The 70,577-nt window shown below is 35.2% G+C and overlaps 8 protein-coding genes across 18 annotated transcripts; 3 read left to right on the plus strand and 5 right to left on the minus strand.

The window, feature by feature from the left end:
• Window positions 1-1,203: 1,203 nt before the first annotated feature.
• LOC112734083 (uncharacterized) lies at window positions 1,204-5,648 on the plus strand. 10 transcript variants are annotated; one of them, XR_011877831.1, is made up of 11 exons: window positions 1,204-1,520; window positions 1,606-1,713; window positions 1,789-1,871; window positions 2,118-2,251; window positions 3,345-3,394; window positions 3,522-3,614; window positions 3,775-3,827; window positions 4,177-4,387; window positions 4,477-4,583; window positions 4,738-4,916; window positions 5,398-5,648. XR_011877831.1 is itself a non-coding variant. In XM_025783280.3 (9 exons), exons 1-9 carry the CDS (start codon window positions 1,276-1,278, stop codon window positions 4,777-4,779), a joined length of 954 nt encoding a protein of 317 aa, XP_025639065.1. In that variant the 5' UTR covers window positions 1,204-1,275; the 3' UTR covers window positions 4,780-4,968. The 10 variants fall into 10 exon arrangements, 2 of the variants coding, with proteins under 2 accessions (XP_025639065.1, XP_025639068.1); XR_011877828.1 differs by having other exon boundaries at window positions 4,177-4,268; XR_011877825.1 differs by lacking the exon at window positions 3,775-3,827.
• Window positions 5,649-9,117: 3,469 nt separating this feature from the next.
• LOC112734084 (uncharacterized) lies at window positions 9,118-11,168 on the plus strand. Of its 2 annotated transcripts, XM_025783285.3 has the most exons (4): window positions 9,118-9,305; window positions 9,508-9,639; window positions 9,714-10,003; window positions 10,085-11,162. In XM_025783285.3, exons 2-4 carry the CDS (start codon window positions 9,573-9,575, stop codon window positions 10,841-10,843), a joined length of 1,116 nt encoding a protein of 371 aa, XP_025639070.1. In that variant the 5' UTR covers window positions 9,118-9,305; window positions 9,508-9,572; the 3' UTR covers window positions 10,844-11,162. The 2 variants fall into 2 exon arrangements, with proteins under 2 accessions (XP_025639070.1, XP_025639069.1); XM_025783284.3 differs by having other exon boundaries at window positions 9,119-9,639; window positions 10,085-11,168.
• Window positions 11,169-23,026: 11,858 nt separating this feature from the next.
• LOC114925009 (uncharacterized) lies at window positions 23,027-23,734 on the plus strand. The gene has a single exon (XM_029291277.1). It carries the CDS (start codon window positions 23,027-23,029, stop codon window positions 23,732-23,734), a length of 708 nt encoding a protein of 235 aa, XP_029147110.1.
• Window positions 23,735-27,744: 4,010 nt separating this feature from the next.
• On the minus strand, window positions 27,745-31,282 carry LOC112734085 (probable pectinesterase/pectinesterase inhibitor 7). The gene is made up of 3 exons (XM_072230266.1): window positions 30,556-31,282; window positions 29,662-29,938; window positions 27,745-28,552 (listed from the first exon to the last, which is right to left on the minus strand). Exons 1-3 carry the CDS (start codon window positions 31,273-31,275, stop codon window positions 28,482-28,484), a joined length of 1,068 nt encoding a protein of 355 aa, XP_072086367.1. The 5' UTR covers window positions 31,276-31,282; the 3' UTR covers window positions 27,745-28,481.
• Window positions 27,861-28,439, minus strand: LOC140173040 (probable pectinesterase/pectinesterase inhibitor 41). The gene has a single exon (XM_072232101.1). It carries the CDS (start codon window positions 28,437-28,439, stop codon window positions 27,861-27,863), a length of 579 nt encoding a protein of 192 aa, XP_072088202.1.
• An 8,039-nt stretch (window positions 31,283-39,321) lies between the features above and the next one.
• Window positions 39,322-42,993, minus strand: LOC112734087 (uncharacterized). The gene is made up of 5 exons (XM_025783287.3): window positions 42,514-42,993; window positions 41,383-42,416; window positions 40,535-40,948; window positions 39,864-40,099; window positions 39,322-39,753 (listed from the first exon to the last, which is right to left on the minus strand). The coding sequence occupies exons 1-5, from the start codon at window positions 42,699-42,701 to the stop codon at window positions 39,493-39,495; spliced, it is 2,133 nt and encodes a 710-aa protein (XP_025639072.1). The 5' UTR covers window positions 42,702-42,993; the 3' UTR covers window positions 39,322-39,492.
• Window positions 42,994-54,633: 11,640 nt separating this feature from the next.
• Window positions 54,634-56,550, minus strand: LOC112735562 (uncharacterized). The gene is made up of 2 exons (XM_025785092.1): window positions 55,787-56,550; window positions 54,634-55,717 (listed from the first exon to the last, which is right to left on the minus strand). Exons 1-2 carry the CDS (start codon window positions 56,548-56,550, stop codon window positions 54,634-54,636), a joined length of 1,848 nt encoding a protein of 615 aa, XP_025640877.1.
• Window positions 56,551-66,018: 9,468 nt separating this feature from the next.
• Window positions 66,019-68,042, minus strand: LOC112734088 (zinc-finger homeodomain protein 9). The gene has a single exon (XM_025783288.3). The coding sequence runs from the start codon at window positions 67,291-67,293 to the stop codon at window positions 66,169-66,171; it is 1,125 nt and encodes a 374-aa protein (XP_025639073.1). The 5' UTR covers window positions 67,294-68,042; the 3' UTR covers window positions 66,019-66,168.
• Window positions 68,043-70,577: the final 2,535 nt, after the last annotated feature.

Here is a 70,577-nt window from a genome sequence, read left to right on the forward strand (position 1 = left end):
TAATTTTATTTTTAATTTGGGAGATTGAATAATGAAATAGCATTGATGAATGCTTAATTTTATTTCTAATTTGAGGGATTGAATAATAAAATAACATCGATAAAAATTATTGTGTATCTTCTTCTTCGTATTTTTGACTTACTTAAGTAATTATGTACAATAGTGCTTATACATAAAAGAGTAAATATAAATTAGATTAGATCTTCTCTTAACAATATTTTTATTATCTATCTTAAAATAGAAAAAAAATTTATAAATTACTTTAGACTAATAAATCTCTCATCATTGTGATAAGATATTGTACATTCATCTTATATTCAACAATTTTAATATGTATTAAATTAACAAAAAAATATGAAATCATTTCTAAGTATAAATATAGCTATTTATAACTCAATAATAAATAAAAATATATTGATAAATTTTAATATATTAGTCATATTACTTTAATTCTAAGGATAAATATGATAGTAAAATATAAAACACTTTTAAGTAACTTTTAACAAAAAAATATTTTATAATAGTTATTTTTTACTATGATAATAAAAAAGATATTTTAAGAATAAATTTTATCTCATGTTAAATTGTACTTGTTCAAATTAATTTTATTATAAGAATAAAAAAATTTAAAACTTTTAATCATGAACCATGAAAATGTCTACAAATTTAATCATTAATATTATTTAAAAAATCTTTTAAAAAATAAAATTATACTATAAATATTTTAATTTAATCACAAATTATATATTATTATTAATAAATAATTATTATATTTTATAAGAAAGTAATTACTATATGTATTTTTATTTAAAACATAAAAATAATTGATTCTATAATTTTTAAAAATAAAAATATGAGGAAAGATTTTATAAAAAAAATTAATTTTAATTAATTGATGATGTAAAATAATTTTATATATTTAAAATTTAATTTTAATATATTAATAATATAAAATATTTTATATAATTATATAATTATATTTATTTTTTTAATAATTATTTACATAATTAATATAAAAAATAATTATTTTTATTAATATAAAATTATATAATAAAATTATTTTATAAAAATAATATATTAAATTAAATTTATATATTTAATTACTAAGAATAACTATCTTTTGTATTATTGTTAAAATAATCATAGGATTAGAAGATTGTGTAAGACACTAAAAAAAGAGATAAAAAAAGTGAATTTTGGAAGACAAAAACGGTAGTGAAGTGTTTTGGTGTTGGAGTTGCGTTCCAGTTGATCCTCTTATCCGCACTCCGCACAATGCTTTCGGTGGCAGTTTCTTCTTCTCTCTCTTCCTCCCTCTTCCATTCCCCTTCACTTCTCAGCCTCAACACTCATCGGCGCCCTTTCACTTTCACTTCTCCACCTACTCCACGGGGTCTTCATTCTGTTTGCTTCTTCAACGCACCTAACAAACCCGATACCAATTGGCCTCTTCTCAGCCGATGGGAGGTACCTTGGGAATGGCAAACCGTTACACTAACCTCTCTCGCTTGTGGATTAGGGTGTGTTTTCAAAACCTTATCGTGGAACTAACCACATCCTAATAATAGGTTTTTAATTTTAATCCACTAATTTATTCCCAGCCAGTTTTGTTTTGACAGGTTTGGTTGAGGCCACAGCTCTTCCATATCTGGGAATTCGACCTGAGGTGCTTAGTATGGATGAGAAAGCAGAGTTACTCTTTTTAGATCAGGGGTATGCTAATACCAAATACCTACCTTTCACTTATTGCTATTATAACTTTGGTTCTGAGTTAATTATTTTTGGCAGCATCACAACTGCTGTTGTACTCGGAATTATATATGCCATTGCCAGCAATTTCCAGCCACTCCCTCAAGACTTCTTCAAATATGGTATGATCAGTTAACAACCCTTCAATTATATCAAGGTTTCTAAGGTTAACATTTGTCACTTCAATTAAGTTCATACTTCATAGTCACTTGTTTCCACAGCTAAATGTTGTTCTAGAATCCACGTTTTTGTTCTAAAGCTTGTCTTACTGAGGTGTTTAGTTAGCAGTTTGCTTACCTTGAAAAGTTATAATGTTATACACCTATGCTTATTTCCCATTCCATGATAAAAATAAAAACTTGTTTCAGATTTGAGGGACCCTTTCAGTCTTCAAAAGGGTTGGCTTTTGTGGGCGGGAATCGGACTTGTAGGTGCCATAGCTTCCATTGCATTGACAGGAGTAGCTGTCTCATTCTTTAATGGAGAACCCCCACAAAGAGAGGTTAACAATTTTCTTTTAGGAATTTCACAGGCAGATGCTGTTGTATGTTAGTTTCTATCTGTTGCACTCTGAGGAGGCTAGTTAGGGCTTCCACTCAAATAGCATAAATAATCAATCCACTGAATTTAGGGTTAATTTCATAATTTTGGTTGTATATTGCCATCATATGGATCCTCCTAGCTAACTAGAGGCAGATCAGCTTTCCTTAACCGAAGGATGAGTGTGAATTAACCATCGTAATGTACCATATTAGAACTACAACAATGACGGATAAGTCTTGTCCAATTAAGTGAAGTTAATTACATGGATCAGGCAACACTGTATTGTCTTATCATCATTTATGTTTACAATCTACATTCAAATCAATAAAATCTTAGTCTATTTTAATAGTTTCACCTATGATTTTCTTTTTAGCTCTCCTTCTATATTCAGCCATTGGATTCCTCTCCATCTGATCGATCTTCTCTCTTTATCAGAGTTTCTGTGCACTTCTTTCTACATTCCCATATCACATAGACAAGATTCTACCTCCTTTTCCATGATAGGCACGACTTTCTCCCAAATGCACTAAATACTAATCTTATATTGTCAAATGTTTCCACTCACCCAATGTAACAGATTCATCTTTGCAACATTAAGTACATTTTCTTGTTAGTTTATTGCCCAAATTCCTATAAACCCTAAACCAATACAACCTTTTGGGTTTTATAGTTGTGTGGTAAAAATTTTCCTTAAGCTTGATTGGTATGTTTTAGTCAAATAATGCTTGAAATGATACAATTCTCTTTCATCCACATTGCTTCAAATATATGGCATCCTCCTCTGTTTCCAATCATTTTAATCATGGGTCCAAGATGCTTCTAATATATGATTTGTGGTATTGTACCTATTTTCACCTCGAATGTAGAATTTGTGCTTGCTTGTTAAACTTATATTTCATATATTCCTCCTTATTTATATTATATACAAATTTGTGCCTTTGTAGAACTAGTACTTCTGTTCTGTTAATGACTCATTTAAAGTATTGGTGTTAACTTTTATGTGCTTTGATCTCTTGGAGATATCTTATTAGCTTCTATAAATTTCCTTTCAGACTGATGCTCTTGTAAAATTACTCCCGTTGATTGGATCTTCAAATGTCAGGTACTTATGAGATATTCAAACTCAAAGTTTTCTTATATCAACCCTTGGAAAAAAGAACATCAAAGCTTGTATATCGGTTCTGCATCCATGAGTCTCAAGTTACAATTACGTTTAACCTTTTCTGTAGCACTGCATGCTTGGTGGGCATCACTGGTGTTCTTGCACCTGTACTTGAGGAGACACTATTTCGAGGCTTTTTAATGGCCTCCATGACTAAGTGGTACTGTTTTCTTTAATTCCTTCTTGTTCACATATTTAACATAGACTAAAATGAAATATTGATTAAAGAAACTGCAGCTTGACTTTCAAGCAAGACACTTCCTTTGCATTAGACACTAACTGCATAGATAATTGAATAGAGGAGCCTGATGTATGTGCAGCTTTTGTGATGCTGTAGTTGGCTTATCTTTTCCTGAAGGAGAAATTGACTCAGGTTGTGTGGTGAAGTTTCCATTATGAATTTCTGCTTCCTGATATGTTTCTAACGATCAATGTATTTGGACTTGAAATATCAATAGTGGTTCTATAATCAATTTCAACTAGCTCTATTTGACTTGATAGTGGCATACCTGGGAAACTTTTACCTTGTGAAGATTAAAGAATGCTCTACTTGATAAAAGGCATACAACTGAGTTTGAATTCATAGTAAAATATATAGTTAGTTGATCTATGTACGGAGACAAAATTAAAGAGGGTAACCTCAGTCCTGTTGTTTGGCTAGGCTGTTGACTATTGAGCATTAGTGGGAAAATTTCCCTCATGTACGTATGATTTCAATGCAGGGTTCCTACACCGGTTGCCATCATCATTAGTGCTGCTGTCTTTGCCCTTGCCCATCTCACTCCTGGGGAATTTCCGCAGTTGTTTGTTCTAGGTATTCTGCACATACAAGGAAACGTGGACTTCAGAAATGCCAACAAGATTCTACATAATTTTTGTGTAGAAAATGAATACACAGAATGTTTACCTAACTAGGAAGAAAAATTTTAACCCGTAAAAGAAACCTTATTTTTTCTCTTAAAAGCTACAATAGTTCTTTCATGTACACTGATGAAGATAACTTATATTTGTGACATATGCAGGGGCTGCTTTGGGGATTTCATATGCTCAAACTCGCAACCTTCTCACTCCCATCACCATCCATGCTTTCTGGAACTCAGGAGTTATATTACTTCTTACTTTTTTGCTGGTATATATTTTTCTCACTCTTATGGATAAGTTTCTTTAATGTGTGTTGATTACAATGTATATGCCTTTATGCAAATCCTATGAGTCTCTGGAAGACTGCAATCTTCTTTTTTTCTGAGTGCTAAGAATGCGTCTTCTAATGTTTGTGTATGTAGCTTCAAGGGTATGATATCAAAGAATTGTTGCAGACAAGTTGACAGGAACAGTTTCTCTCCTTTTCATAGATGTGGAGCATGTGCAGTACACAGAATAATATATATCCATTTCTTTGTATAACTATGCTGTGGAATACAAGTAAAACTTTCTGGTTTCAAGCATTGAAGAAGTAGAAAATGTACGTACTTTTGTACAAGTTTTTTATTAAGAAGGGTTCGTGTTATCTTGGAGATCTCAAGCTCGAAACATTTGAATTGAAACGTGCATGATAAATTCCCAACTGTTTATGAACGCAAGAGGTGCTAGTGGATAAGCTCAGCTATATATGTATATATTTCCTCAAACTCGAGAAATTCTGGCTATACACTATACACTCACTTTTGCATACATCTACTAAGTATATTTTACATAAAAATATTAATTAATTAATTAATTAATATGCATTATAAAGAGAAATAAATGCATGCTACTTAAAGTTATACAATTATATACTAGTTTGTCTGATACAAGTATTACATTAGTTTGTTTGATCCTTATGGATTATTAATAAACACAACAAAATTTTCTTCAACTCCCAATTTTCTTCCCCAACTTTTTTTTCTGTTATCTGATTTGGAAAATCAATTGAATTTGTCATATAATGTGTGCATTTCTGTTAGGGGAGATCCACCATCTAGAGCAAAAACGGAAGCTCTTGAGAAACAATGTGGTGGCCTTCCTTTGAAGATTGGCTTAGCCACGGAGGAACGGGTCAGCTTCTTTTCCTTTGACAAGGTGGAACTTCCTCTCTACCCTGAAGCTACAAGAGAATCACCCTTTTTTGTTGGTAGCTATTTATTAAAGTTTATAATATGTATGATGCATCCATTGGTGGACTAATATAGTAAATATATAAGTTCTGTTTATTAGAGTGATTGTGTTTTGGCCTTATTTTTTTGTATGAGATGTTTGAACTTTGAATAGTTTTAGATCCTTGTTAAATAATAAAAATATTGCAAAATATTAATCGAAATATTAATGTATTCTGAAAAAAGAAAGTATAAAAAAAAAAATTGTCCAATGCTCTTTAAACAATAATTGTTTAAATTATACTTGAATCAAATAAATAAATTTTTTAAAAATATTATGTACATACAAAAAATTAATTATTAAATAAGTCATTTCATAAATATTCACGTATGTCTTAAAACCTTATGTTTTGTTTTAAAAAATCTCACTTGTTAAAATTATATTAACAAAATTTCACAAAATAAATAATTTTACCGAGTGCTTTAATTTTTTTTATAATAATTGTCTTTTTTTAAATATATTTCGAACTTTTATCACTTATACCATTCTTTTTGATAATATGATAAAAATTTATTATGTATGCACTTAAAATTATAAGATGGAATTTGACTTCCATTTAGAATATTTCAACCGCTAAAGATTAAATGACTAATAATATATTCGAATATAACATTTACTTTAAAGAAAATGATAATGCTACTATTTTTTTTTCTGGTCTCATTTTACATATAATTTTAAAAATTATATATTTATATAAATTTAGTGGGATAAATTTGCATTGTTGACTATTTGTTGTTGTATATATTGTATAAATTTTATAAAAAAATTAAATAACATTATAAAAATAGGAGTGAGAAACTGAGAATACTCGTTCTCGTATTTAGAGGGTTGATATGTTTCACGCAAAAAGAGGCTTAAATGGTTGTGTTTGGAGGGTTTGACTCGGTTTTAAACTTTGGTTACACGCTTGGGATGCAAACCCTAGGTCAAGGAACAGACAAAAGGTGGTTCCAACCGAGGGTTAGATTTTTGGGACCTTCACTGAATTTGGAGTCCCAAGTTTGCCACTTGACTCGGTGAACCTTTCCCATTAATTAGTCGTATGGCACTTGCCATCCAACCACTAGACATATTTGGCAAACTTTGGTGTAAAATATGTTACAAAATGTGTCAAAATCTATGATGTTATTAGTACTATTAAAGTTAGTGGGAGGCCATGAATGAAATTGAGAAATTGAGAAATCCCATAATTATTTTGTATTCCCAAAGCCTAGAGGAAATTGCCTTTCACGTGTGCTATTACCACAACGCCCCTGTCAAATAACAAGTTCCTAAAGACATTTTTTAAAGTTCGTCATGTCAAATAATTTGAGGCTCTTTTGTAATCTATGATTTTCCTTATGAATTTCACTCTGAGTTAAAAAATGAACATTACTCATAGTATTTAGAATAATCATTCGAGTACTAGAGCATTTTATATCATAAAATCACTCATCCCAAAAATTTAAGCTGATTTTAGGATTCCTTTTAGATCTAAAGTTCTAATAACATGTCATGAAACTACTCACTCCAAAAGTTTAAGTTGATAGAAAAATATAACACTAATAGTTATATCTCTAATACTAAATTGGACATCTCTAAACTTTTATTGTACACATTGTACAGATATTCCATTGACTCCCTATACTTCCTCTTTTTTTATTTGTTGGAATCTAAGTTGCGTTTCTTTTTTAGAACAGAATAAAATAAGATATTAAAAATACAACATAAAAAATAGAAATATAAAATTTAATATTCTTATATTTTGTTTGATGATAAAATAAAATAAATTATAAAAATTTAATTTATTTTTATTTTTTTCATTTAAAAAATTTGCAAAAAAAATATAATTATAAAAAATTAACAAAAATAATAAAATAAAAAATAAAAAAATTGTGTTATTTATTAGTGTTTTTTATTCTTTTTATTAAGATAAACACAAAATACACTAATTTAATATCTTTAAAGACATGCACTATCTCTACCTACCTATGTTCAATCTATTAAACACAATTTTATGCGTCAAGATCCTGTCTCAATATCCTGTTCTTATAAACAACCTAACCCTAAAGATTTTTTTGGTCAAAGTTCATCTTTCTAATATGTTGCTTAAAACCTGATGATCTTATCCATATACAATTATACATACACCTTGGAATGGACCCGTGATAATCCTATTGGATCATGTCTCAAACTATTTAATTTCTAACTGCTACATATTATTAGTCTAGTTCAAAGCCTATGATTTATGAAAAGTGAAAACACAAGTTAAAATTCAAACAAGATTACCTAAACCATAACTGCTATGTAGAAAGTCACTAGCATTATTAAAAATAAAAGATTACACCAACAAGTACATCACCTAAACGGCGAAACCCTAAACTAGTGTTCGAATTTTGATGATAAAGAGAAGAAAAAAATGGTGGAGAATTTTCCTTTGGCCATAGAAGAATGACAAAATGATTATAAAGTGTATAAAAATTTATGACTAGAAGAAGCTAAGTTATAAGTCTGAGTATGAAAGCGAAGAATTAAGTAGCCTTCTGGCCATTGAAAAGATAGATTGAGTGAAAATTAAGAAGGTCAAATAATAACCCCGAAGTCAGAAGCATCATATATTGCAGTAGTCATAAATTTCAGCTAACTCTGAAATTGATAGAGATACATTGGTGGCAATAAACAAATGTTGATTTAGATGAATATAAAAATGAAAATGTTGGTAAAATATATATATAGTAAAAGCGGTCCCCTACTCAAGCACATTAGATTTTGATCACAAGTCCGATTCTATCTCTTGTTGTTATCTAAAATTTGACATTAAACAAAAACATGTAATGCTTATTATTAAACTGTTTCGACCTGACAAACCCAGTGGAATAGAAGCTCTGGGGAATGGAATAGAAACGGGATTTTCGGATTCTGAGAAGCCTTAAAACCAATAATATAATCCAAAGTTAGTCTAACTGGAATTCGATGTTGAATTATATATTGGAGCTTTGTTTTGGAATCAGGTTCAGGTCCACGTTTCCAAATGATATTTCAAAGTTTCAGACCCTCATACATAATTTTATTATTTTTCCTTGGAACTTTGCTTTGTCTTGGCCTCTAGCGGATAGGCTCAAAACTTTCATGTCATTACAATATGTTACTTACCAAAAATGTTATTAATTATGCATATTAATCTTAGAATTAGTATCTACTATACGCTTTTTCTAATTGTAAAGTACGGAAAAAAACTTAATCCATACCTATATACAATGAAACTTGTCAAATTTAATAATAATAAATAATCAACCATATTAAGTATACACTAAATATAAACAATAAAATTTATTTGTGTCTAGCTAATATATAATAATTAATTTTTTTTATGTATATATAGTATTTTTTATAAACAATAAAGTTTATGTGTGTCTAAATAAACACCAATGTTTTTAGTGTAAAAACAAGATTGTTAAATTAATTAAATATGGTAAGATCGCAATCCCCAGATGCTGCTAGTTTGGTGGTGTATGGAGATTCCAGCTTTTGGGTCATAGACAAATAACACACAGCTCTTTAATTAAGTTGAAAGTGTGAATGAATAGTGGTACTTAATGATGAAACTAATGCGACTTAATTGGGTTTGATTTCTAATTAAGTTGGTAGTTGTTCTCTTTTTAAGAGCTTCATAGCAACGCGATCCTCGCAAAACACACGCTCCTTTAAGAGTCACCACAAAAGACGGCTGAACCTTCGGGTACAAGATCCCTTCTCAGGAAGCATATAATCACTTCACTACTTCAACTGTGTTCTCTCTCTATCTATCTATCTCTTCATTATTAGGGTTTTCATTTCTTGATTATTACCAGCTTGCTTCTTCTATATATCCACCTCTTTCAACTCTCTACTCTTTCTTGAGGAGATGGAAGGTGAGAAGCTTGATGAGATCATGTTACCAGGTTTCAGGTTCCACCCAACTGATGAGGAGCTTGTGGGGTTCTACCTTAAGAGAAAGATTCAGCAAATGCCTCTGTCCATTGAGCTCATCAAGCAACTTGATATCTATAAATATGATCCTTGGGATCTTCCAAGTAAGTATATAGTGGCTATGATCTGAATGAACTTAATGATAAGGCAATTAATTAAAAAAGTACTGTATGTGTAGAAGTGGCAGGTACAGGAGAGAAAGAGTGGTATTTCTACTGTCCAAGAGACAGAAAATACAGGAACAGTGCAAGGCCAAATAGGGTAACTGGAGCTGGGTTCTGGAAAGCCACAGGGACTGACAGGCCTATATACTCCTCAGAGGGTTCAAAGTGCATTGGACTCAAGAAATCTTTGGTCTTCTACAAAGGCAGAGCTGCCAAAGGTGTTAAAACTGATTGGATGATGCATGAGTTTAGGCTCCCTTCTCTTGCTGACTCTTCATCCGACAAGACCACTATTCCTCCTAATGTCAGTATTTATTACTCTCTCAAACCCTTCTTAACAAGATCCATCTCACACTTTCTACCTAACTTCAATTTCAACATGCAGGACTCTTGGGCAATCTGCAGAATATTCAAGAAAACAAATGCTACAGCTCAAAGAGCACTCTCTCACTCTTGGGTTTCTACCTTACCTGAAACACCAACCACCACTACCAATGATACAGATCACATATTCCACTTTTGTTCATCCAACATGCCAACAATGATGGCAAAGAAAACTAGCTTCATGACCCAGTTTTGCACTAACTACACTAGTGACACACAAATCCAAGATGTTGCATCATCTTATAAACCACCCTTCATTAATATTAATCCATTGCTTTACAAACACTTTGATCATCATCATCATCAGTTACCACCCATTATTTCAAATGGAGATCTTATAAGCAACGACTGTTTAATACCCTCTTCTACTACTACTCCACTTGAAACATCCTCTAATAGTGCAAAACCTACTATGGATTTTTCTTCATTGTTGCTGAACATGTCATCTTCTGTTCTTGGAGATTTTGCTGGAAAGACATCATCGTCGTCCTCATCCCAAGAGGGTACAGCAGCAACAGCAACAACAATCACAAGTAGCTTCGGTGGTGGAATGCAGGAGCACTACCCAACAATACCATTACTGCGTCAGATGCATCAAGGGAACAACAACAACAACATTGGCATCAACAACAACAACGTGTCTGCTGGCGGTGAAGAACAAGAGTTGGAGAAAGTTGGATCCATTGTTGGGTTCCCATTCATGAACATTGGGGATGCATGGAAGTCAAATATGCTTTGGGATACTTCTTGTCCCTTGTGATATGTGCCTTCTTTACTTACTTAATTAATTAGCATTATTATTCCACAACCAAAGTATTATATTTATACTTAATCCAGTTTAATTAGTCAAAATTAGAAGCCATTGTTTTTATAGCTTCTAATAATTAGGTAGGACTAGCTGAGACTCTACTAGATATCTCTGACTTTTTTTTAAACTTAGATTTATGTTCATTTTATCTTAGCATGTAGAATCTTTTGTTAGGAGTTTACAGTTCCTTTTTGCCGTGGTAGTAGAGTTTAGGGTTTTGTATTCTAAATAGGGATAAAATGTCAACTTGAATGTTTGTGGAATATAATTTTGAAAAACAAATTGAAATTAAGACGCACCAGCTAAGGCAAAATGCTTGGAGAAACCCATATATATTATATAGGTAAATGCTTTAGTGCCTAAAATATGGTGCTTATTTATTAAAAAGAGTTAAAAATTAATATTTAATTTAAAAGATATAAAAATAAATAATTTTTAAAAATTTAAAATTTATTACAAAAAGAAAGTTAGGCAAAATTTAGGCACCAGGTCACTAGCACCATAGAATTGGCCTATATTATATCAGTTTTATCCCATATACAAGTTATTTTTTCATATAAGTCTATGCAAGTTATTTTACCTTAATTTACCTCACACGCCTCTTAATCTAACTAACTTTTCAATCAACGTGCGAATATATAACTGTCTTTTTTAAAAAGATTTTGTTTTCATTTTCGAATTTTCTCAACGTTTTCAATCTACATTCTCTTCTATCTCTCCGTTCTCTGCGTTTCTCTTCTATCGCTCTCTATATTTTTGAACTCAAACTCTAAAATCAGTTTTGAACAGTTATCTCGTTATTAAAAATAATGAATAATTCAAGTTCAGATTGTCAATTGAACCAGAACAAAGTTGATTATTGTTTTGAATCCAATCAAGTGGTTGAGATGTGGTTCGATTCTAGTTAATGTTTTTGTTAGTAGTTTATGATTCTGTAGGTGAATAATGTTGTTTTTGTTTGTGAAAATTGTTGTTCGTCGTTGATGGTTTGAATTGAATGTAATGTAAGAGTTCTGCATTAAAAAAAATATTTTTCTGTATTTGCAGCAAATTTGAGTGTAACATGAAGATATTTCAGTGTATTGTTTAAGAATTTTTAGTGTATGTGTGCTGATAAATTTTGCATAATTCAAAACTCTTCTTCTCCCTCCTCCTCATCTTCTGCTGCTTCTTCTTCTTCTTTTTCATCATCATCATCGTCTTTTTTTTTTCTTATTCATCTTTTTTTTGTTTTACCTTCTCAAGTTTCTTCTTGTTTTACTCTCTTAACAAGAATAAAAACAAAAAAATCAAACAAAGAAGAAGAAAAAACACATAATACTGCAAAATTACTTGGAAAAGAATGAACTTACATTCATTCAACTAAAAGAAAAAAATAAATAAGGAAAAGAAGAAGAAGAAAAAAATGTAGTATTATTAGAGAAAATATTTTTCTATATTTGCAACAAATTTGGGTGTAACACGAAGATATTTAAGTGTAATGTTTAAGAATTTTCAGTGTATGTGTACTGATAAGTTTTGCATAATTCAAAATTCTTTCTCTCCCTCCTCCTCATCTTCTGCTATTTCTTCTTTTTCCTTTTCATCATCATCTTTTTTTTCTTATTCATCTTTTTCTTTTTGTTTTACCTTCTCAAGTTTCTTCTTGTTTTACTCTCTTAACAAGAATAAAGACAAAAAATCAAACAAAGAAGGAGAAGAAACACATAATGCTACAAATTTACTTGGAATAGGGTGAACTTATATTCATTCAACTAAAAGAAAGAAAGAAATAAGGAAAAAAAGAAGAAGGAAAAAAATGCAGCATTAGAGGAAATATTTTTTTGTATTTGCAGCAAATTTGGGTGTAACATGAAGATATTTAAGTGTATTGTTTAAGAATTTTTGGTGTATGTGTACTGATAAGTTCTGCATAATTCAAAATTCTTCCTCTCCCTCCTCCTCATCTTCTGCTACTTCTTCTTTTTCATCATCATCATTATCATCTTCTTTTTTTTTTCTTATTCATCTTTTTTTTTTATTTACCTTCTCAAGTTTCTTTTTGTTTTACTCTCTTAACAAGAATAAAAATAAAAAAATCAAATAAAGAAGAAGAAGAAACACATAATGCTACAAATTTACTTGGAAGATGATAAACTTACATTCATTCAACTAAAAAAAAAGAAAAAAATAAGAAAAAAAGAAGAAGAAAAAAATGCAGCATTAGAGAATATTTTTCTGTATTTGCAGCAAATTTTGGTGTAACACGAAGATATTTAAGTGTATTGTTTAAAAATTTTTGGTGTATGTGTGACGATAAGCTCTGCATAATTTAAAGCTCTTCCTCTTTCTCCTACTCATCCTCTGCTGCTGCTTCTTCTTCATATTCTTATTTCATTTTCTCATAATTCTTTTCGAATTTAGCTTCGCAACTTCTTTAACTTTTTGCGACGTTTTTGAGAAATTTTAATTCTTGTTTGAATTTTGAGCGTTGCGGTTTTGATTGAGGGAGAAGAACTATTTGCGCTATTCAAGAGTTGGAGAAGCTCATATTTACACGCAATCTAAATTGAAAGTTATTTTTGTTGAATTTTAATCAATTTGTATTAAATTTATATACCAAAAAAACTTATATAGAGACTTATTTTGAGTAAACTTACTTTGGTTTAGTCCCTTGGAAATCACGTAGGAGCAGAAGTGCAAGGCAACATATCAACCAAAAACACCAAAGATATGGAAATGAAAAGAAGAAAAAGAAAGAATCAAGAACTAATAATTATAATGTGGCTCAGCTTATCATTTTAGAAACAAAAGAATTAATTTTTAAATTTAAGAATTAAAATGGTTCACCATTTAAATTAAGGCGTTTGCTTCGATACAATGATAAATTCATATATATCGATACGATAAAATTGTGGACAAATAATAAAACGACACGTGGATTATATTATCCAGATCAATATTTATTTTTTTTAAAATATATAATATCAATACTTTTACTAAAATATTTTTATAATTTAATAAAAATAAAAAATATTTGTTATTTAATTAAAAAAAGACCTAAATATCCTTTAAACAAAAACTATTCATTTAAATTAATCAAATTTTAAAAATCAACTAACTTTCATCTTATAATTTTAAATTTTAAATCATTTAAAAAATAAAAAGTTAAAAACACATTTAATTGTTCATCAACACTAAAAAAATTACTTCAATCTTATCGATGCTATTCATAAACCCTAATCTCTGGAAAACTAAAAAAAAAAGAACTTCATCTTTTTAGATTTTCTTACCTCACCTTCAAGAACGCCTCTCTCACTTTCAATTCTCAGTTTCAAACTCTCTCTTCTCTCTCGGTCTCACTCGAGTCTCGTCTCCTTCACACTCGCTGGCGTCTCGTCGTTCGTCTGTTCTCATCGCTGAACCTCGCGGCCTCCCTGGAATCCTCATCGCAGGCGACAGAAGCAACTCGTCGGGTCATCGTCACTCGTCGTCTTCTAGTTTCGGGTTCACACCATCACCGAGTCGCCGTTGATGAGTCCATGCATCATCGCTTCTCCTGTTCTCCCTTTTCCGATTTTTCTTCTTCCTGTATTTTGAGAAATTGTTGAATTACTAATCAATTAATTTTCCTTGTTAAAAACCGAACCATGCTAAGATGATCAACTATTCTAAGCATTTTCATTTTCAAATACAATGTGCAAATTTTGCTTTCCGATTGAAAACACCCGAGACAATGGAATAAACAAATGCCTTTTATTGCAAAATGTACCCAATTATATGAAGAAAAAGGAGGAAAAAAAGGACAATATAACATTGAATGAAAACGAATTTTTGTCTTGCTGTTTCTATAACTTTAACAATTAGCAAGTAGCTTAGTGTGCTCCCAATGCATTTCTTGAGAAGTTGAGTGTTGAAGAGAAGACAGATGCATAGAAGAAAGACCATAAGTCCGAGGAAAAAGAATCCACAACAAAACAGGAAACTAAGGCAGATTTTTTATGGCTTGTGCCCTTCATGCAAAGAATTTATCAGAAGTCACAACAATGACTTCATCCAATTTCCACTGGAGGCTCTTGATGGTTTCCTTCTAAAATGGCATGCCCCGCCCCTGTTGGAATTGAGTGATCCATGCACTGTCAAGTTCTCTCACTTGAGCTTCTCTTAGTGAATTATTCCATCACTGTCTTGGTGAAACCATTATTTTTCAAACTTGAACCATTTCCAGTTCGCATAAAGCGACTCGCTCTCAAAAAGGCAAGGGAATGGCCGTAAGGGGCTCTAACCGTTGACTGATAAAAACAGATGGTAGCTTTTCCTTGTATTTCTAGACAAAGGCTTGCTAAGCATACATTATGCATCAATCACCCTTGCAGATTGCTCAACAGCGAAATCTCTTTCTTTTTAAACAAATCACTGGATTAAACAAAAATATTAGTTTCTCCTCTAACTCATTAATACACAAACTTTCAAAGGATTCACCAAAGAGTAAATACATTGAACTAAAGAAAAAAAAGTGATTAAAATTTAGACAATCATATGATTAAAATCAGCAACAAATTCAACTCGGGGATGCTTTTGATCACTGACGGACTCAGAAAATTTATATTAGGGAGGCAAAAATAATACACATTACTATCAAAATATATATTAATTTAAATTTAAAAATATAAAAGTACATATTATTAGAAGAAACTAATGGAGTGATTTCAGATTCTAATGGTAGCTTTCTTTTGAAATATTTTTCTATTACTATTTTTAAAAATAAAAATATATATTCTAAATTAGTAAATTGATCAATTCACTTTAAAAATTTATATGCAATATAATTACATATAATAGAATAGAACGAAAGATAAACAAATAAATAATAAGGATAATTAAATTGAGAATAAAATAAAATATATAAATTCATGAAGAGAATAAAAAAATAGATTAATACCTAAATTATAATTGTTTGAATTAAAATTTGCAATTGAAAATATCAAAAAGAGAAACAATGAAATTGAAAGATACATAGAGTCATAGAGAATTTAAAATTTACCTTTTGATGAAGAGAAGATGACCACTAGACAAGAAATAAAAAAAAAAGGTTGAAAATATGAAACTAAGAAAATGGTTTAAGAGAATAAATGAGTGACGGCTGGAATTTAAAAACAGAAGAAGACTAAATTTAATTAGGTTAACTAATAGTCAAAATCATAAAAAAATAAAATGGACTTGGACTTTTAATAATTGGGCTTAATTTATTTGTAGTGAAGTCATTTAAAATTTAAAATTAGAGCATATATATATTAGTTTAAAATATCAAATGACACTGGGGGCAAGTGCCCCCATTCATAAGCATGCGTCCGTGCCTGATTTTGATCAACCAAAAAATTAGCTTAGTGATATTTTCAGCAACAAAGCTTACAGTAACAAATTCAGCAAATTCTATTTCATTCACGATTTACAGTAACAAGGCAAATTAATTGATTAGCAATTCAACAACTTCTCAAAATACAAAAAGAAGGAAAATCTAGAAAAGGAAAAACAGGGAAAGCGATGATGCATGAACTCACCAATGGCGACTCGGTGACAGCGAGAACCCGAAACCAAAAGACGACGAACGACAAAGCAAGCGACGACCCACGATGGTCCACGATCCTCAGCGACGGCGAGGACTCGAAACCAGAAGACGACGAGCGACGACGACTCGACGAATTGCTTTTGTCGCCCGCGATGAGGATTCCAGGGAAGCCCGCGAGACGTTTAAACGTTGGCGATGAGATGAGACGAACGACAAGACGCCGGTGAGTATGAAGGAGACGAGACTCGAGTGAGACTGAGAGAGACTCTAGAGGGCTAGTGGCAATGAGAAAGAAGAGAGAGTTTGAGTATGAGAATTGAAAGTGAGAAAGACGTTCTTGAAGGTGAGGTGAGAAAATCCAGAAAGATAAAACTCTTTTTTTTTTAGTTTTTCAGAGATTAAAATTTATAAATAGCATCAATAAGATTGAAGTAATTTTTTTAGTGTTGATGAATAATTAAATGTGTTTTTATTTTTTAAATAATTTAAAATTTAAAATTATAAGCCGAAAGTTAGTTGATTTTTAAAATTTAATTAATTTAAATGAATAGTTTTTGTTTAAAGGATATTTAAATTTTTTTCTTAAATTAAATAAAAAATATCTTTTATTTTTATTAAATTATAAGAGTATTTTAGTAAAAATATTGATATTATATATATTTTTTAAAACAAATAAATGCTTACGTAAATAATATAATTCATGCGTCGTTTTATTATTTATTCACATTTTTATTGTATCGGTACATATGAATTTATTACTGTACCGAAGCAAACACCTTAAATTAAATAAAAATTAAACAAAACAAAACACAAAATTTCCAAAAGGATTAAAATACTAAAACAAAATTACAACATATATATATATATATATATATATATATATATTTTTTTTTTTTTTTGGGTAATGATCTTTCTTTTTTATTAATTTGGTCATCATCAGTTCTTGCGCCTAGAATTGATAAGAAGCTGACAATTTAGGGCAGCTTAATCCCTATGGGCTGTTCGGGAGAAACTCCTGATTCAAATCAAGCACAATGCTGGCCCATTATTGACATAGTCGAGTAGTTCACAGAATTTTTGGTGTTTTCCACTAAAAAAGCTAGTTAGGTGAAATACTACATGGACTTGCTTTTGCGGAAAAAAGACATCTACTGATGCAAACACAATTCGCAGGTTGTAACTATTGGTCTAAAAAATATTTCAAAAGTTGAACAAAAAAAAAAAGACTCATTTCGGTAGTTGCAAAAAGCTTTTTATTGGGCATGTACAGAAATGTGACAGTTAGCTTTCTCTCCATACAATTTCTGCTCGTTCCTCTTTCTACCTAGTCTCATGATTGATTTAGGGAGGCCGGAACATACTCCGGTCGACCACCAACCAACGTGTTAGTGTTGTAACTGAAAAAGGGTAGCTATTAGCTACACTTGATATAATAAGTGTGTGGTGTGACCCCTGCTATTATATATAGTAGAAAAAATTCTTCTTGTAAACACACTTTTTAATACAATTTTAAAAGTATTTTTTCTTCTAATTTTATTTCTCTTACTGAAACTCTCATATGGTATCAAGAGCCTCAAGATCAAGTTCTTGATCATGGCCTTTTTCATTTATACTTCATCCTTAACAAAACAACCTCTCATTCCCATAGCTGAAAAGCTTGATGACACCAATTTCAACACATGGCGCCATCAAGCATGGCTCACAATTCAGAGTCTTTCAATGAAGACTCATCTTGATTGGGCTAATGCTCCTAGTAGATTTGAACCTGTGACGAAGTCTCCGTCTGCAGCAGCATCAAAAGTTGATGCAACTACCAAATCTGATTCTGCAAAAAATACTTCAACAGATCTGCTACAAGAAATTGAAGCATTCAAGATCTGAAAGCAAGATGATCTCTCCCTTACCACATGACTCATGGCTTTAATGACTACATCATACAAGAACAAGATTGTTCATGATGCATGGACTACCATCATTACCTACTTCTCCTCAACATCCAAGACAAGAATTCAAAGCTTGAAATCCCAATTAAAATGTGTCAAGAAAACAGGTACAGTTCATGATTATCTCTCCAAAATTCAAAAGCTAGTTGACTCCCTTTCTGCTATTGGGTATCAACTGGATGATGATGATCATATCCAAGCTATTACTGATGGATTGCCTGAGGATCATAGTGGTTACATAACTTCTATCATGTCAAGATTGAGCACTTTCTCTGTCAGTGAGGCAGAATCCTTTCTTCAAGCATATGATGATATGCTTGATAGATTCAAGACTTCATCCTCATCAATTCCCATGACAAACTTCACATAAGCTTTCTTCCCGTCACCAACTAGAGGAATGGGTGCAAGACGAGGTCGTGGTGACAGTAGATCCCAAAGGGGTGGTCGGAGCTCATGGCAACCTCCAAGAACAAACTGCCAAATTTGTGGCAGGGTAGGTCATGCAGCATGGAGCTGCTACCATCGCTTTGATTAGCAGTTCCAACCAAACCCAGCACGTCCTACTCCTCCACCACAATTTCCCTTTTCCAATACATGCCCTCTATCACTATCTGCCTCATTCCATCAGCCACAAGCATATATGTCTACAACATCCTCCATTGGAGACTCATCCTGGTATACTGACTCAGGAGCATCTCATCATGTCACTGCCAATCCCAATAATTTGCTCTCTCATTCTCCAAGCAATCTTGATCATGAGCAACTTTTTGTAGGTAATGGTGCAGGTATTTCTATTCATAAATTTGGTTCCTCTTTTCTTGTTAATAAAAATAACAATCTTAGTTTTAAATTGACAAATTTATTATATGTTCTAACAATCACACAAAACTTAGTCAGTGTTTTGAAATTTGTTCAAGAAAATGGTGTTTTCTTTGAATTTTGGCTTTATCATTGTACCATTCGTGATCAGGTAACTCGGGTCCCTCTTCTTTAGGGAATCACTAAGAATGGCATCTATACATTTGATGATCTTTATGTGCCAAAATTAGTTTCTCTATCTGAAACCCAATTGCATAATAACTCTCATACTGCTGCTACAAAATTTTCTTCTTCTATAAATTTTCATTGTAATTCAAACAATTCTAAGCATAGTTTTAGGAATCATAATGCTACTTTAAGAGCAACTTGTACAAGTGTTCATGATGTAGAAATTTGGCACAAATGATTGGGCCACACTTCAATGAATAATCTCTTTCGTGTTCTTAAACAATGTGATATTCCTTTACCTACAAAATCACCTCATTCTAAAATTTGTATAATCTACTCTATTTCTAAGATTCATGCTTTACCTTTTAGTGATTCTAATACTACATATAATTATACTCTAGAGTTAATCTTTGCTGACATATGGGGACCATCCCCTATTGCATCTAGAAATGGTATGAAATATTACATTAGTTTTGTAGATGTGTGTACTAAATATACATGTATTTACTTGTTGACTAATAAGTCCCAAGCTCTTAATGCCCTTCAGAACTTTAAAAATCAAATGGAGACGATGACTGGACATAAATTAAAATCTTTGCAAACAGATAAAGGAAGAGAATTTGTATCTGCTGCCTTCACTACCTTTTTAACTGATAATGGTATTAGACATAGACTCTCATGTCCATATACGCATCAACAGCAGGGTAGTGTAGAGAGAAGGCATAGAAGTGTAGTTGAGATTGGTCTTTTATTATTGGCAACAGCATATCTTCCCATGCAATTTTGGGAAGATGCTTTTGCTACTGCTGTTCATATAATGAATAGACTACCTACTGTTATTCTTGATTTTATGTCACCGTTTGAAAGATTGCATAATCGAAAACCAGATTATGGTGCGTTAAAGGTGTTTGGGTGCACTTGTTTTTCATTTATTCGACCATACAATAAGCATAAACTTGAATATCGCTCTGAGAAATGTTTATTTTTAGGCTATGACACTAAATTTCATGGATATAAATGTATGAGTAAGTCTGGAAAAGTTTATATGTCTCGCCATGTGATCTTTGATGAGTTGAGTTTTCCTTATCATGATTTGTTTCAAAATTCTTCTGCTCACATGACTAACACTGAATCAGTTCCTAGCTATATTACTGATGCTTATTACAGCTTACCCTCTCCATTAAAGTCACCAAATACTACCATGACAAGTAACTCGTTCTCAAATCAAACTCAAACTGGTGGAACAACTACAAATTTGCAATCACCTACACCTACTAGTTTGCAGGACACTAGTATTACCCCTAATCCAATTTTAGAGACTAATGTCTCTATGCATAGTGAGGGCACTGGTCAGGGACTTGATCCCCCTCCAAGTCAAGTTCCTCATCCAACCACCAATACACACAATATGGTAACAAGATTAAAGGCGGGTATACACAAGCCAAAGGCCTATATTACACATATTGATATTTATCTTAAACAACAAGTACCTAAAACTGCTACTTAAGCTATCCAAACCCCTCACTGGAAGGAGGCTATGGATGCTGAGCTTAAAGCACTAAGGCAATGCAATACTTGATGTCTTGTGACTCTCCCACCGAATGCAACTACTATAGTAGGGAGCAAGTGGGTTTTTGCCATTAAACGAAACACAAATGGTGAGGTTGTTCGTTATAAAGCTCGTCTTGTTGCCAAAGGTTTTCATCAAACCGAAGGCATAAACTATGAGTAGATATATAGTCGTGTGATAAGACCTTCTTCTGTTCGTGTTGTGCTTACTCTAGCCATCACACAAGGATGGGTTCTACGTTAGTTTGATTTTAATAATGCTTTCTTAAATAAAATTTTAATGGAATAGATTTTTATGATTCAACCAGAAGGTTATGAGGACAGCAATACTAACCTGGTATGCAAGTTGAATAGGGCCCTTTATGGCTTGAAACAGGCACCACGGGCATGGTACTTAACTTTGAAAGAAACATTGACAAAGTTTGGGTTTGAAAGTACTCGATCCGATATTTCCCTGTTTGTAAGGAAAAATACCAAATCAGTCGTATACATGTTAGTATATGTCGATGACATTGTTGTCACTGGAAATGATGCTAATGAAATTGATCTATTAATTAAGCAACTCAATACAATTTTTTCCTTTAAAGATCTTGGTAATTTAAATTTTGTCCTTAGCATAGAATTTTCTTATTTGCAGGGAGGACGTGTACACCTATCTCAAAGGAAATATGCAATGGAAATTTTGAAAAAGGCCAACATGGAAAAGGCAAATGCCTTGCCTACTCCCATGGTTGGGAATTTGAAACTTTATACAAATGATTCTGAACCTTGCTCTGATCCAAAGCTTTATCGTTCTATATTAGGGGATCTCCAATATTTGACTATGACAAGGCCTAATCTTACGTTTTCTGTGAATAGAGTTTCACAATTTATGCACAACCCCACTCTTAATCACTGGAAAGCAGTGAAGAGGATCTTGCGGTATTTGAAAGGGACAGTAAGTGATGGGATTATCTTTTCAAAGTGTACTGATTTTAGACTCCTGGATTTTGCTGATGCAGATTGGGCAAGTGATCTCGATGACCGGCGGTTTATCACTGGCTACTGTGTATATCTAGGGACAAATCTAATTTCCTGGAAGTGCCATAAACAATCTAAAGTCAGCCATAGTAGCACATAGGAAAAGAGATAGACTCAGAAAGAGGGCAGCACATACAGGTGAGAGACGAGAGCTATAAAGAAACAAGCATGCAACAAGCTGAAGGACAAAACACTCATGGAATGGATGCAAAGGAAGAGGAAGCAAGAAGCAAAGAGAAGGACAAAGAAACAATACAACACACCAGCAACAACTTTGGTCCATGGATGATTATCCAAAAATAAAGAATATCTAGGAGAGAGCCAAAAGAGGAAGGAAACAAAAACGGTGAAGGCACAAGCAAAGCAGCAGAAAAGGAGAAGAAAAATGAAAATTCATCCAGATTCAAGGTGCTAGAAGTAGAGGACACCCAACAAGAAGAGGAAGAACTACAACAAAGGGAGGAAGAAAGAGATACTAACAAGCAAACTACACACAAAGTAACCCCACAGAAAAACATGGGGAAAAACCAAATGCAACAGAACTAGAAAAAACTAAAGGAAAACAACAATAACAGGACTCTCACTCAGAACTTACCTAAACAAACAGCACAGAGCAAAGGGAAAGTAATAGGATCACATAAAGCAATTAAGATTACACAAGGAAAGACCTCCAGCCACAACCAAGAAGGACCAATAGAGGAAACACACAGAGAAAACTGGAATGAGACAAATGATGACACACAAAGCACTGAACTAGAGGAGGTATAATGCACAGAATTAAATCAGAATTTTATGGAAAAAAGGAGACCTCCAGATCCAGAAAAATCAGATCGAAACCAGGAGGATAGCATGGAGATAGAGATGCAAAAAGAGATTGAAAACCTAATAGAAGGTATGGACTTTGAAACACCAACTATTAGTGAGCCCAAAGACAATGGAGATTTAGACATGCAACTACAATAAACACCCCATGAATATGTTTATCCTATCCTGGAACGTTAGAGGTGCACTTTTAGACGCACTCTCAAAGAGTTACTTAAACAATACAAGGTTCAAATAGTTGTGCTCATGGAAACCAGAATAAGTGGAGATAACGCTAGAAATGCCATTAGAAATTTGGGATTCAATCACTTCATTATAGAAGAAGCACAGGGTTTCGCAGGGGGTATATGGATTCGTTGGAACAATGACAACTTGAAGATAACTAAGCTGGAATCTCACTCTCAATACATTCACACCAAAATTGAGGCTCCGTACAAAGAGGAGTGTTATCTTACTGCTGTTTATGCGAGCCTTCAAGCTCAGAATTGCAGATCCCTTTGGCCCCTCCTCCAAAATATTGCAAATAGATTAGACAAGGCGTGGTTGCTCACTGGGGACTTTAATGAGATCAAGGATCCAATCGAAAAGAAAGGAGGGGGTGATACAAATAACAGAGCTTGTAGAAAATTTAAGGAATGGATTAATCATTGTGGTCTTATTGACCTCGGTTTTGTTGGGACACGATTCACATGGAGAGGACCAAAGCGTGAAGGACAAGACAAAGTACTAAAAAGAGTTGATAGAGCGTTGGCTAATTCAAAGTGGAACTTAACCTATCAGAATGCTACGGTCCAAGTCCTTCCTAGGATTAATTTGGACCACCACCCCTTGCTCATATCAAACGGAGGAGAAAGCAATAGAAGAGGAGATAGACCGTTCATATTCAAACTTATGTGGTCTACCCACCCAGACTATGAGAACATCCTACAGCAACACTGGGACGAGAAAATGTAGCCTGAACAATATTCGGGAGGGGCTAATAAAATGAAATAAAGAAGTCTTTGGTAATATATTAAGAAAGAAAAGAAGAATCTTGAATAGACTGGCAGGAATTTAGAAGCACCATTCCTACGGAAACAACCCCTTCTTGGAACAACTTGAATCCTCCCTTCAAAGGGAGCTGAATGAGATACTCGATAAGGAGGAAATATTTTGGCTTCAAAAATCTAGAGAACAGTGGATCACAGAAAGAGATAAAAATACAAAATTTTATCACATCAAGACTATTATCAGAAGAAGAAAAAACAAAATCCTGAAATTAAGAGACCAACAGGGACATTGGATTGAGGAGGAAACACAATTGAAAAAACACATTGAAGAATATTTCATAAAGCTCTACAAAGAAGAGGTAAATAATGTTCCTTTGATTTATCTAACATATCACTACCTAATTTGGAACCATCTACCTACAGGATCTTGGAAACTACCCCTATAGATCAGGTAATCAAGGATGCACTTCAAAGTATAGGCTCCCTAAAAGCACCAGGAGAAGATGGTTTTCCATCTATATTCTATAAAAATAATTGGAGCCTACTACGAAAGAAGACGTGTGAACACATCAGAAGCTGCTGGAACAACCCGGGCCTAATCAAAGAATCCAATTTTACTTTGTTGGCCCTCATTCCAAAAAATCAACATCCGAAATCCATATCTCAATTTAGACTGATAGCTCTCTGATCTGCAACGTTCAGTACAAGATCCTCACCAAGATCATAGTTCAAAGATTAAAACCAATACTAAATGATAGGATCTCCCCTTACCAATCCAGCTTCATTATAGGAAGAAACATACAAGGCAACATAATGATAGCTAAAGAGATTATGCACTCGATGAGAAAGATGAGAGGAAAAAAAGGCTATATGGAAATTAAAATTGACTTTGAAAAGGCTTATGATGGAATCAGCTGGGACTTCATCAACCAAAGACTACTGGAATTTAATCTGCCAACAAAATTGATAAACATCATCATGAATGGAGTAAGATCAGTGAGCTACAAGGTTCTTTGGAATGGAAACAAACTGCGTAGCTTCTCCCCTACCAGGGGGAGTTCGACAAGGATATTCAATTGCGCCCTATCTTTTTGTGATATATATGGATAAATTATCCCAATACATAGAACAAGAAGTAGGAAACGGAAATTGGAATCCCATTAGAGTGGGAAGAGACGGACCGGAAGTTTCACATTTGATGTTCGCAGATGATTTGTTGCTTTTTACGGAGGCTTTCCCCCAGCAAATCAGTAATATTAAGGAGATTTTGAGACTCTTTCATCAGGCGGCAGGCATAAAGGTCAACCAAGCTAAATCATCTATAGTGTTTCTCAAAAAATGTCACAGCCCAAACAAATAATGAAATTCTGATAAGATCCGAGTTCAAAGAAAGCAATGCCCTAGGATGTTACCTTGGAGCACTCATAAACAACAACAGAAGAGGAAAAGACAATTTCAAAACAATCATTGAGAGAGTTCAAAACAAGTTAAAGGGTTGGAAAAGTAAATGCCTATCTCTAGCTGGTAGAATTACTCTTGCGCAATCTGTCATAAGCCTAAGTGTCAATTTTGAGATGCAACATGGAAGAATCCTAAGGGTTGTAAGCTTTGAAATTGAAAAACTACAAAGAGACTTCATCTGGGATGATAATGAGAATCAAAGAAGGATGCACCATATCAACTGGAAGACACTTTGTGCTCCTAAACATGATGGATGCCTTGGTCTAAGAAAACTAAAATTAATGAATGATGCCTTCCTATTGAAAATTCTATGGCAACTCAGAGAAAGACCTAATACTCTCTGCTCAAAAGTCATATCTTATAAATATTGCAATGGTAATATTCATATAGCTCAACCAGTAGCAAGAAGCTCAAACTCACCTCTTTGAAAGGAATTGGTCAAATTATGGCCAACATACAAGGAGAATACCATCTGCATTATAGGAAATGGCTTGTCTACAAATTTTTGGCTTGATCCTTGGGTCGAAGGGACTGCAAACCTGTTAAGTGAAACAATGCAGAATATTACTGATCTTGAAAGTACTGTATGGAAATGGACAGACAATGAAGGAAACTAGAATAATAATAAAGTGAGGAGATTTCTACTTGAAGAAGTTGTACACAAGATAACAGCCACCCTCCCACCTGCAGAGAAACATGGAGATGACAGAATAGGTTGGAGACACTCCGAGGATGGAAATTTCATGGTGGGAGCAACCTACAAAGCTTTGGAAAATTGGTCAAAACCAGAATAGAATAACTGGAGCAAGCTATGGAAATGGGAAGGCCCACAAAAGGCCAAGACTTTCATGTGGCAAGTCATGCACGGCAGAATCCTTACTAACCAGAGAAAAGCCAGGATGTTTGGGGGACTGGAGAGCTGCCAGATCTGCAATGGGCAAATTGAAGATATTGTTCTTGCTCTCCGTAATTGTCTGAAAGTGTCCAGAGCTTGGATGAACCTAATAAAATCAGAAAATGCTCAGATTTTCTTCGGAACCAACAACCTTCAGGAATGGATTCACATAAACTTTAACAACAACCTGGGAGAAAACCAAAATGTGAACTGGATAGATATGTTCAATATTGCTTGCTGGAACTTCTGGAGATGGCGAAATCGGGAGGTGCATGAGACTAGTTACCAAAGACCGCCGGAGACACACATGGAGATTTTGAAAAGAGTAGAGACATGTCGAGAAACTTTCAAGAGGAGAAGAAGAATAATGCAAGCTCATCGAAGAGAAGAAATAGCCATTAGATGAAACCCTCCCCTTATTGATTGGATTACCTTGAATTTGGATGGGACCATGGAAAGGGGAACGGGGAGAGCAGGCTGTGGTGGACTCTTAAGGGATGGAAGGGAAAAATGGATTGGTGAGTTTTCCTACTTTATTGGGCATTGTTCAGCATATAAGGCTAAGTTGTGGGGAGTTGCTAAAGGCTTGGAGATAGCCTGGACTATGGGAATCAGAAAATTGGTGGTAGAATGTGACTCACAAGTAGTAATTTTAACTTTTAATGAGCAAAAAGATCTCAACAGATACCCAAATACCCTGATTAAAAACATTAATATTTGGAGACGGAAAAATTGAAAAATTTGTTTTGTAAATATTTATAGAGAAGGCAATAGATGTGTTGATTGTCTTGCTTGTAAAAGCTAATGATGAACAAGAGGTCTCTATACCCCGTTTAGTTTGTATTTAGTCTCTTCTTTTTGGACAGTTTAGCCCCGACACAAAACCCAAAAAAAAAGCTTCTTATTGGTCTTCTATATTTTTTGTAAGTTGTAAAAGCTACTGTTTTAAACACTTGAATAATTGATAAAAGAACAAATCAATCCTTGAAATTTTGGTTTTGTGGATATTTAAATCTCTAATAATTTAAAAATACATTTAAGGTTCTGATCTCTTTAAAATTTGGACACATCGATCCCTGACTCTAATTTCTCCCATTTTAAAAACCCTCTTACATATACATTTGTATCAACCAAGTCAATATAACGGGAGTTACATTTGATTTTTTTGTTGGGTTGACAGATTCAAGTGAATATGAGGGATCGATAAGTCCAAATTTTAAAAACATCAAGGACTTAAATATATTTTCAAATTTTCGAGAACTTAAATATCCACGGATCAATAGATCAATGACCTATTTGTCCTTTTCTCTAAATAATTTTACCAATCAAATCCGAAAAAAAAAAATTTACTAATGACCAATATTAATATATTAGTATTACATTAATTTTGTAAATAATACTATACATTTAAATCTTTTTGTTAACAAAATCTAATCAAATTGGTTATAATTAATATTATTTAAAATCTTATTATTTAACTTAGTTAAACTTAATTCATAAAAAAACTTGAATATATAACATTAGTCGTAGACTCATAGTTTATGATCAACCACACCGGCACAATTAAAAGATGACATAAAAGAAATATTTATTAACTGTTATATATTAACTTGGCTTAATATAAACTTTTATGTCACATACAATAGCAATAAATAAGTACAATTGAGAAACATGTATACACCAAATAAAAGTAAGAATATATTTAAGGTGAAGAAAGCAAGCATGCATATTAGTATTATATTAACCCATTCAAGAATGGAACACCCGTTTGAGGCAACCAGCTATCCCCCTGCAAGAAATTAGACACAGTGAAATTAGCCGCATCCATTTCCCCAATAACATGATAACCAGGCCACGAAACTCGACTTGCAGTGCTTGAACCAGTTCCCGCATTCTTATGCTCCGCGTAATACAAAGTATTCAGCGCAAAACTTCCACTCCAATCATGCCAGCCAGCAGGATCAACAAAACCATCCATAAAGGATTCCATGAAAACCGTCCTCGAGTATTGCTTCCAAGGCCTACCAAGGTACGTTTTCACAACACCAACGCGAGGGGCCAAATCGTCAGCGGGTCGAATCGTTGCGTTGTGTATGGAGATTCCGGTATTTTGGTTGGGATCGGTTCTGCCTTGGGCGGTAATTGAGTTGAACTGGCCGGTCATAGGGAGGCGGGGGAAGATGTTGCAATTTTGGAAGACTACGGCGGCGTTACCGAAAATAAAATCAACGGTGCCATAAATGTGGCAGTCGCTGTAGAATTGACGCATGGAATGGGCGTAGAGTGTGTCTTGGTAGCCCTCGAAGCTGCACATGTAAAAGGCTGATAAGTCAGCTCCGCTTCTAAGGGCAACTGCTTAGTGCTTGCTTGGCCCTGCTGTGTTTTGGAATGTTATGTTCACTGCTACAAAACCTTGTCCCACCACAGCTGCAAAATTATAGACCACATCTCTTTAAATTTACTCCATATCTACTCATATAATATGTTACCTAAATATTTTTCATTAGTAATAGATAATAAACTACGGTGAGCACGGATTTGGTTTAAGTTTATGGTAAAATAATTAAAATCGAATCGATCAAAGTGTAATTGGTTCAGTTTAGTTTGGATTTGTATTTTTTTGTACATGTATTCGAACCAAACCAAATCGATTAAGAATGGATTGGTTCGGTTCGGATAATTGGTGGGTACCCGACGACTTTAAAATTTATAAAAAAAACCAAATTTTTATCTTAAAAATTCAACAAGTACAATAAACATGTAACATCAATAGAAATAATCCAAACATATTAAACACCAAATACATTAAAAACTAAACTCATTAAAATCCAAACATATTAATAATGAATAATCATGGTCTAATAAAAAACTCATATATATTTTTTTATTTTTTTATTTAATTAATATATAATTGAGTTTGCGGGTTAGTTTGGGTTTTGCACCTCCAAAACCGATATCCGAACTAATCACTAACAAAAATTATCGGTTTGGATCCGATTACCCGTTAATTTTAGAACTAATTTAATTAATTCGGTTCGAATTCGGACGGGTAATCGAGTACCCACTATCCGTGCTCACCTCTATAATAAACTCAATTAAAATTAGTTAATCACTTTAATATATATCAATTAGAATAAAAATTAAGATTTTTATTAAATTATTGATCACAAAAATTTTGTGCAAAACTTTCTTTTAAATATTTATATTTTTAAATAAAAATTTATTTATAATTATTTTTATATAAAATTAATAATTAAAAATAATTATATATTAAATTATTTAATAATTTTAATAATAAATAAATTCCACATGAAAATAACTAGACCGAAGTAATATATATATATATATATATTCTCTTTCATCTATCATATTATTTTAGTGAGTTGTGAACTAAATATGCGTATGATGCAAATAAAGGTATCGTCAGTGTAATATGCATTGCATGGCTTGGTACATATGCATAGATCTATAATTATTTCTGAATTCCAATAATAGTGGATTGCTGTTCAAGTTCAGAATAAATTGTTTTTGCTTACCAAAAGTTGCTGAGTTGAACGTTGTAGAGCCATCGACAACATTGCGATCGCCGGTGATAATTGTCCGATTGATTCCATCTCCAACTAGCATCAAGTGCTTCTTGTTCTTCGCAATAGACACATACTCTTCATACACACCTTTCTTGATGAAAACAAGGAAGTAGCCATCACTGGAAGCCGTGTTATTTGGCGCCGCAGCTATGGCTGCGTTGATAGTGGTGAAGTTTCCGCTTCCGTCCTTGCTAACAACCACCATGTCCCTTACATTTACGCTTTCCTATCACGCACAAATACAATTGTTGGATATTGAATATAAGGGTATAATAGTAATACGACACTACAAGTCAAATACGATAAGTTTCTTAAAAAGAAATAGTCACATATTTAACAAGTTTAAGTCAGAACTATTTAATGAAAGCTAGGATTTTAAATTGCAGTTTCTAATTTTATGGTATGTTGCAGTAGCCAAAGCAATTCCATGTAAAATCAATCATTATGTATAAGGTGAAAATTCAGGTGACTTCACGTGAAGTTGATACCTGAGAGCAATTAGATGAAAATTTAGTTAAATTATTTAAATCATTTAATGGCTCTCTCACGTGAAGTCGATTGCACCTTAGTTTCCACACATGTATAAATATATCAACTATGTAATTTTCATCTTATAAAATTTATATTAGAATATAAAATATATATTAAAATAAATTTTTTTTAATATGTATAGAATATTTTTTATTAAATAAAGATAGATATATGTTATGGTGCAATTTCCATATTGCAAAATGATCATCACAATCAAAACATGTCACGTATCATAGTTTGGGCATCTTATATATATGGTAAGTAAAAATAATGAAATATTGAGCATGATAAAAGCTGCTACTACATACTCACCGTCTGAAGCAGTTTCCTCAGGTGGTGGTGGCGGCCGTGGTTTCCATGGTGGCCTCTACCCGAATCATACATGTCACGTACTCGTTTCGGCATCTTATACGGTAAACGACCATTTTGTTTCCATGAATGTTTGATTTTCTTCTCAGGAGCCCAACCCCTCATGAACAAACACAAGGACATGCTATGGAGCTTGGTATCATTAGAGAGCATTGAAGATAGATAACTCTTCACTCTTTCATCGGAAGCTGTGGTTTGAAGACCATCCAGACATGTTTGTTGGTTCGTCAAAGTAGCACTGAGCTGTGTCACAATGTCTTCAGCATGTGAAGATTGAAGAACATTGCTGGATTTATTAACCGTCTCTTGTGTGTTGTACAAGAAATCCAAGTTTAGTTCAGCGAGAAATCTACAATCTTGGAGGGCTCGAATCGTGTTTTGATCGTACGATGATCCATCCTGGAGATATGACTCCATTAAATTCAAGAAGCTGTGTGATTGTGACACTGATTTTTGGACGCAAATTCGACCGTAGTCATAACCGTTGCCGTATTGGTTTGCAAGCAGGGTTTTGCAATAAGCAGGGTCTTCTGTGGTGTCACAAAATGTTGCTGGTGGAACATTGTTGTAATAATAATGTTTAGCCATGGATAAAGAGGGAAAGAAAGAAAGCATTACAACAAAGAGGGTAAGAAAAGAGGAATGCATGTTCTTCAAAGCCATTGTTGGATATAGCATGGGATATAAAGTTTTGGACCTCTTTATATAATGAGTGAATATAATGGGGACATTAATTAGTTATAGGAAGTCAACTACATGGAATAAATTTAATTTGGTTACTTAAGGTTGATATGTGTGGCTACCGCGAAGTTAGTCAATATTATTCCAATGAATCAACGAGAAAATATTTAGTTAATGCTCTTGGAATATATTCATATGAACAGTCATTAATTTGATATATAATTGTGCATGTATTGAAATATTCCCTTGGAACGGATTACATTATTTTATTTATAAGTTTTGAAACTTTAAGGACTATATTCACTTGTTCAAATTGCTTCGGGGACTATTGCTTGGTGCATTACATAGTTGATTTATTTCTACACCTTGTGTATTAAACATATATATACACGCATCTTGTTATTAAAGATAGTGTGGGATCAATGATTTCTTTTTGGCCGCCACTTACTTAAATGAAGTTTTTGGCTGAAGTGTTTCACATGGTATGTTTTCCATTGTATCAAATGTTAATCGGATTTATTTCTTAATTTATTTTAATTATATTTCATGTATTGAATTGGACTATGAGTTTTAAGCATGGTTCTAAAAGCCGAATCGGACCGACCGGTTCAATCGGAAAAATCGGGAATCGGTCACCTAACCGATCCGGGTAACGTTGAAAACCGTCTGGCAAAAAACAGTCGAACCGGCAGTTAACCGGTAAACTGGGAGAATCGTCCAGTTTTTTGACGGTTTTATGGTTTGCAATCTAAGATGCTAAACGACGTTGTTTTGGCTTTTTTTTTAAAAAAAGAAAAAGAAAAAGAAGAAATCATGCGCGTAACCCGGTAACCCTAATCAGTTTCCCCTTTCTAGTGCATTCACCCACCAAGCTCCAGATTCCAGAAATTACCCAAGCAAGCAGTTCACCACCGAGCCACCCACAGCCATCTACAGCAGCGACGACGTTGAGGGCCGCAACCACCACCGCGTCCTGCTTCTCACCGAGCTCGCCTACTCGTTGGGGCGTCGCCAACACCGAGTCCTTACTCGCCGCCAGTAAGACTCTGTTCTTGATTTATTTGCTGCCTTCTGGGTTCTGATTATGATTTATGAGCTCGCCTGCTTCTAAAGTTCTATGCTTGAACTTGCTGCCTTCTGAGTTCTGATTATGATTTATGAGTTCTATGCTTCTTGATTTTTATTTTTTGATCTCGCCTCCTTCTGAACTTGCTGCCTTCTGAGTTCTGATTATGAGTTCGTTCTGATTATAAGTTATATGCTTGAACTTACTGCCTTCTGAGTTTTGATTATGAGTTCTGTGCTTGATTTTTTACCGATTTCGATTTATTTTGCTGCTTCATGATTTTTGTTTTTGATTTTCTGAGGTTATTTATTCATGATTTTGAATATGTTTTGCTGCTTCTGAATATGTTTGCTGCTTCATGATGAATATGTTTGCTGCTTCATGATTTTTGTTTGCTGCTTCATTAAACCTGATAAGTTATTATATTATAACTTGCAAGACGAATATGTTTTGCTGCTTTTGAATATGTTTGCTGCTTCAATATTTTAAGTTTTTTAATAATTTTATTTAATATTTAATTAAACCGTTTGAACCCTGATTGAACTCCAATCGAACCAGTGAATCATTGAACCAGTGACTTCACCGGTTTATTGACCGGTTCGATTCTCACAACCTTGGTTTTAAGGTTGTATGGTCCAAATAATTTTTTTAAAAAAATTGAATTTAAAAACATAAAATAAAATCTATTCTTCGTCTTCTCTTTTTATTTTTTTTTTACCAAATCTAAGGTCTTAATTTTACTGATGAAAACTTTAGGTTTGTGAGTACCAAATTTTGATTTGATAACCACATTGTGTCTGTTAGTGATATTAAAAGGCTGATTAGAATTTTAATTAGTATTGAACGGTTACATTATTTTCTGTTACACATCCTGAATTAATAGAAATTTTTAATTTTGACCCTAAAGCAAGAAAAATTTAGCCACTACTCTTTGATTATGGGAGGAGGAATAATATTGAGGGCAAAATGGAAAGAAGTGACAATGGGAATAATTCCGTAACTAATTACCTGCATGTCACGGAGGGTGAGGGTCATGCGCAAGAGGCAGGGGTGATCTCACATGATTTGGAGAGAGAGTAGGAAGGGAATATAAGGAACAGTAGAGTAGAGGAAAGGATAAGAAAATAGTAAGAATTGAGAACAGGCTTAGGGAGAGACTGACTCACTATTTCAGCCATTGTATTTCTTTTCATCAGTTGCTATTTCTATCAATCATACAGTACTGAGGGAAGATCATTATAGTCTACTCTACTTTCCGCAAATATTTTGTTTTTCTAAATTGTCATTGCAGATACCGGTTGTTACAACTGGTATCAGAGTAACGATTTGCGAGTATGCTGTGTATGGTCTCCACGCACGTTGCCACGATGGAATCGAGAATGGATCAGTTAGAATTTCGTATGGATGTGGTACAGGAGGAACAGACCAGAAATACAGAGTTGATTTTGAAGATATTGGAAGATCTGGCGCGCCAAGTAAGGAAGAAGGGAGAGGCGAACGCCGGAGGGGAGCAACCATACGATAATAAGAATCGAGGAGACCACGAGGAAGCATCGGCGGAGAGGAGAGACGAGAATCCGCTACCTCCACGAGTGGAGGTGTACTGCAAGCTAGAACTCCCAAGCTTTGAAAGTAAGGATGTGTGTGGTTAGCTGGTAAAGAAGAAAAGGTATTTTCGGATGGTTTAAATTGCGCCAGGAGAAAAGCTTGATTATGTGATGCTTGCGTTTAGTGGTGAGGCTCTCACATGGCTGGAGTGGTGGGAGGAGCAAACCCCCTTCCTGACATGGTTGCGATTGAAGTAGGATCTCCTGAAGAGATTTCAACCAGAGATGGTAGCGAACCCCATGGCACCCGTGCTGGAAGTGAAGCAGATGACGACAGTCAGCCAATACCGGCGCGACTTTGAATTGGCAACTCAAACTTAGAGGAATCTAGGTCACGATACTCTGATGTGTATCTTTATGAATGGATTAAAAAGGGAGATAAGGGCGGATTTAGGGGTGAGCACGGGTAGCGGGTACCCGATTACCTGTCTGAATCCGAACTGAACCAACTAAATTGGTTTTGGAACCAACAGGTAATCGGGTCCAACCCGAACCAAACCAATAGCCTTTGTTAGTAATTGGTTCAGGTATCGGTTTTGGGGGTGCGGAATCTGAACCAACCCGTGAATCCAATCATATATTAATTAAATAAAAAAATAAAAATATATATATGGTTTTTAGTGGCTTTTAGTGAGATTATTCACTATTAATATGTTTGAATTTTAATGAGTTTAGTTTTTAATGTATTTGGTGTTTAACATGTTTAGATTATTTATATTGATGTTACATGTTTATTGTATTTGTTGAATTTTTAAGATAAGATTTGGTTTTTTTATGAATTTTAAAGTCATCGGGTACCCAATTATCCGAACCGAACCAATTCGTTCTTAATCGGTTTGGTTTGATTCGGGTACATACACAAAAAAATACAAAATCGAACCAATTATATTTTGATCGGTTCGATTCTAATTTCACCTTGAACCCGAACCAAATCGACCTGTGCTCACTCCTAGGCGAATTTAGCGATTTCAGAATTTGAGAGTCTCCAAGAACTCATGGACCGAGAAGTGGCCATATAAAAGCGTCATGAAACTTGGCGTGACACAAGGATGTTCGTAGGAGGGAGAAGGATGGAGATGACTACCTGCATGAGTAGCTCGGACATGGGGCGGAGCTTCAACTGGGTCAGGTTGAGTCCAGGAGGATTCCAAGGAGGTGAAACCCGACCCAAAGGTGGAATCAGTTTGCAAGGAGCCAAATTCAGAATTGGGCCACACTAATTCAGCCCAAAACAAAACTGGAGCCAACAGCAGTGTGGGATCAACTGGGTCAAAGAGTAATGTGCCTAGAAGGTTATCCCAAGAGGAATGGACTGAGAGGCAAAGAAAGGGGCTTTGCTTCAAGTGTGGAGAGAAGCAGAGGCAGGATCATATCTACCAAATGAAGCAGTTTCACATCATGTTGGTTGAGAAAGAAGAGGGAGTTATAGCTGAAGAGGAGGAAATGGGTCTGGCACTAAAAGAGGAGGAGCCCAAAATGCTTGAATTACAGCTTTCATCTTATAGATTTTGGGCTCTGACTACTCATAGGACTTTTAAAGTGAGAGGGGAGATAATGGGCCAAGAAGTGGTGGTTTTAGTGGTCCTAGGGGCATCAACAAACTTCATTGCAACCCAAGTAGTGGAAAGATTGGGGTTGCCAATTTAGAGTAGAATTGGGGAATGGAACCTTCGAACATGGTAAAAGAGGTGTGATCGGCGTTTCACTGTACATCCAAGGTGCCACCATTAACCAAGCTTATTTCGTTACAAAATTAGGGAGTTCCGAGGTAGTTTTGGGGTTGGGGTGGCTGGCCAGCTTAGGGAAATTCTAGAGTGACTACAATGAGATGGTGCTATGTTATAAGGAAGAGGAGAAGAAGCTGCGGATACATGGTGATCCAACGTTGTCACGACAGCGAGCATCATAGAAAGCTACTCTGCGGTCGCTCAAAGGGGAAAGAGGAAAGGTATTTGGTGGCACCGTTGTTTGTTGCAAGTTGTGAAGTTGGTGAAATAGAGGAGCCCGAGCCAGTTCAAAACCTACTGCTGCAATTTGATTATTTATTTCAGAGCCCAAAAGGCCTGCCTACAAAATGCGAGAGAGACCATGCAATTGTACTCAAGGAAGGGGTTGTAATTCCCTACATTAGATCCTATCGATACCCACATTACCAAGAGGATGAAATAAAGAAGATCGTTGCGGAGACGCTGCACGCCAGTGTCATTAGACCCAGCACCAGCCCATTCTCGAGCCCATTTATTCTAGTCAAGAAAAATGATGGGGGTGGCAATTTTGTATTGATTACAGGCACTGAACAAAAACACCGTGGCTGATAAGTTTCCAATCCCAATAATTCATGAACTACTATATGAGTTAGGTGATGTGAAGGTGTTCACTAAGTTGGACCTAAAGTCAGGCTACCATTAGATAAGGATGAAGGAGGAAGACATACACAAGATAGCATTTCGAACACCCAAGGGTCATTACGAATTTCTAATCATGCCATTTGGACTCACTAACGCTCTTTCGACCTTCCAGGCCTTGATGAATCGGGTACTTAGGCCCTTTTTAAGGAAGTGTATACTGGTATTCTTTGATGATATTCTTGTGTATAGTTCGAATTGGAATGAACATTGTGTGCACTTGTCTATTGTATTTGAGTTACTAAAGGAGCACAAGTTGCATTTGAACAAAAAGAAATGCCACTTTGCTAAGGAGAAAGTGGAGTATCTGGGTCACATTATTTCGGCCAAGGGAGTGGAGGCAGACCCCATGAAGGTGAGAGACATGATAGATTGGTCCCTGCCTAAGGACCTTAAGAGTTTGAGAGGGTTTCTTGGCTTAACTGGTTATTATAGAAGGTTCATCAAGAATTATGGTAGAATTGCATGGCCACTCACACAACTATTGAAGAAGAACAACTTTAAATGGGGTGAGGAAGCTCGGCGGACTTTCGAGGAACTGAAGCGACCCATGACAACTGTACCTGTCTTGGCTGTCCCTTCATTCTCAAAGCCATTTGCCTTAGAAACTAATGCTTTGGGGAGAGGCTTAAGGGCTGTACTGATGCAGGAAGGGAGATCATTTGCCTATACGAGCTTGAAATTATCAGAGAGAGCTGAAGGGAAATTAGTTTATGAACGAGAACTGATGGCAATTGTGCTAGCAATCCAGCAATGGAGGCATTATTTGTTGGGGCAGCATTTTGTAGTTTATACAGATAAAAAAAAGCCTCAAGTTCTTACTAGATCAGAGGATTGGAGGTGAAGAACACCAGAAGTGGATGGATAAGCTCTTAGGATATGATTTTGAGAAACGATATAAGGAGAGAAGTGAGAATAAAGTGGCTGATGCCCTTTTCAAAAAATTCTAGCTCTCTTCTCTATCAGTGGTGACAGTGGAGGAGTGAAAAAAATTAGAGGAGGAAGTGCAGAAGAATGAGAAGTTCCGATCCATTATTCAAAGGTTGTTACAAGAGGAGGAGATCCCTGCTAGTTATGAATTAAAAAAGGGGAGGCTGCTAAATATGGGGAGGTTAGTAATTCCAAGGAATTCTAAATGGATTCCAAGGATCTTGAAGGAGTTTCATGATTCCAAAACAGGGGACATTCGGGTTATTTTCACACCCTTAATAGGATTGCTGGAGTTGTCTTTTGGGAGGGTATGAAGCGTATGATCATAGATTATGTCAAGCAGTGCTACACGTGCCAAAGAAATAAACATTTAACATTGTCCCCTGCGGGACTACTTCAGCCACTGCTTATACCAGAGAATGTATGGTCCGATGTGACCGTGGGTTTCATTAGAGGTCTGCCAAAGGCGGGAGGGAAGGATACTATAATGGTGGTGGTGGACAGGATGACAAAGTACAGTCACTTCTTTGCCCTTTCTCACCCTTTTTCAGCCAAGGAGGTGGCTAAGATTTTTATTAATGAAGTTGTCACTCTCCATGGTTTTCTAACATCCATTGTTTCAGATAGGGACCATCTCTTCATGAGTGCTTTCTGGTCTGAAGTGTTCAAGGCAACGGGTACCTCTCTCAAGATGAGCTCGGCGTATCACTCAGAAACGGACGGACAAAGTGAGGTGGTCAATAAATGTGTAGACCTATTTGAGGTGTTTTGCAGGGACGAAACCGCAACAGTAGCACAAATGGCCTAATTGGGTTGAGTATTGGTACAATACCAATCATCATGGGTCAATTAAAATGACTCCATTCAAGGCACTTTATGGGAGAGAAGCCCCAGATTTGTTGCGGGGAGGAGGGGAAGCTATAGTGGAAGCGGTAAAGGTGTTAATGGAGGAGAGAAATCAGATATTAGATGAACTGAAGTATCAATTAGATCGAGCTCAAGGATGCATGAAATAGTATGCGGACAAGAAGAGGAAGGAAGTCGAATTTGTGGTGGGTGATAAGGTTTTCTTGAAAATTCAGTTGTATAGGTTAAAGTCTTTGGCCAAGAAAAGCAACCAGAAGCTTAGTGCTAGATATTTCAGTCCATTTGTGATTTTGGACAGGATTGAGAAAGTAGTCTATAAACTACAGCTACCGAAAAGTTCACTGGAGCATCTTATTTTTCATCTCTCATTGTTGAGAAAGAGCCTAAAATCAACCATGGCAGCCAGCCATTGCCAGCAGCTTTGAGTGATGGGTAAAAGATGCAGGTGGAGCCAGAGAGCATTAAAGTTGTGCGGGTGAATGATGCTAGACAGCTTGAAATTTTAGTACAATGAAAAGATCTGCCTGATTTTCAGGTTTCATGGAAGCTGACAAAGAAAATTCAGGAAGTATTCCCATCTTTCTATCTTGAGGACAAGGTGAATCTTCAAAGAGGGGATATTGTTACACACCCTGAATCAATAGAAGCTTCTAATTCTGACCCTAAAGCATGAAAAATTTAGCCACTATCCTTTAGGAGGAGGAATAGAATTGAGGGCAAAATGAAAAGAAGTGACCATGAGAATAATTTCGTAACTAACTACCTACATGTTATAGAGGGTGAGGATCGTGCGTAAGAAGTAGAGGTGATCTCACATGATTTGGAGAGAGAGTAGGAAGAAAATATAAGGAACAGCAGTAGAGGGATAAAAAATAGTGAAAATTGAAAATAGATTTAAAAAAAAATTAGTAAAAATTGAGAATAAACTTAGAAGGGAGACTGACTCTCTATTTCAGCCATTGTATTTCAATCATACAGTATTAAAAGAAGATCATTTTAGTCTATTTCTCTTTTCATCTATATTCTGTTTTTCTAAATTATTATTATAGATATCGGTTGTTACATTATTTATACGAGAGGTCTATTTATACACACGTATAATGCTAGCGAGGGTCCTTCTTTCTAATATTGTCTACAAAAACAAGAACAAATATGATGTCAAAAAATTGGTCTAACATTCCAATTAGTAGTCAAAATTAATGTATGAACAAGAAGCCTATACTCTGCATATATACAATAGGAAATATATTAAGTACATGAGTCCACTTTCTACACAAATAGTAGATCTCTAGATACATGTGAGTAGAAAAAGAAATTGGCCCAATCAGCATGGAAAAAGCAGAAAATAAGGCTCAACTTGAATCTTTGTACCAACAAATTTGATCCTATTTAGTTTTTCACTACACCATTCTAACTGATCTTTTCTCAATCTTTTCATGTTCACCACCCTAGAAATCAATCTCAACCCTGTTTGAGCTAGAAACTGCTCATGATCCACTTGAATTTGATCCTCATTTTTGTTCTTCTGGAACTTCCTCACTATGCAACTCCCACTTCTCACTATGTCCTTGAGCTTCTTCTCCTTCTGCAACAACAATAATATAGTTTCTCATGTGATATTCTCTCGGCTTAATTTAAATATGGAGCAATGTTAAATAGTTAGAAAAATATTGCTAGGGCATAAGGAAAAGAAACCTTTTGCAATTGAGCTCTAATGTCCACAAGAAGATCTGAAATTTCTGGATCACTAACATCATTTCCAATTCTTTTCTTGGAAACTTTAGGTATCACATTCTCGTAATCTTTGTCTGCTCGAACAAACTCCCAGAAAACCTGCATGGATTCCTTGATGATCTCCAGTAACTTTCCACTTGCAATTGCATCCTCTTCTTCACCCCACTTGGTTATTTTCTTGTCCTTCCTATTATCATCTGCGCAGGAATCAGAATTATTAGAATTAAGACTATGGCTAATAAGAATCACAAGGCAGAAAATATAGACATTGTGACTAACTATACAGAACACGACATGAAAGTTTGTTTTTGAATTCCTATTTTCAGTTTTTGGGTGGACAGTAAAATAGACAAATTTTATTCCATGAAAGTGGTACATTTTGTCTATTTCTGTCACGAGACAATTACCAAATAGAGTTTATACTTATTAGTTTTCTATGATATTGACAGGTTAAAGCTTAATCCGTTGCAAATTGGAGCTCCATTTAAAATTTGTCGCTGGCCAGTAGATTGCTGTATGTATAAGAAGAGATTCAAATCCCCGACACTTGTTTAAGCAGACTAATAAACTAACTATTAGACCAACCCAAGTTGGTTAAACAGAGTTTATACTAGTTAGTGTGTTTTGTTCACCTTTAATGGCTGGAACATGGAGAAGGTTGCGAACGACGCATCGGTTCTTGACGTAGTTCTGGATCCTAGGGCCTTGAAATGGTTCATTCTCTAGGAACCTTTCCACGAGGACTTGAAAGAGCTGAAACTCACCAGCAACTAGATTATACCTGTGAGGCCATGGAGAATCATGCTGTTGAAGCTCTTTAGCTTTGTTGTGCTGCCAACAAAGGATTTCCCAAGTGAGACAAACTTGACCAACATACACCAATTCCAAGTCTCTATGAAGTTCTTGAACAAACTTCAACATGGGGTCCGATGTTTGCTTCTCTGCTTTGCGTGGCCACAAATTATGAGATACAAGAGCCTTGCCACCTTTGACAGTAGATTTTGCCATTATAAATAGCTTTGGAGGGTCTTTTAGCTGAAGAAGACCTATAATTAACGGCAAAGTATGTAATTTTGTTAATAATGACAAAGATAAAACAAGATTAATGTTTATGGAATTAGTTTTTTTCTTTGTAGACTATGTCAAAAGCTGAAAAGTAATATGTGAAAGGTAGGACTTAGGAAATTTCTTAATTATTGAATGTTTCACGTTAACAATATAGAATCTGCAATGGTATTTTAACGTAGCAAATGTTCAAAGTAGGCCTATGAAAAGAACGGTAATGAGAGAATGGCATTGAAAACTTATGACGTAGACTTGTCATTTTCTGTGACTTTGATAGATTAAATTAAACAACATACAAGAAGCAAAAATACTATGGCCTAATAATCTGAAAAGAACACAAAATTAAAGATTATATGTGACAAACAAACAGAGATTCAGAAATTAAATAAAGATTAATTTAAAGCTATAATCTCACCTATTGCATGCATGGTTTGGTCATTCAAGACATCGAGTTTGCGCATCTTCTCTGCATAGCTCTTGTAAACCTTCTGAATTTGCAGAATGTGATCCTTGTATTCTACCTTCTTGTCTTCTATCTTCAATGGTTTTAGATCTTCAATAGCTTTTGATGGAGATTCAGTTTTTTCTTGTTTTTCCTCTTCCTCTTCCTCTTCTAAAATAGTGGCAAGTCCTCCTTGTTTTGCAATCCGCATTTCCATTTTCAGTTGTTGCAACAACTCATCGTCCTCGTCATCATCGTCGTCCTCGTCTTCATCGTCATCTTCTTCCCATTCCAAGTCATCATCTTCTTCGTCGTAGTCTTCTTCTAAATCTGGTTCATCTAAATTATCTTCTACCAAGGTTTCTTCTGAACCTTGAAGAGAATCATCAAGGAGTGAATCGGAAGTGGAAGAAGTTATCTGTTCCTGAAAATATTCTTCTTCTTCTTGTTCTCGAGCAAATGCATCAACAGAAGAAAGAGCGGAAGCAGTTGGATCGCCATAAAACTCGCGGAAACTAAAGGTCAAGACGGTTGGTTCTTGTTCGAAAACACTGATATCTCTTCTTGCCATGAATTCATACTTGCTTGTGGTTGTACTTGTAACAGAGTCACCATATTCATGAACCTTGGAAACAGAGTACTCTGTTTCACTCTCACTTATTTTCTTAACATCTCCATCAACATAAGAAACAGCTTCAGCTTCCGCAGAATCAGATCCTTCTTTTTCTCCTTCACTTTCCTCACAAACTCCACCGGTTTCAGGATCTTTCTCCTTCAAGGCATAGCACTGTTCATCTGTTTCTGCGCTTTTTTTGTCGCTATGAACATCAGACACAAAAGTAGTAGCTTCCACGGAAACAGAGCACTCTGTTTCGTCTTCTCTTTCTTCGCCACTCGGAAACATCAAATTAACAAGCTTTTCTGCAAACTCATCAATCTCATAATCTTCAGATTCATTCTTCTTAGTTTCACCAGCATGCTCTATTTTCCTTTCTTCAATCTCAAACCTGAGAGAAAATAAAAAATTCCTCTTTCTTATTTATTTTCAAATAAAAAAGGAGCTAAGCTAGATACCAAGAACGCTGCTAATAAAATTGATGAAACCTGAATATGTATCTGAGCATGAAGACCAAGGAAGAAAGCACATGGTTGCAGAAAAAATCCCAGAGAGAAGCCAAAGCCCAAATCATATTTCCATGCACAATTGAGGTTGAATCAATGCATTTTTTGAGCATAGCAAAGTTCTTGGCACCCATCAACCACTCTTGAAGAGTTTCCCTTGGTTTTAACATTTTTCGTAAACTTGAAACCAAGTTAACGAGACACCAGTATTTTGAAAAAGATTGAAGTAGTAGAAAAGATTCATGATGAGCTAGCAAGTGAACTCTCTCTCCCTCCACCAGTTTAGAACAAAATCAATCAAATGGCAGAATAATATCTAAGAGGGCATAGCATAATAGGGTGAGTTGTGCAGTGCCGTATAGTTTGTTTCAAGGAAAGAAAGCAACGTATGATGAAGTTAATTTAATTTGATTTGGTCAATTCGGTTTCTCGGTACGAACGGTTGATAGTTTGTATAAGAGTGTTAATTAATGATGGTACTTTGGTATTCTATGTGGTTGACACGTGTCATGGCCATGGGGTATGTTAAGTACGGTTTTTGCCGGATTTTTGTGCCTTGGTAATATCTTTTTTTTTTATTTTATGTTTTCTTCGTTTGGACTTAGTCGGTGCCCTTTGGATTCCTTGGGTCAAAATGTTTTTCTTCTTTATTTGGTTGAAAATTGAAACGGTCAGGTGTTAGTTCTAGAATCAAATTCCGAAACTTTCCCCCACTCAAATTATTTATTTAGATAGGAATTTCATTTTATTTTTGGCTGTGTGCATCAAAACCGATTTGCAACTAGATATTTCTCTCTTTAAAATGATAAACACATCAAATCTGAAATCTTTCCACCTGCAACAAGAAATCATTGCATGATGAATTAAAGTAGATAACAAAAAAAATAATGTTATTCAATGGCATATGCTCACACACTTTTTGTCTGGTTTAATTTCATTAAAAGGAAAATAGTCCTGAAATATTTGTTGACCTTGTTACCAAACACTTTAGACTTTATAGACCAAATATAAATGCAATGCAAAAGTAGGAACTATTTTATCACAATTTTCTCTCAGTGATCCAATCAACTAGCTAGAATTGAATGAATTTCTTCTATTTGCCTCCACCTAAGAACTTTAATTTGTTACTCTCACATATATACCTAGATTTTATTATCACATGTTAATGCAAAGATATATCCTAAAAGTTTTGCTTAATTCTTGGCACCGTAAGGACCCCAACTCATCAAATTTACTCAATCACAAAATTTATAGGAGAAATGAAACGATATATTAGAAGGTTAATTTAATGACTTACTTGACATGAGTGCAAAGCTTACAAGAAGGACCATAGGTTCTCAGTAGCCATCTTTTGCCATTATTGTTAGCCAAGAGAAGAGCAGCAAAATTAAATGTCTATGGAGCCTTGATGTTTCAAACCTAGGCACGCAACGCAACAAAACACAAATTAATTTAGGCACCTTATTGTGTGCATGGAGCAGAGCAATATAGTACAAGACTTGGCCCTATTCATGTCATAGAAGACAATAATTTCATTAACAATGAATCTTGGAATCTAGCAGCGTCTCTGTATAGATGCAAAAAGTTAGCTGAAAAATTTATTAACAATGACAAGTATGTTGTCTACTTTTCTATTGTAAACCAAGACCTAATAGTGCAGTATAGGACGTGTTTAGGTATTTGATTTTTATTTTTTTATCTTAAATCTCATCTCTCACTACACAGAGTGAAGTAAAAAAATTATCATCATTTAATATTTAAAAAATATATCTTGTATTGGTTTTTTTAACAACTCATGCATTTATAGAGTTTGTAAAAAATGAGTTAAATATGTTTTTTTTTTATGTGAAGGATTAATTTATCATTTTTTAAATATCAATAGCATTTTTCCTACTAAAGATGATATTAGAGTTTTAATATCATTGGAAATTCACAAATTTCAATATCTTATTTTTTTTTTATAAATAACTTTTACTTTTATCTTCCTAACAACTACTCTTAAAATGAATTTAGAGTTTAGGAATTTTAGATATTTGTTAACAAAATATTTTACATTTTTTTACTAATGATCGCATTATTATTGCAACTTACTTTACTTATACACGAAAGGGAAAATCAGTTTATCAACGTTAATAATATGGGCAATTATCATATTCAATTTGTTCACAATCAATTGCAACCGTGGGGCTATTACGCAGAAGATGTAACATTACACTTGTTAAAAGGAAACAGCTCTTTGTGGCGTGACAACATCACCAAAAGAAATTAAATTAAATAAAACCTTAATGACAAAGTTCGTTCCACGTATATATATAAATTAGTCCCTAAAATCAGCTATTAATATATTTGTATATAAATATAGATATATTTTAATTTATTTTTAATATATATTTATATTTTAATATATATTTTATACTGATAATTAATTTTAGTGATTAATTTTAGTGTACATATAATATAATTAATATAATAATATACAACCTACAGTTCAACTACATTATTATTATTATTAGGATTCCTATTTATTTTGCTCGATTTTGTTGATGTCAAATAAGGCCTTCAAGCAAGAATTTTTATGTAAAAATGATTAATAGTTTTAACAGATTCTTGTAAAAAAAAAAAAAATATTAAATAAATGAAAGTTTATGTTTCTATTATTTTTAAAATATTGACCATATTTTCTTTATTTCTGTTATAAGGGACATACTTTAAAATAAACTTAAGAAAATTTGCGAGTGGTAAGCACATTATTTTCCGTATAATTTAAAAATTGAAGGAGAAAAATCCAACTTTACATATATACTACAATATTAGGCTGCTAAGCACATTATTCATAGAATACAGCACTAGTGTTTTCTCTTTTTCATCTTATTAGAACTCAAAGTCAATATCTGTAACTAAAAACCAGAAGCACCTACTACCTCCATACTGCCATGGAGTATTGGAGTAAATGGGGCGATACCGAACGAGTTTGGAGCTGTTTTATTAGGCTTTATTGGCAACACATGCCATGATTTAAATAAAGAAAAAGTCTAGAAGTCAGTAACTTTGTTAAATTCTGGCAGCATGTAATCAACAAAAAAAAGTGAGTCATTAGATAAAATTTCACACCATTAAAACCATTATTAATGACTATAAATCACAAAAGTTGCTGACGCTATAATATGCGAGCGGATGCCGTCTTTAATTTATTTATTTATTTATTTCCTCGTCTATCTAAAGTTTGGACGGTTTTCTGGCAGGTGGTAGTGCATGTCATTTTCCTACCATAACCATATCATACATATATGTCTATGGCTTTAATAATAATTTTGACAACAATCATACATTAATCTATATTAAAATTAGTCACTAAAATTAATTATTAATATAAAATATATATTAAAAATAAATTAAATAATATATATTTTTATATATAAATATATAATAATTAATTTTAATATTTAAATAATATTTTTATTTTAAGAAAATTAAAAAATTAATATTTTCAATAAATAAAATAAAAATTGATTAATATTAGTTCAAATATAAAATAAATATAAAAAATAGTAACTATCTAATATTTTTTAAATAAAAATTTATATATAATTATTTTTATATAAAATTATAATTAAAATTTATTAAATAATAATTTAATAACTAAATAAATTCTAACTATTAATTTTACGTAAAAATAACGTGAATATTTAATATTATATTTTACATCAAATTATTAAGCATACACTTTTTAGTTTACCAAAAAGAAAGCACACACTCTTATTCTTAATTAAAAAAATGTATACGGTCGAGTTAAGAATGTTGTAAATTAATATATTATTCTAGCTCTTGAGTGTATATTTAGTTTTAGCATATCATATTCAGTGTTAGGTTTTTGCACTTTCATACGATAAAACTAACACACCATACTAGCCATGTATAATTAGCAAGTCATTAAAAGAATTTAACTATTAGATGTATATTAAAATTAATAATTAAAATTAATTTAATATAAAATATACATTAAAAATATATTAAATTATATATATATATATATATAATAATTAATTTTAATAACTAATTTTAAGTATATACAAATAAATGTTTGAAAAGAATTAGTTGGTTACTATATTATACTTAAGTCATAGATGATAAAAAGTTATTTGACGTCCAAATCCAATTTACAATTTCTTTGTTTAATTTAGCCACATGGCCAAATTATTGACGTCATTGCACTACATGGTATATGAATTCGAACCACATTTTCGAATGCCTATATTATTATTCATTCATACAATATTTTTATACTTTACAGTATATATATAATAGGAAACATTTCAAGTGTACCCGGGAGTATTAGTGCACCAGTTGTTTTAACTATTGATTTTAATTAATATATATTATATATATTTTTTATAATTCAAATCAACGATTAAAACAATTGGAGTACCGGTATTCCTGGTGTACTTAAAATGTTTTCCTATACTATATATAGTGCAACATAGGTGGGTCTCAAAGGGTGTCAAATCCATACCCTACATTACATAGTGAACCCCAAGACAAGAGAGCTAATATGATCTAAACCCTTCACGTATTAAAGGTATTAAAGGGACAGTTACTCACAAAATCAATTGGGAGTTTTGGGACGAACACGTTGGTAAAAAAACATTAGAATCCGATTATTTTTTTTTTTTTTTCCATGTATCTTCTAGAATCTAGAGGGAGCTTCATATGCATATTGGAAAGGTCAATTTTATGGAATTTTTTGTTTGTTATTTAGTTTTTGTTTAAATTATTTTTTATAATAATTTTAAAATATTAATTTTTTTTATTTTTATATTTTTAAATTTAAAATTAATTATTTAATTTATTTAATAAATAAACAATATTTTTTAGACACCGTAACAAACACTTATTAAAAATTGGAAAGATAATGTTACATGTTCTTTGATCAAACTAAGGAATCGCAGTTTTTTAGTCAAGTCTTACGCGTGATTAAGAAAACTAAGACCTATTATAAGAAAGTAGCAATGAAGATCAAATGATGTTTTCGGTGAAAAGCTTCATTCATGTGATGTGGTTTAAAATCATAATTGATGGTTTCAGTGGCTAAGAGAAGGGGGTTGAATCTTAGCCCCCTTTTCAAAAAATTACACTTGCTGAACTCAGAGGAGACTTTTCTGTTTTAGCTCGTCTCTGGACACGAGAATTTTTGTTTTTGCTCGTCACTTGCCACGAGAATTTTTTTAGTTTTTGCTCCTGTGCAGTAAAGAACAGAAATGAAGTAGGAGAGAAGAAAATTGCACCCAGATATATCCTGGTTCAGCTGCTAAGTGCAGTGCAGCCTACATCCAGTCTCCATCACAAACATGATGAAATTTCACTATAATCAATCTGATTACAACTTGTAAAGTGCTAACCCAACTTACAAGGGGATTCCCACAGAATCATGAAACACAACATAGATGAACAAAGGAACTCTAAGACATCTATGGCTTTTTCTTTTAATTTTGCACTCTCTGCCTTTTTCCGCTCTATGGCTTTTTCATTACAAACCTCACTGTTTGCCTTTTACCATGAGACTCAAGACATGACAAAATTAAACAGAAAAATACAAAACAGAATACATTGAAGGAGAAGAGAAAACTGTTAGCTCAGGTAGCTCTGAGAACTCTGTGCCTTGCACTCTCAATTTTTCTCCTTGCTTCAAACAGTGGCTGTCCACCCTTAATATAGAAGAGGGGAGCCTCCACTTATTGAAGCCAAAACCGAACCAACTTCTTCCTCCTTCAACAAAACTGGTTCGGCCACAAAGAGAGAGAAGAGATAACCATGCATTAACCAACATGCAATTACCTCTAGTCCTTTCTTGATCATCACCCTTCATCAATCCGAGCTCTCCATCCTTGGCTTGCTCTCCAAGATGGAATTCTGGCCCTTGATGCTTCATGATGATGATGACTTCATCTGCTTCAATCTCTGCCTTCAACCATCACTTCGCCACTCTAGCTACTCCCTGTGGTGGTTGAGCAGAATCAAAGACAAGCCATGCTTCAAGAATCTCCCTTGCTGGCCGAGATCTTCTTCTTCCTTTTTGAGCATGCAAAGCTCAAGATAACCTCACCAAATCTGACCACTTTTGGTAAGTATCTTAGCCACAGCTCTTTTTTATTTTAGTATGTTTTCTTGCCATCATTAGCTTGATGGTCTTGATGCATGCAACTCCTTCTTTTCGGTGATAGTAGCTTGGTGTAGTTTCCATGGTTCTCTGGTTAAGGACCGAAGAAAGAAGAGAAGCAAATAGAAAGAAAGAAGAAAGAGAAAAGCAAAGCTATGAGAGTTATGAAAGATAAATTAATTAGGTGCATTTCTCCAAGCTTGTGAAGTAGCGTGTAAGCTACTATTGATTGCCATCAAATCACTTGACTTTTTCTCTTTCATATTTCCAAGGACTGCATTAACCTTTCTTGATAAAATTTGAATTCCATTACAAGTTAAGCATGTGATGTCCGTTGGAAGCACTTTGCTTTCTCTTTTCTTTTGGTTTCGGATCAAGGTAAACACCAAGTGTTACTTAATAGATTTTGGGCTTTGTAATGTTGAAATTAATAGTTGGCCCACATGGTTAACATTTGCTTTCCTGATGAAATTTGTAACGGATCAAGTGTAGGAAGCAAACATGGGCTTAAAACTTATTCTTGGCCCAATTGATAAAACCATTTCAGCCAAAACAACATTTAACAAGAATTACATGAGGCTGAAATTTATTTTATTGGGCTTAAGATCCTTTCTTATTATTTCGGCCCAATATTAACCTGCACAACAAAATTATTTTAATTAGCATATTAATCATAATTAGCTTAATAATTTTGCTGTTAATAATGTTTGATCATCATTAATTTGGTTTAGAGTTTTCCAAACTCATCAATAATAAATCTTCACAACTAAAAAATGAAGATATACTGGATCATAATTGATATGTACGCCATATTTCGGCCACGAAATACCATATGTTTGGACACATAAGTCACAAATCAAGTAACAAATAATATAACGGTAAAATTACAAAACTAACACCACAACAAAAGCGAGAATATCAATTGGATATGAATCTAACAGGACGACTTTTCACTCTTTAAAAGAAGAAAGAGTAACGTAAAAAAATATATATATATTCACATCTTTTGATTTATTTGTGTACAAGATGACTCTGGTACGGATTGAAGGATGGATCGAAAACTTGCGGGTTGAGGTGAATGCCGGGTCGTTCGACTGGAGCAGTGGGGGGAGGTACCTGCAAAGACACTCCGACGCTCAAGTCAGAATGGATCTGAGAGGTGTATGATGTGAGGAATGAATGAATACCTGGAGGGACCTGAGTCCTCTATTTATAGGTAACGGTAGCTATCTTATCTTTTCTTGTTTGGCTAAGATAAGGGAGACGTTTGAATTCGAAAGTCGGTTGGGAGTCCTTAGAGGGCCGGTTTCGGGCCTTCTTAGAGGAGCGAGGCGGGTTGGACCCGGGCAACCGAATTTGGATTTGATCCTGGGTCGTGGATCTGTGGGCCGGATCCGTAACAATTGCCCCCGCAGCGGGAGAGCGAGTGAAGTCGGTCTGTCGCTGGGAGATGTAGTTTTCGACCGTGAGCTGGGTCGGTTTGTTACTGGGAGATGCGAGTTAGGTCGGTTTGTCGTTTGGAAGATGTGGTCTCGACCGTGAGCTAAGGTCTTCGGTTCTTTTCGGTCGTTTGATTCCTTTTGAGGGGAGGTCGACGTATCGGCCCTGGTCTTTAAGGTCGTGGCGAAGTTTCGCCTGGCCGTTTTTGGTCTGACGCGACTCTTCTGTATCCAATGTGCCTGTTGCGTTTTTCGATGCGTACTTTATTGGTTTCTTTTTCCAAGGGGCATTTATTGTGAGGGGACGTTTGTGGGTGTTTTTCCTCTATTGCTCTTGTGTGCCATTTTATTGCTCAGGGCTATTTACGTCTTTCTGCCCCCCTTTTGAAACCGTTTTGGCCTTCCTTCTTACTTTCCTCGTTCATTTCACTCTCCTTTCATTTCTCTTATCTGAAAAAATCTCCTTCTCTTTGTTGCGTTTCTGGAGTTGAGTTTCTGCTTCTCATCTTCATTTTCTAGGCTTGTTTTCTGCATTATCAGGTTGGTTTTCCTCTGTTCTTCCTTGTTTTTACTCTTGTGATGTTTCGTTGTTTTATATTTGCCATGCATTGTTCTGCCATTTTTCTTTTGTACTGCGTTTTGTGCTTTGGGTGGTGGTAAAAGGGGTTGAGCACCGCTGTGTTGGGCTGGTAGTGGTAGTAGGTTTTTGGTTGTCTTCCTTGCTTCTGCGTAGGGTTAATAGGCTGATGGTGGTGCTCCTCCCTGTTTTAGGTATGCATCGGCGGAGGAGTGAGGGTGTGGGTACTCCGATAGCCCCTTCCAGGGGTGTCTCTGCTCGCTATACTTGGGTGACTAGCGATGTGTGGGGCGTTCCGTCGCAGATGACGGAGGCCGATCTTCAACGCCTCCGTGATCAAGGGGCGATTTGTGGTGGTGGCGATATGGAGCGGCAGTATGAGCTTGCCCTTCCGGACGCCGATGAGCGCGTTTGTTATTTGAACCTCGATTCGCCCACTGTTCCGGACTGGATGTGGGTTTACGAATCGATGTTTACTCGACTCGGCGTGCGGCTTCCTTTTTTGGCGTTTGTTCAGGATCTGCTGAGTCGGTGTTCCGTGGCGCCGTCTCAGCTTCACTCGAATAGCTGGGCAGCCGTTCGGTCTTTTGAACTTGTGTGTCAGTACCTTGATCTTCCGGTTTCTTTTCCTGTCTTCCTTTTTCTTTTCTTATGTACTCTTCCGCCTAAAGAGGGGAAGCATAAGAAAGGTTATATGTCGTTCCGGGCTCAGCCTCATCGTCGCATTTTTGGTTTGTTTGAAGATTCTTTTCACGGTTTTAAGAGAGAGTACTTTAAGGTGCGCCTCGTCCAGGGGCATCATCCATTTTGGTTGTCGTTAGAGGGCGAGCGCCGGTTCCCGACCTATTAGAATTTCTTTGCCGGGCCGTCAGTTTTGACTAAGGTCACCTATGATGGTTTGTCTTCGAAGGATAAGGACATCGCCAATGTCCTGTGGCATTTGTTCAGGGAGCGTCCGTTAAATCCTCGAGACGTTATGGGGGATCCTATGGGCTGTCGGACGTATATTGGTGTGTGGCTTGTTACTTTTTTTGTTCATGTTTGTCTTTCCGATTGTGGCTTTGATTCTGTATGGTCCTTCTCAATTGGGGGTGAGTTTCCCTTCCCCTGGGGTCGGGGCTTCGATGTCATTACGTCGTAGGATGAGGTCGTCGGGTGCGAATTCTCGTTTGATGACGCCGTGGTTGTACCTTAAGTTGATTCTTTGTTTTAGGGCTAGCTCTCTGACATGAGCTATGCTTCTTTCTTCGTCGATGAGGTCTCGTTCTGCTTCCTCGTCGTTGCCTCCGACCGTTTTTCTGGGGCTTGGGTCTCCTATCTCCACAGGGATGACGGCCTCCACACTGTACGTTAATCGGAAAGGTGTTTCCCCTGTGATCGTTTGGGGTGTTGTTCGGTATGACCATAGGACTGATCCGAGTTCGTCGGCCCATAGTCCTTTGGCTTCGTCGAGCCGCTTCTTGAGTCCTTTGACGATTATTTTGTTCGCGGATTCCACCTGTCCGTTTGTTTTGGGGGTGTTCTACCGAGCTAAAACGGTGGGATATACGTAGTCCTTCTAGAAATTCTCTGAATTTTTTATCAGAAAATTGGGTTCCGTTGTCTGAGATGACGATCTCGGGGATCCCGAATCGGGTGATGATATGTCGCCAGAGGAATTTTCGGCATTGGGTTGCCGTGATGGAAGCCAGGGGCTCGGCCTCGATCCACTTAGTGTAATAATCTATGGCGATGATGAGATATCGGAGTTGACCGGATGCCGTAGGAAAGGGTCCGACAAGGTCGATCTCCCAGGTGTCAAATGGCCGCTCTGTCGATATGATGCTGAGCTGGTGCGGGGCAACTTTGTGGATGTTGGCGTGCCTTTGGCATTTATCACAGTTTTTTACTAACTGCATGGAGTCCCGGATAACCGTGGGCCAGAAGTAGCCGGCCCGGATGACTTTCTGCACGAGCGTTTTACCTCTGATGTGGTGGCCGCAACAACCTTCGTGGATTTCGCGGAGTATGTAATCCGTGTCCCTGGGTTCGACGCATTTGAGCAGAGGTTGCGAGAATCCGCGTTTGTATAGTTGTCCTGCAACAACCGTGTAGTTGGCGGCTTCTCTTTTTGTCCGTTTTTCCTCTTTGGGGTCTTCAGGTAGTGTTCCATCGAGGAGTTATTGTAGGATAGGGTAGGTCCATGATCCTCGGCTGGAGAGTGTCAGGTAAGCGTTAGCCGTTGTGGATATGGACGGTGATTTAATGACTTCCTGAATTAGCAATTTATTGCCGTGTCCTGGTTTGGTGCTGGCTAGCTTGGAGAGGAGATCTGCTCTGGTATTTTGTTCTCTAGAGACGTGTCGTATGGTGATGTGGTTGAATCCTTCTTTCAGTTCGTTCACCTTGGCGAGGTATTGTTGGAGTAAAGGGTCTTGCGTTTGGTAGTCTCCGTTGATTTGGGAGCTGACTACCTGTGAATCGGTGCTTACTTCCAGGACTTTTGCTCCGACGTCCTTGGCTAGGGCTAGGCCTACCAGGAGAGCCTCATATTCCGCTTGATTATTAGAAACTGGAAATTCGTATCGTACTGACTGTTCGATTACGATCCCGTTTTGGCTTTCGAGTATGACCCCGGCACCTCCGGAGGTGACGTTTGATGAGCCATCGACGTGCAGCTTCCATGACTTGGGAGTGTGGTTTCCCGGAATCATCTCGGCGATGAAGTCGGCCATGGCTTGTGCTTTGATTGCGTTTTGGGGCTCGAACTTGATTTGGAACTGGGACAGCTCGATGGACCATGCTAGCATTCTTCCTGCTAGGTCGGGCTTTTGTAATACCTGTTTGACCGCTTGGTCGGTTCGGACTGTTACGGGTTGCGCCTGAAAATATTGTCGTAAGCGCCGGGAGGCCGTGAGGAGCGCGAAGGCTAGCTTTTCTAGGCGTGAGTAGCAAGTTTCTGTGTCTTGTAGGACCTTGCTTATGAAGTATATGGGCTTTTGTTCTTTTTTCTCGTTTTCGCGGATGAGTGCTGCTGCGAGTACCTCTTCCGTTATGGAGAGGTATAAGTAGAGGGTCTCCCCTGTTTGAGGCTTGGCGAGAACTGGTGGTTCCGCTAGAACTCTTTTAAAGTGTTGGAATGCTTCCTCGCATTTTGCTTCCCATCTGAAGGGGGCTCCTTTCTTCATCAGTTTGAATAAGGGGATTGCTTTTTGTGCTGATGCTCCGAGGAAACGGGATAACGCCGTGAGCCGGCCGGTGAGCTTTTGGATGTCGTGAAGGTTTTTTGGGTTTGTCATATCGAGGATGGCACGACATTTCTCCGGGTTAGCTTCGACTCCGCGTTGCATGATCATGAAGCCGAGGAACTTTCCTGCCTCCATTCTGAAGGCGCATTTTGTTGAGTTGAGTCGCATTCGATGCTTTCGTAGGGTGTTCATTATGAGTCTGAGGTCGCTGATGAGTTGCTCGCCTGATTCAGTTTTGGCGAACATGTCGTCTATGTAGACTTCTAATCTGGACCCGGAGAGATTATGGAATATCTTGTTGACTAGTCTTTGGTAGGTGGCTCCGGCGTTCTTTAGGCCGAAAGGCATGACTGTGTAGCAGTGCGTTCCATCGGGGGTGATGAATGCTGTTTTTTCCTCGTCGGGTCGGTGCATGGGTATTTGATTGTAGCCGGACTATACGTCCATGAACCTAAGGTATCGGTGGCCGGACGCGGCGTCTACCAATCCGTCTATGTTTGGCAGGGAAAAGGCGTCTTTTGAACAGGCTTTGTTGAGGTCCGTGTAGTCGACGCACATTCGCCATTTCCCGTTGGCCTTTTTTACTAGCACGACGTTTGCTAACCACGTCGTGTAGGGTAGTTCTCTGATGAAGTTTGCTTTGAGTAGGGCTTTTACTTGTCTTTTGACCTTGGCTGCCTAGTCTGACGACATTTTTTGTCTCCTCTATGCTACGGGTTTGGCGTTGGGGTCCATGGCTAACCGGTGAGACATTAAGTCGGGGTCAATCCCAGGCATGTCGGCTGGTGTAAAAGCGAACAAGTCTCTGTTTTGTTTTAGGAATTGGGAGAGGTCTTCTTTAAGGTCGTATGGGAGGTTCCTATTGATAAAGGTGTATTCGTCTTTGGTTCGCTCTACTTGTAGTTTTTCCATGTCGCCTTCTGGTTCTGGCCTAGGTTGGCCGTCTTGTCGGGCGTCCAGGTCGGCTAGGAATATTCCAGCCGCGTCGCGTGACTTTTTCTGTAAGGCCAGGCTGGTGTTGTCGCATTCTGCCGCGACTTCTCGGTCTCCGTGGATAGTCTCGACGGAGCCGTCTTCCGTTATGAATTTCATAAGGAGGTATTTGGTGAAGATGATGGCAGAGAAATCATTGATTGTTTTTCTTCCGAGGATGACGTTGTAGGCGGTCGAATCTTTTAGGACCACAAATTTGGATAGAATTGTCATCCTTTGGTTGCCTGTTCCTATGGTGAGGAGGAGGGTGATGGAGCCGTCCGGTTTGAGAAAGTTGTCCCCAAGTCCCGTGACACCGTTGCGGTGTGTTTGGAGATTTTCGTTGCAGAATCCGAGCTTGTCGAAGGCTCCTCGGAAAAGGATGTTGGAATCTGCGCCGGTGTCCACCAGTATTCGTCGAACTAGTCCCGTTCTAATTCTCGCTGAGATGACGAAAGGTGCGTCTTCGGCGGAGGTGTCGTGCTGGCAGTCCTCGGGTAGGAAAGTTATCATTTTGTCGGCCGTGGTGGTTGGAGCATGGTCTCTGACGGCCAGGACTTTGAGGTCTTTTTTCAGTGTTGATTTCGACTTGCCTGACATGTCTTTGCCTGTGATGACGTTTACTATTATGGTTGGGTCGTCTTCCGGACTTTCCCTGGGGGGTTGTTTTTGTGTTCTCAGGTTGCGTCCTTCTCTTTCTGGCGACCTGTCCACTATCGCGCGTTTTGGTTCTCTGATGATTTTGGTGAACTCTGGGAGCTTGCCGTCTCTTATGGCTTGTTCGAGGGCGTCTTTAAGGTCGAAACAGTCTTGTGTCCTGTGCCCGTAACCTCAGTGGTAGTCGCAGTAAAGGGTTTTGTTGCCGCCCGTTCTTTCTTTGAGTTACCGGGCTTTTGGGATAATACCTCGATCCGCTATCTGGTGGTATATCTCGGTAATTGGGGCTGTTAAGGGTGTGTAATTAGAGAACTTGCTGATTCTGGGCGGTTGGTTCGTGCATGTTGGTTTAGGGTGGTCCCTCTGATTTTCTCTGGGTGGTGGGTTGTGTCGGGGCGCCATGTTGCCGTGTTGGGCATTGCCGTGTTGTCGTTTATTGGCGGCGATGACCTGGCTAACCTCCTCGTCGTTGATGTAATCTCTGGCGACGTTCTGGATCTCGTGCATGGTCCAAATTGGTTTGGTAGTGAGGTATTTGCGAAAATCTTCGTTCATGAGCCCGTTGGTTAAACAGAGGCTTGCGACGGAATCCGTGAGTTCGTCGACTGTTAGGCATTCATCATTGAAGCGGTCGAGGTATTTCCTTGTGGATTCGTCTTGTTTCTGTGTGACCCCTAGTAGGCTGATGGGGTGTTTAGCTTTAGTGATTCTAGTTATAAATTGGGCCATGAACTTTCGCGAGATGTCGTGGAAGCTGGTTATGGATCCGTTTGGGAGGGCGTTGAACCATTTGATTGCCGGCCCAGCTAGGGTTACCAGAAAAGCTCTGAACCGGTCTGCGTCGGCTGCCCCTTCTAGGTTCATTCTGGCTTCGAAGGCCGTTAGATGTTCTTGGGGATCTTTGGTCCCGTCATACTTCATGTCGGTGGGTTTATCAAAATCTTTGGGGAGTTTTGCTTTTAAGATCCTTTCTGTGAAGGGAGTAGCTCCCATTATTGTGTGGTCGTTTCTCGTGCGCTTGGTTTCTCGGTGTCGTCGGTCCTCATCCGTGTGAACGGGGTCGCGGGAGATACTGCGGTCGTATTTTTTGCTGTGTTGCCGTTCTGGTGACCAGTCGTGTTTTTGGTTGCACGAGGTGCTTCTATCATGTCTTTTGGCGTGTCGCCGTTCTGGCGACCTGCCGTGGCGGGATCTGAATCTGGAGGTCGCGTGACTTCCGTCTCTGATGCTGTGTTTTTCCTTGGTGGCAATCCGGCCTTCGAGTTCCTGGACTCGGTGGCAGAGTTCTTAGATTATTTCGGCTGACCTGTTTTCCGGTATCTCGGGATTTCGGGTTTTTGTGATGATAGTGGCGTCTTCTTTGTTATGGACGGCGCTAGCTATCCTTCCGTGAAGTATGGTTTCTTGGTGTTCTGGGGTAGGGTTCCGTGTTCTGGAGTCGTCCTGGTGACTGATGGAATGCTCTTCCAGTCCATCCGTCATTCCGACTCAACCGGCGTTGTCCCCACAGACGACGCCAATGTACAAGATGTCTCTGGTACGGGTTGAGGGATGGATCGGGAACTTGCGGGTTGAGGCAGATGCTGGGTCGTTCGACTGGAGCAATGGGGGGAGGTACCTGCAAAGACACTCCGACGCTCAAGTCAGAATGGATCTGAGAGGTGTAAGATGTGAGGAATGAATGAATACCTGGAGGGACCTGAGTCCTCTATTTATAGGTAATGGTAGCTATCTTATCTTATCTTGTTTGGCTAAGATAAGGGAGACGTTTGAATTCAAAAGTCGGTTGGGAGTCCTTAGAGGGCCGATTTTGGGCCTTCTTAGAGGAGCGAGGCGGGTCGGACCCGGGCAACCGAATTTGGGTTTGATCCTGGGTCGTGGATCCGTGGGCCGGATCCATAACAATTTGTTTACTTTTATTTTCTCATCATGAAAAAAGAACAACTCATCTAGCAACGAAAGACATGGCAATAACAGCTATCATTTTTACACAATCTGATTTCTACTCACAAAGTTTAAATCTTGACGACTCGGTGGTAATATCCGTTCAGACTAGTGACTTGTTGGTAAGAAAGGTCTTATTAGATTCAGGTAATACTACCGATGTCTTATTTTATTCAACCTTTCAGAAAATACAATTGTGTGATAAGGCTAACAACCCTCTTCTAGAGAACTGGTTGGATTTTTTAGAGAAAGAATTCCGGTGCTCGAATATATTTGGCTAAAGACTACAATAGGAAAAGCGCCCAATAAAAAACTGTCGATATTCAGTACTTAATAGTGGATTGTCCTAGTTCATATAACATCATTTTCGAAAGGCTAGCTTTAAATTTTTTCGGAGTAATAATATTCACTTTACATTTGTGTGTTGAATTTCATGTGCAAGAACCAAGAAAAGGGAACTTTCTTCCACAAACTCGTTCAAATAAAACGGGAATTAATTCAAAACACTTCTAATTTTCATAAACATTACTTTAAAGTCTTTAAACAATGATTTATACAACGCAACTATTGATCTACCAGAGTGACTATTTAAGTTCACTCACAAGTCTCTCCTAACCCCTTTTGCTTGAAATAACAAAAAAAAAATCTCAGAGATGGAGGTTGTCCTAATAACTCTATCAAAATCTCGAAGGCCCTAACAAAGTTCCAAGAATTCGGATGTAACTGTATTGGAGCACAGTTCAACCAAAACAACAGAGCACATTGGAAGTTAGAAAATGAAAGCCTGAAACCTAGTTCCGTAAGCAAACAATTATACAAATAAAAATAAGGCCAGTCACTCAACTTCTCACACACACAATCACTCTCCCCACACGACAACACTTCTATTTTAATTTCACTCCCCTCCCTGACCCACATCCCTGAACCAAGCACATTCACCGACTCAACATCGTTAAAACGAAAAACCTGATTCTTCACATTCTCGTCCACCTAATAACAAGAATCACCCTCATCCACCTTAACTTTTTCCTTTTTCATTGACCAAATACCAAGTCACGCACACAAGACCAAAGAAGAAGGTAAACGAAGAAAGGACAAACTAATATTTTTTACTCATTTTTGCAGAAAAAGGGGGTTAAACTCTTTTCCTTCCAAACTTCCACAAAAATTCACTTGAAAAAAATAATAATTTTTAAGACACAAAATAGATCAATAAACGGTTGCATACCCATACGTTTTTCGTCAAAACCGTCCATCCAATACTTCTATAAGAGTTATTTGATCTAACATACAGGGATCCATCGAAACTCGTGCCAAATATCACGTCCATTAAGTCATAATGGGTGCGTGAAATTAGGTCTCATTTTTATACATTAAAATTAAATGAACAAATTGCTTTTTCATATTCACTAGCAGAACCAGCTCGAGCTTGGGGACTTGGAAACTCCAACACTTGGCCGAGGTATACAAATAACAAAAACGTTCAACCTCTTTCCTTCTTTTTAATAACAGGTCAACATTGGGAATTATTATATGTACAGATATCTCAACTATGAAGTGTTATAAGTTTGGACACGTAAGCTACAAATCAAGTAACAAATAACATAACGGTGAAATCTCAAAATCAACACGGCGATAAAGGCGAAACCTATTGAGAATATCGACTGGATACGAGTCCAACATAATGGCCTCACTCTTTAAAAGGAGGGAGAGCAGCGTAAAAAAATATACATTCACATTCTCTGACTCACTTGTTTATTTTTTTTCTCTCATTATTAAGATTTGATTTTGACTTGAATATCGGAGTATCTTTTGTAGGTGTTTTTACCCACAATGTTCAACTCAGGCCGACGTATAACTCTTTCAACAAAAGTAGCTCACTGGTTTAAAGAGTTACTATAACTTAATAAGACTTTCGCCAACGGAACAATAATCATATTATATTAAGTGTAAATTCTTACTATTTAATAGTAGTGATTAATGAGGTACTGAGATAAATTTTATACTCTCTTGTTCATTATTTTGTTGTCAATTTTATTTTTTGTGAATCTCATTTAAGTTAGAATCTAATGTCTAAATTTTATCTTTCTATTTTGACAAATATTTATTAATCATTAATCTCTATATATAATAAGTATAATTTTAATATTTAATTTTGACTATTTATACTTAAGGAAAGATGTCAAATTCTAGAGAGACTGTTTCCAATATTTTATATTTTTAAAGTTTTATTTAAAAAATAGTTTAATTTTTTTTATAAAAATCTAAAGAGAAAAAATAGAAATGATAATAAAAAGTATTTTTTACCAATCTAATAGGCCAATGTTGAACTCGAATAAATTTTTTAAAAAGAATGAATCATCTAAAAAGTAAGTTCAATTGTTTGTAATTAGACATTGGGCTTTGAGCCCCTTTTGTATTGGACAGAAAATGTCCAGAAGTTCGAATATGTCATATTGGGCCTCCATTAGTTCAGTGTTTAAGTTTTACGTCTTCCTGTATGAACTCTTTTGATTTGCGGGTGGATGCAGCCCATTTAGAACTGGTGTCTTCAATGATGATTGGGCTGATCAAGTTATCCATGACTCTGAAATGCAGTATGAAGAAGGTCCTAACACTCTCAAGTATCAATCTTCGCTTCTATTTTGTATCTTTACGCCTCTTTTGTTGTATTGCACCAATCTTTAGTTATTTATTTTAACTTCTGCACATGCAATTTTAAATATTACAATTTGATAAAATCATTTAGTCACAAATTTAAGAAGTTTAAGGTAGCTGTACTTGTGCACCATAGGTGTTAGGCTATTTGCCAACTTAATGGCTCGTGATTTTTCATATATGTTCACAAAGTCACAAACACTGCAGGATCTTTTCCTGTGTGGTCTACTCCTGAATGTGCTCATCTATTAGGTAGCGTTTATTTTGAAATATTATGATAGAGACCGAGAGATTGAGATTTAGTATTATATTTATTGTCTCAGAGATTGATATTAAAATTTGTCTCTGTCCCTAAAATTTTAGTATTTCAATACTTTTAAAGAGTGAGGACATAGGAGACTGAAATTTTTAGAAACAGAGACTAAAATTTTAATAACATTTTATACCTAAAATACCCTCATTTTAATTAATTAATTCCAATTTAACCTTTTGTACAAATTAAATTAGAATTTCATTCTTGTTTTAATTTCTATCTCCCACTTTGCACCAAACAGAATACTGAGATTTATTTCTCTTAGTCTCTGTCTCTCAATCCTAGTCTTTCAGTCTCTCCATCAAACACTATCATATATATCTCTAATTTTACAATCAAAATGTGTCACATGTCACTCTTTTATTGTAATTGGAATCAAATCTTTTCCTCCAAAATTAAAGAATTTTCCTCTCTCACTAATTTTACAATCAAAATGTGTCACATGTCACTATTTCATTGTAATTGAAATGAAATCTTTCCCTCCAAAATTAAAGAATTCTTCCTTCGTCTTTACTAATTTTACAACCAAAATGAGCCATATGTCACTCCCTCATTGCAATTGAAATCAAATATTTTTTTCCAAAATTAAAGAGTTCTCCCTTCTTCCCTATTCCTTTCTCTATTTCTCTCATTCTTTCAACCACTCTATCCATTTTATATATCATTATCAATATCAATGACTAATTACTAATTTGACAATCAAAATGTGCAACATGACATTCTTTAATTGTATTAAAATTAAAATTGAAATATTAAAATTGAAATTAAAATATACCTATATTATATATCATATATTACTATCTAATTTAATAATCAAATGCGTCACATGACACTCTCTTATTAAAATTAAGAAGAAATATTTTTTTTTTAAATTAATAAACTCCCTTCCTAAATTCTCTCATCTACATCTCTCTATTTTTCTATTTCTCTCTACTGTTTTTACTCTATATATAATTTATATTTTATATTAGTAATTTGACAAATCAAAATATGTCATCCGATATTTTTTTACAATTAAAATAAATTTTTTTCTTCCAAAATTAACAAACTCTCACTCTCACTCTTATTCTTCATCTTTATCTTTTTCTTTCTTTTCTCTCATTCTCTATTTTTTTCTATTTTTCTCTTCTACGGAAAACAAAATTAACAAAATAATATAATTTAAATAAAAATATTATTATTATTGTTATTATATACATAATTTTTTAGTTTTTTAATTAGTTTTAAATTTTCACTCCTTATTATTTTAATCTATATTTTCATTTCTCTTCTTTCAAATATTTATTACATATAATTTGGAGAGAATACTAATGTTATAATTAAAAGTTAGAATCAAGATTTAATTGTTTTAAAAAAATTAATTTTGAATTAATTTTATAACTATCAGGATAATTTTTTTATGTTAATATCTAATTATAATTTTATATACATAGAGAGAAAAATATTATTTTTAAATAGCAAGTATAAAAATTAATTATTTCTATGTGTACAACAGACTTAACAGTTAACACCTAATTAAATGTAAAAGTATACAAGTTAAATTGTTTTAAATTTTAAATAACGAATGTTAAAATTAATTATTAATAAAAAAATTAGACTTTTTCATATAAAAATAATAACTAAAAATCTTATTATTTGATTTTTTATCTACAGATACCTTGGTCTTTTTAGTCATAGACTTTTGTCAACCTACTACTTTTTTTTGTAAAAGTAGTTTGATTTTATAAATCTTTTTGTGCTATACATAATCTATATTATTAGAACAAAGTGGAGCATAATTTTAAAAAATTTATATTTCCGTAATATTATTACGGGTAAAAATACTAATCAATTTCTATATATAAGGTCAAGATTGAACATGATTTCCAACATTTGGTTTATTTCATTGTGTATTGGTCTTGATAAATGCTTTTTGTTAATTTTTGGTGAAGTTCAGTGAAACTTGATATTAAGTTAGCTAAAAATGTAATCACCCTAGCATCTTGTGTTTGATTAGTCACAACTCAATTTGGCATTCATTAAGCTTAAAGTTGATCTTTAATGATTGCTATCTTAACAATAGGACCAAAGGATTGGCCTTATGATGTTATACACTCAGTGTTTAGGTTGTTTCTCCTCCCGTGATAGTTCTAATTCTAGTGAAGAAGATTTGGATAAAAACAAAATGTAACAACATGAACATGAAAATGGATTTGACACTTGAGGACTTTTCCAACACCTTCAAGCAATATATAATGATCTTGCAGATACCCAAGGTGCTTTTTATTTACTAAAATCAAACTTTTTTATGAGCCAATGTTCATGAGTTTATATTCTAGTTTCCTCTTATTTCGACGCTAACACCCAATATTTTATTGACAGACTTGTCAACATATCTCAAACACTGTAGGGATGCTGTCTTTGCTGGGAATTACGAAGAAGAAAAGATGATAGAATACTTATGGAACTTTTATATGAATGAAAAGGTAATTAAAAGCTTTTTGTTTTAGCACACACAAGCTTTAGAATTAGATTATGTCGTAACCACTTTCAACTTCGTTCTTCTTTCAACTTCGTTCCTCTTCTTTCTCACTTTTCATCAAATGCGAGTATATTTGCATTGTCATTGTCAACTCGTGTCTATCTACCATCTAATGTGAAGTGTTTTGAATTGTTTGTCCTTGTTTGCTAGCTACATTGTGATGAATAATTCATTCTAAAATCAATTCTTATTCAATGATATTTTGTATATCAGGTGCCTTGGACTATGTTGTTCATGCTGATTATGCATGTTGAAGACTTGCTCGGTTAGAGGAACAGATCCATGAATGCTTGCAATTGAAATCAGATAAAATTTCTTGCAAGTTCTGCACTGATGTACTTGGACTGTCAGGTTTGGATATTTGAGAATTAATTCTTTATTACCGTGCAGAGGTATTAAGTTAGGATGTTAGATCAAAACTTGTCTATAGTTTTCCAAATTAAAGTGAGATTAGTCCATTAATAGTGCAGTTTTTTGTGTTGTGCTGGCGAAATCAGTACACTGCAACTTAGATTGTGTTTGTTCATGTCAAAAAACAATGAAGACTCAAATACAAATATATACATAATACAATTTATTTAGTTGTTAAAACACTAATAAAAAGATATAAACTCAATTATAATTTAGAACCAACTTTATCCCTAATAAGGAGGAAGTTGCTGGCAGTGAAAGTGATAAGAGTAAAAAATAGAGTTTTTAAAAGGACAAAATTATAATAAAAATCAGTGTTTTATGTCTAGAGTAGAGGGCAGAGGTGTTTATCCCCTTTTCTACATCTACCACTCTTACCTGATCTAAGCTTTGACCAAACTACTAGGCCTACACCACCAAAATGTTGTTTTACTACTCTCAATAATTATAGTACGGCATTAACTTATTGTTTTCCTTCCCTTTTCATTTCAAGTACCACCTAATTTTATATTATTAATCAGATAAAAACATTTCATTTTGTTTGTTAAAATATTTAACAACCAAGTCGTAATTTATACTTTTTGTTGCACGTGAGCTTTGATTAGTTAGTATTTAACTTCCCATTAACATGAAAATGGCCACATTTTTACTTAGTTTGCCTTTACGTTACCTTTCATATAATATTAAAGTTGTAATATTAAAGAAAAAAAAAAGAATAAAACTTGTTTTATTTAAATATTTATTAATTCAATTAATGAATGTTAGATAAATCAAAATCTGACTACTTTCAGTGAAATTTTTGTTGTTATCAAATGTTTCTATTGTAATATTACTTTTTATAATTTATTTTTGTGTTGAATTTTATAACTGATAAACAAGAAGTAAAATCAAGGATGACACCTAAAAATATCTCATCACCCATTTCGTTTTCCAATGTGAATCCACTTTAGAGAGCCATTGTTCTTTGGGCTGAAGCTTATGTTTTTATGACATTGAGATGGGCTAAATTCATATATACAAAACAGAACAAAATCAAAGATCTGGTCCCAATTTAATTTAAAAAAAAAAAAACAAAGAATAAGAATAACAGAGAAGGAAATTCAAAAGAAAAGTAAAAGATAACTAGGTCCACTAACAGAGACAAAGCTACGAAAAATAGCATTAATTCTTCAGTGGTCCATTCTCTGGAAAACTGTTATCTTATACCAACCTTAAAAGTAAAATTAATTGAGTGACGCAACATTTAAAAATATATATTAATATAATATAATATAATAAAACTGCACAAAAATTTAAAAGAGAGGATACCCCGTGGCAGTTTTACTGGCATAATCACAATTTTTTAACCATATCAAACTTACAACTGAATTCATCAATTATTAATTAAAGACTAATATAAGTAGCTTTATCGATTATCTTGTAGGGGATATCATTATTGCTGATTAAAAAGCAATGAGTTGGCACCTAATCAATTTTCCGAACTCATGATAAACGTAATAATTTGTGTTTGAATAAAAAGGATTTCTGAGTTTTTTTTCTCTTGAAGATTCTATTAATTAATTAACACTTCAAAGTTGCAACGCAATTTGCTTAATTAGGTTATCTAGAATTCAATGACAGATATTAATAAATTATGTGATCTTTGCCTTTAAAAAATGACATAATCTTTATCTAATTCTAACAATCTAATTAAATTTTAAAAACAAAAGGAAACAAACAAATCTTGCCGCATCATTGAACCAACCCGATATGGAAAGGTGGCAGATTTAGTTTTCAGCACTTCGTCCGTTACTTTCCAAATTCCATTAATTAATTAATTAGTCGAAGCATGCTGCTTGCCTTCTAAGCATAGACAGAAAAAAAAATTAAAATAAAAACATCAATAATAATAATGATCCATACGGATGAACAGTAATATTTAAAAAATAATAAAAAATCAACTCAAATATTATAAAATTATTTTATTAATTATTTTAATAATAAATATTATGTTATATAAGCTAATTTTAGACATTTCCTTTAATATTATTTTCGGCAATGTCGTTATTCTCCTTCCCCCGTTTTTATTTTATTTTTGGAAAATAGGATAATGGTTGTTCCTTTCGTATACAAACAAAATGGCACTAACGCTTTCAAGAATAAAACTAAGATAAGAAGAGACGACCAAATTAAATGACATGGGGTTAATGTCATTTTCCATATGATTAATGGGAGAGAAAGAGTAACGCGCATGATAAAAACAAAATTAAGAGTTATTAATAATAATGAAGAGGTTAGAGTTATACTTATACCTGATGCAGCAAACGCGTGAGGAAGAAAGTGAAGAAGGCAGAAGCATTATCTGTTTGCAAAAGTAGCAGATCCCCATAAATGAATAAAGACAAAAATTGATAAAGCCTTTGTGTTGGACAAAGCGGTATGGGCATTTTGGGAGGTGCATGCTTCAAGCAAATCAGTAGTAGATGAAATTCATTATTACACTACTGTACTAATGTTTCAAAATTACCCTATCTACCACCTCCACCACCACCATCACTATGCAGCTGAAGAAATTCATCTATATTTAATTTCTTAGACTATGAACAGCAAAATAAACATTATGACATAATGATAATAGTAATAATAATTAAGTGGATTATATTCTCCTATAGCCTTAGCCACATTAAGAAGAGAAAAGAGAAAGAAAGAGGGGAAGGAGTACTAGTAGTAAACAAAAATGATAATAAATGCTAATTAAGTTTTTCTCGGCAGAGAGATAAGAAGATTAAGATGACAAGGCATTGATAGGAACATGAGAAACAACATTATTGATATCTCCATTCTTATTATTATTACTACCATCAGCAGCAGCAGTAGCATTGATTTTCTGATCATGATCATTGATGTGGTTGTTTCCAGCAGCAGCAGGAGGAGGAAGAGGAGGTTCGGAAGAAGAGGATCTCTTCTTGTTGAAAGTGTTCTTGTTATTGTGCATCCAAACCTTGAAGACACCTCTAGGGACACCAATGTCATTACAAAACTCCTGAACAAGAGAATCATCACCTTTGTTGTTCATTCTCCAACCTAATTTCTCAGAGAATCTGTACATCTTCTCCTTCTGTTCTTGGCTGAACTTGGTTCTGTACCTCTTGTTCTTACTGCTATTACTATTACTGCCGCCACTGTTGGCGTTGAGAACCACAGGGGAGAAGTTGTTGCTGTTGTTGAAGGAGTTTCGGTGAAGGTGTTGGTGCTCGTGATCTGAAGGAACTGCAGAATACGCGGTGCCTAAAGCTAAGAGCATGTGCGGCGCGGAGGAGTGGTAAGAACCTGGTGCTGATGGTGGTGGTGGTGGTGGCACGTGAGACAGTGGTGGCGGTGAAGAAGGGCTTGACATCGGGCTAGGGCTCTGGCTTGGGCTTGAGCTTTGGCTTGGGCTTGTACTTTGGCTCATGCCGCGATGAGGGAGTGGTTGCGGCGGCGCCGGTGGGGGTGCAGTGGTGGTGCCGGTGGACGGGGAGTAGAAGCAGTTTAAAAAGGTGGGGGTGGTGGTGCTGGAAGGCTCTGGAGGGTCACGGCGGTGGAAGTTGCGATGGCAGCCGCAGGCGGCGCACTTGAGGGAGCGAGGGTCGGTGGGGTTGGTGGAGGAGGAAGGCATGAACTCGCCGCAACCGTCAAGTGCATGGCCACCTATGCTGGCGGCGTGGTTCTTGAGACATTCTTTGTAGGAAATAACCGCCATGGACGGCGGAGAAGGCCTGGTGGTGGACTGGTGGCGGTGGTGGTTGTTGTTGTGTGTGCCGTTGGTTAAAGATAGTGACTTTAGGGTGTTGGTGTTGGTGGGTTGGGTTGGTGGTGGGGTTTTAGTATCTGAATCTAAGGTGTGGGTATTGTTTGAGGTCAAGTCCATGTCTGAAAAGCTATGAATATATATATATAGAGAGAGAGAAACAGAAAGATAAAAAAGAGAAAAAAAATGTGTTTTTGAAGAGACACGGAGAGACAGAAAATTAGATTTTTTTTCTTTTTACAGGTTTAAACTTTTAACCAATCTATTTTATGAAGGATGAATATATTGCAGGGTTGAAACTTGAAAGGGGAGAAGAAAGAGATGACTAAAATTAAACAAAAAAACAAAGCAGGAAAAAGGGCTAAAGGGGGGTTAAGGGTTTTTTCTTTCGGGAAAATGATGATTATGGAAGGAGGGGAAAGGAGAAGGAGGGTGGTGGTGATGATGGTTATTATAGTGAAGTGATGACAAAATCTGAGGTTTTATGAAGGAATAGAGGGATACAGCCATGTATTGTTAAAAGAGAAGGGGGGTCCCAAAATCTCAACCACTAATGATTTGAGAAGAGAACACAAAACAAAAGAGAACAATTAAACATGATGCTTTTGGGATGCAAAGTAGAGAAAATCTAAATTGAGGTTTTGGAAACATCTTTATGAGTGGTATGTAAGTATATGGTTAGTGGAGATAATATAGGAGATTTGTGTAACTATTGTTGTCAATTGCCATATCAAGTCATTCATGGGTGCTAAAATTGAATCTTGATTATCCATCATCACCTTATTAATAATTACACTGTATGTGTAACTTATTTTTTGGGTTTGGTTTCCGTTTCTCTCTGCTGCTCCTGCTGCTGCTCCTCTTACAATCACATGTGTTAGTTGAGTGCAATAAATTTGTCTGAAAATATTAGGCAAGAATATATTCGATGAGGTCACTGATTCACACAAGAGGCAGTGTCTCTCCTGCAGATGAGTCTTAAAGCCTGTATCTATGTGCTCATTGTCCACGTGGTGCTATTTTACTGGATGCAAATTCATCTATTATTCATTTTTCCTCATAATAATACTAATATATTTCAACTTAACTTATTTAAATTTTAAAATGTCTTCAAAATAATTTATTTTAAAAAGGGTATTATGAAATTTTGAACCATAATGATATTATCATGCTAATGTTTTACTCACATTCATAACTAAATAAATCCCGCCTTGTGCATGCAGCAACCCATTGGCCAGCGGCAAACCCTTAAATGGAGCTCAGTACCGCGACGGATTAGTCCTTGACCTGTCGGGTTGGGGGATACCGTGGGAAACCAAAAAAAAAAAATAATTTATTATATGGATATATAGTTAAATCAAGAATAAGTTAGTAGAAATTTGAAGAAGTCACATAAAAAATGTGTGTACCTTTGGACTATGATCATCATAATTGATAACAAGTCTTGTTACAGCATAGTACCAAAAGACCATTTGAGCCCAGCTGGCTCTACTGGAATTTGGTTTCTTTCTCTGCTAACATACCGCTTTGCTGCTCCTTCCCAACAAAACCTTACCTCAATATATTCATTTCTTCACTCACCTTATCAATTCTTTTCATGGAGATTCCAGACATTATACTTTGGTTTTGTACAGTCTTCCATATATTTAAGTTTTGAATTTTATCAAGCATGGGATGAATCAGACGTGTACAATGTAATGTGCTGGCCATTTTTAATAACATGGAATGAAATTATCCCAAGTAGCATGATCCTATTTTTTTGGCACATGAATATTATAAGGTAGGGTAATCTAACTTCATTCAATTTAGTATATATATGTTTTAAATTATAAAAGAGAAAAGTTTTTAGGCTGATTTTTTTTAATATGAAAAAAATATTGGTATTTTTGTTAAGAATGGGATTATTTGGTGTAATGATAGGTAGGTGGATTTTGCAGGTAGAAAGTCAGCACATGGGGGCGTGTTGGACAGGTGGCAACATCTTGACCAACATGTGGGAGGCGTGTTGGACATGTGGCAGCATCTTAACCAACACGTGGGGGCGTGTTGAATGACTTCCACAATACTGTAATACACTTCAAATATCAATATTCAACCAAAACACCATCTCTATTTCCATATCAAAAATAATTTCTGAAGTTTCTACTTTCTACATTGTTGTACCAAAACTTCAGAAAAAAAATATGACAAATAATATCATCTAATGCTACGAAAATAATAAGTAATGAATTTATGCTCTTTATAAGCAACATTACAACTTGAATTTCAAATATATATTTTCTAAATTTATAATATGAATATAAAAAATGGTTAAATAATGCTGATAATTTAATTAAGATGTTTGGAACATAAATTGAAATTATTGGTATATAGTTACATAGCTTTACCCATAAAGGAAAAGACAACAATCCTGAGAGAACAAAGTAATAAACATGTACACAAATTGGCTGGAAAAGGAAATAAACAGAAAATAAGCATGGAAACGCACGCAAAAAAAGTTAGTATAAAGTACTTGTTCTTGCACTATTATGTCATTAATTTGATCCATCACTTGTTATTAACCGATATGGACATTGATGGAGCAGTCTCTATAGTGATCTGAGTAATTAGCAATTAGGACTTGGCTTAGCTACTTGATCATCATCATCATCATCATCATCATCATCATCTAGATCTGTATTAAGTAGTGTTAGGCATTTCCCTCAGTTTGTTGTTGCGGCCGACAATATGCGTGGACATGAAAGGGACTTGTATTTCGGAAATGTACCAAAAACCTTATTACTATCTTGCTTTGTGAATATTAATGCTTACTTGCTCAGCTTTTGTCCCACCCCTCTCTAAGAATTCTATTGTTAGAAGGGTCATTTGTTGCTTCAAATTAATAATAATTTCATAATAAAATTCACTATAACCCTAGTCGCTAATTAAGATTACTGCTCATGATGAGAGCATCAGGTAGTTCTTAAACCAAATTAAAGCTGCTTCCTTAATCAACAATAATTTGTGCTAGCTTATTTTATTTCCTCATACAGGGAAAGGAGGTAATGACAATGCCCTCTCAAACTTCAATTTTTTTTTTCTATAAATTATATATAAGTTTAGTTTTTTTCTTTAATTTATTTTAATATTTTTTTATTGCGAAATTTAATATTTAGTCTCTCCTTAAAATACTTTCGTCCGTGTTTTATTTGGAGTCTATGTTCGAGAGCGCAGGCTTGCTAATAGCGAAGTTTCTAGAAGGCCACCACTTTAATGATTCACCCATTTTATAAACTATTTATTTTTTATTTTTGCTAATGTGAAACTAATTTTTGTTTATAATTTTTACACTTGTTATTTAACATTTGTAAATAACTAATAAAATTTTAAATTTTGTTATATAAATTTTGATACTACGAAAGCAC

Source organism: Arachis hypogaea, chromosome 3 (assembly GCF_003086295.3).
Source record: "Arachis hypogaea cultivar Tifrunner chromosome 3, arahy.Tifrunner.gnm2.J5K5, whole genome shotgun sequence".
Classification (NCBI taxonomy): Eukaryota; Viridiplantae; Streptophyta; class Magnoliopsida; order Fabales; family Fabaceae; genus Arachis; species Arachis hypogaea.

What these genes read in the sequence shown, in the direction of transcription:
- LOC112734083 (XM_025783280.3), top strand. Translation starts at nt 1,276, where the DNA reads ATGCTTTCGGTGGCAGTTTCTTCTTCTCTCTCTTCCTCCCTCTTCCAT. An exon ending in TTACTCTTTTTAGATCAGGG is followed by an intron (nt 1,714 to 1,788) that starts GTATGCTAATAC and finishes TATTTTTGGCAG; the next exon opens with CATCACAACTGCTGTTGTAC. An exon ending in TACTTCTTACTTTTTTGCTG is followed by an intron (nt 4,584 to 4,737) that starts GTATATATTTTT and finishes TTGTGTATGTAG; the next exon opens with CTTCAAGGGTATGATATCAA.
- LOC112734084 (XM_025783284.3), top strand. Translation starts at nt 9,471, where the DNA reads ATGGAAGGTGAGAAGCTTGATGAGATCATGTTACCAGGTTTCAGGTTC. An exon ending in TGATCCTTGGGATCTTCCAA is followed by an intron (nt 9,640 to 9,713) that starts GTAAGTATATAG and finishes CTGTATGTGTAG; the next exon opens with AAGTGGCAGGTACAGGAGAG. An exon ending in AGACCACTATTCCTCCTAAT is followed by an intron (nt 10,004 to 10,084) that starts GTCAGTATTTAT and finishes TTCAACATGCAG; the next exon opens with GACTCTTGGGCAATCTGCAG.
- LOC114925009 (XM_029291277.1), top strand. Translation starts at nt 23,027, where the DNA reads ATGGAAACCAGAATAAGTGGAGATAACGCTAGAAATGCCATTAGAAAT.
- LOC140173040 (XM_072232101.1), bottom strand. Translation starts at nt 28,439, where the DNA reads ATGTGCAGCTTCGAGGGCTACCAAGACACACTCTACGCCCATTCCATG.
- LOC112734085 (XM_072230266.1), bottom strand. Translation starts at nt 31,275, where the DNA reads ATGGCTTTGAAGAACATGCATTCCTCTTTTCTTACCCTCTTTGTTGTA. An exon ending in TGAGGAAACTGCTTCAGACG is followed by an intron (nt 29,939 to 30,555) that starts GTGAGTATGTAG and finishes TGTGCGTGATAG; the next exon opens with GAAAGCGTAAATGTAAGGGA. An exon ending in GTTCAACTCAGCAACTTTTG is followed by an intron (nt 28,553 to 29,661) that starts GTAAGCAAAAAC and finishes ATAATTTTGCAG; the next exon opens with CTGTGGTGGGACAAGGTTTT.
- LOC112734087 (XM_025783287.3), bottom strand. Translation starts at nt 42,701, where the DNA reads ATGTTAAAACCAAGGGAAACTCTTCAAGAGTGGTTGATGGGTGCCAAG. An exon ending in ATGCTCAGATACATATTCAG is followed by an intron (nt 42,417 to 42,513) that starts GTTTCATCAATT and finishes ATTTTCTCTCAG; the next exon opens with GTTTGAGATTGAAGAAAGGA. An exon ending in TTAGAGCTCAATTGCAAAAG is followed by an intron (nt 39,754 to 39,863) that starts GTTTCTTTTCCT and finishes TTGTTGTTGCAG; the next exon opens with AAGGAGAAGAAGCTCAAGGA.
- LOC112735562 (XM_025785092.1), bottom strand. Translation starts at nt 56,550, where the DNA reads ATGGGAGCTACTCCCTTCACAGAAAGGATCTTAAAAGCAAAACTCCCC. An exon ending in GGTATTATCCCAAAAGCCCG is followed by an intron (nt 55,718 to 55,786) that starts GTAACTCAAAGA and finishes TTACGGGCACAG; the next exon opens with GACACAAGACTGTTTCGACC.
- LOC112734088 (XM_025783288.3), bottom strand. Translation starts at nt 67,293, where the DNA reads ATGGACTTGACCTCAAACAATACCCACACCTTAGATTCAGATACTAAA.